The sequence below is a fragment of the Dipteris shenzhenensis genome, chromosome 15 (genome assembly GCF_047967505.1).
Source record: "Dipteris shenzhenensis isolate YYH24624 ecotype China chromosome 15, Dip_SZ_1.0, whole genome shotgun sequence".
In the NCBI taxonomy this organism is placed as follows: Eukaryota; Viridiplantae; Streptophyta; class Polypodiopsida; order Gleicheniales; family Dipteridaceae; genus Dipteris; species Dipteris shenzhenensis.
The window spans coordinates 51,079,775-51,151,863 of record NC_141610.1 but is presented as its reverse complement, the minus strand read 5'-3'; the positions used below and the strand labels follow the sequence as shown (position 1 = coordinate 51,151,863).

General features: G+C 41.2%; 1 protein-coding gene across 2 annotated transcripts; it reads right to left on the bottom strand.

Moving 5' to 3' along the window:
* Positions 1 to 25,714: 25,714 nt before the first annotated feature.
* Positions 25,715 to 48,896, bottom strand: LOC147893944 (nitrate regulatory gene2 protein-like). 2 transcript variants are annotated; one of them, XM_087385938.1, is made up of 4 exons: positions 47,691 to 48,896; positions 42,758 to 42,924; positions 42,138 to 42,361; positions 25,715 to 26,982 (listed from the first exon to the last, which is right to left on the bottom strand). In XM_087385938.1, the coding sequence occupies exons 1-4, from the start codon at positions 48,634 to 48,636 to the stop codon at positions 26,163 to 26,165; spliced, it is 2,157 nt and encodes a 718-aa protein (XP_087242064.1). In that variant the 5' UTR covers positions 48,637 to 48,896; the 3' UTR covers positions 25,715 to 26,162. The 2 variants fall into 2 exon arrangements, with proteins under 2 accessions (XP_087242064.1, XP_087242065.1); XM_087385939.1 differs by having other exon boundaries at positions 47,703 to 48,896.
* Positions 48,897 to 72,089: the final 23,193 nt, after the last annotated feature.

Below are 72,089 nucleotides of genomic sequence, written 5' to 3'. Positions count from 1 at the left end.
CCTCCTACCTTTTGTCCGCTCATCGCTCAGGGGTTTTTGCTCAGAAAATGCAAACCCCCGGCAAAAACCTAACATGTGCAGAGTGTATGGAGAATGGTAGCAATGTATAGGAGATGAAAAGAGATCCTTGTCTCAATTTTGGTAATGTTTTGCACATACAATAGCAAAAATTTGTGCGTTTGGTATATCAATACCTTCAGTCTTTACAAATGTTTAAAAGTAAGTAGAGCCAAACAAGTGTGGAGTAGATGAAAGAGACATCTCTGTCTTTCTTCAGTATCTATTGCATAAACATGTCATGGATACTTTTTGTAAGTGCAAGGTCGATGGGTTGTGATTTTCATATACATGGAAATAATGAAGATTTTTTGGTTTAGACTAGCTTCAACACCTTTGGTATTTCACTCTACTGTGCACGAACTTTTTTTCCATTAAAATATTGGATGCATTATGAAATATGCTCCACTACTTTAAGTAGACTGATGGGAATTGATTGTTTGAGAACTAATTTGGCATCACTGCCTGTCTAGCTTAATTCTTTGCATGGCTTCCTTGCTATTACTAAATTCTTTCTCTAATGGCTTGCTCGATTTTCTTGAATTTACAGTGCCATGATTATGGAGACTATGATTTAGCTCTTCTATCCTCAGATTATTCATGAAAAATATGTGTGGCTTTGAAGTGTAGTATAGTGTCATGCAAAAGCCAAAATAAAAGTTTATTTCTATGCTCATATGATGTTAGGGTAGACGGATAAAAAATCAGGAAAAATATCCAAAAATTGAAGCTTCTTATGCTCCTTTTATTTGTTGTGAATAAGAAATAGATACATATATAGACAGATTTTGCTCATCCATGTGAGAGGTAATTGATCTCTAGAGGTGCCTGTAATGAGAAATAGGATGCTCAGAGTCTAAAGAGGAGCATCCAAAATAAAAGTTTATTTCTATGCTCATATGATGTTAGGGTAGACGGATAAAAGGTTAGGAAAAATATCCAAAAATTGTTCTTATGCTCCTTTTATTTGTTGTAAATAAGAAATAAATATATATATAGACAGATTTTCTTCGTCCATGTGAGAGGTAATGGATCTCTAGAGGTGCCTATAATGAGAAATAGGTTGCTCAGAGTCTAGAGAGATGAGCAACAACTTTCCCTACACCACACTTTTGGCCGTTTCATGTTTTCAGTTGTATTTGATGTTGGTTACAATATTCTTTCCCCAATACAATAAATGAATGATTTGGATGGTCTGCTCACTTTTTTATGCTTGGTGTAATAGCTCTACTCAATTTTTCTTGCTCGCTTTTTGGTAACCCTCATCGGCCGCTACGTACTGTGAATGCACATTTCATAGGATTCAAGGTGAAGGATACCTCCCTGCATCATTGGAAGCACTTCTGCAAATTCTCTAGGTGCTCGGTGAATGTTCTGAACACACTGAGATCATCAAGGAAGATCTGCTAGAAGTCTATCAAGTACGAGCCGAAAATCTCCTGCATTGCTCGCTGAAAAGTAGAGGGGGCATTCCACAATCCAAACCATATGATTGTATAGACATAAACAATCCATGTATGACAGAGGAAATGGATCTGGTACCATGGCCGCATTCAGATTGTGGTAATCTACACAAATCCGTAATTTCTTATTCTTCTTCGGCACGATGACAATAGGTGAAATGCATTCCGGGTTCTTGGTCGGTGCAATCAATCACCTCCGCGTCTGCATCCTCGAATTCCGCCACCGTCACCGCCGCATTGGAACGACTGTTGTGGTTGCTCCTCTTGCACAAAAGATGCACCCGGATCCTCCTGTTGACCAATTGATCTTTGGCCATGCCCATTATAGTGGCATCCCACTGTGTTGTGGGTATTTGTCAAGTAGATCGTGGCACCAATTCACATTAAGGGCACACACAACTGCGGAATGACTAGGATTGCGGCAGTGAGTGCACCATATACCTTTCAACCCTTTGGGGACTGATCCTTCTCTGAAAGCCACTGGAGCGCCCTTACCCCCTTTAGAGGCTTGTCGGGTCTTCATTTCCACTTCGAGTCGGATTCCTTCGAGCTAGTTTCTTCAAAGCTTTCATCAGAGATGGCAACATTCGAATCTTCATCGCTATCATCCAACTTCTTCAATTTTGCCAATTTCTTCTTGGTTTTGCTTTTTGAGGATTTGCAGTTGGCTATCCTATCGTGTAGAGACTCCCCTGCTTACACTGCTTGTGCCATAATCGCCATGAGTGTTGTTTGTGTTTGATCCACTGTGGCCAATGCCATCCGCAAGTCCCTAGACATCCCCAAAATAAAGTAGTTGTTCAGCATCTCTTGAGCAGGTCGATTCACTTGTGGCACCCGCTCCATGAGAGTTGAATTTGGACTCATAATCCTCCACATCGAGATCTCCCTGATCCAACCGACGCAATCTATCGAGAGTTTGCAGAATCATTTTTTCCTTATGAAATTGTCTCAAGAATGCATCGCGGATGAGATCATATGTGGCGAACTGATCCATCGCATACACTACAAGCCACCTTGACACCTTGCCTACTAAGGTTGACTCAAAAATTACCTCCTGTCAGAGTGGTACCACGGGTGGCGGATTGTTGACCACATACACCTCAAACTGTCGAAACAGGAGCATCCAGGTCATCAGATTTTTTTCTTGAAAACTAGGCACACTTGACTTGGCCCACCATCATGGCGCTTCCAATGTTTGGTGCTCCTCCTCCTGATGGTACTCCTTGCCCAAAGAGGTTGTGAGAAGCTACCAAAACCATTGTTGGAGATGAGGATGCACTCAACAGCCTGCGTCCATCCAACGAGACCCACACCAGCTCACCCGACCACGCAGCTGTGGTGGTGAAAGTGAATGGGAAAGCATCCCTTGACACCGGCCAACTCCTCTAAGAGAGCCTTGCAACATGATGTCTCCATGCTTGGGATCACTCCTCTGTCACCATAACCACGTCATTGGTGTCAAAGGGTCAAGAGGGCCTTGCGAGCGTGTGCGCATGCATGCCTACTTAAAAGATAACAATTGTAGAATGCTTTGCCAAGACCACCAAATGAGGTTCTTCATTGGGATTTCCACACTCGCTCGACTGTAAGCAGGATACTGGGGATTGGTTTGCATCCACTAGAGTTCATCTCGAAAGCCACAGATGTGACACCTCACCATTGCAATCTCCTCCTAAATCTCCATCGGAGTGCATGCCACTGCGTGCAAATCTCCATGTGAAGTGCCTCTGCAGTGACAGCAAAAGGAGCGGACGACATGAGCTTGCCAAAACACCTTGTCAAAAGCAAGTCAATTGCTAGATCGCGAATCCCTTTCGTGAAAGTAAGAATGTGCATCGTGATCGCCAATGTGTAGCATCATAACTCAACGCATACGCTACGGGGAATAGAGATAAAATGAGATGCGCAACATCCACAGATAGAATACAAAGAATGCGAATAGAAAGATACAACACTGGAGAACTCTGTATTCTTGGAGCAAGAGCTCTCTCAACAACTATGTAAAAGAACAGAGACGAAATGCTAGGAATGGCATGCATACAAGAACCGACTGTCGGTTAGAAACTGTTGAAGACTCAACCACTTGGAAGACTAAACCACCAATCGTTGCGGCTAACCTACCCTTGCACACCTCTCATAGTCATTGCTACTAACCCGCATGGTTATGCAATAACAGTTGGTTTGTTTTATAGGCACTATATTATCTTTTTTTTTGTGGGAAGCGTGATGTTTTTTTGGAGCACTAGGTGCCTAGATATTGGAAAGTTTGTGGGGTTTATTATTGTTGCTTATTGTTATTGTTTATTTTTGTTATTGCTTACTTTGAAATTGCATATAGAAAGAGCAAGGCTAGTTGAAAAAAGTTTATTTAATTTGAAAAGTAATGTATGGACCCAATCTGCTTCGAAAATCTAAAATGACCATAGAGAGCAATGACAACATCCAATGAATCAGGGGAGGCATGGAGAAGAGTGAATTTTTCTTGCAATTCCTCTTTTTTTCATAAGAAGGGAGGAGTGGTTTCGGATTTGTTTATCAGGGCAGGTGGGGCCATCGATGCAGGGACAATGGCTAGTGTCCATGTCATGGGTGTGGGTTTTGATCCAAACGTTGTGAATTGGATATTGGGACATAGAGGTGAGCCATTTCGGTTTACATAGCTCGATGCAATGGTTGAATTTTCTATTATTTCATCTTGTGGTACAAAATGACATCGAAGATTAGTTTTTAGCTATGCCAAATTGATTTCTTTTAATAAGACGTGTAGTGCAAGGTCATGAGATACTCCTACTTCCACACCTCATAACTAGAGCTTGGAGAGCCCATTGAGTACATTGACTTTTGGTAAGGCAAAAGATTTTCTTCTATGGAATAATTTTTTGTCTAATAAGGGAGGATTTACTCAAAATGGCAGTTATGATAGTGGTATGCCTTTTTATGTAGAACAAATGGCTGGGCAGAAGGAGTCTAATAAGTAGGCAATATGTGCCAAAGTCAAAATCAAAGAGGAGAAGCAATCATTGCATTTAAGTGGATGACATTGCTTTGGAGGAGTATCCATATCTATGTCCATCAATGAATGCCTCAACAAACTTTAGTGTCTTGGATGTGGTTTTATTTCCTTTTACATATTCGTTGTCTATTTTTGAATTAGATTTTGGACTTCATCACACTCATTAATAGGAAGCCTTACATGGGCAAGTTGCTGCATATATTGTTTGCAAAGCCTATTTATGGCCATTTTTTTTTCTCTCGTATCACTTTCAAGTGATCTTATGGCATTATATTTTGGGTCGCATTGTAATGTCTTTGTTGTCAAAATGGGAATAATTGGCTTACTTGAGAGAAATATTATTCTCATATATGCTATTTTGAACTTAGTTTTTTACATTTTTTTTAAATTTGGAAGTACATATTTGTTTTGGAGTGCATGTCAAACATAGCTAGCCACTCGCCATGTTCTTTGTAGTTGCATTTAATTGAAAAACTCATGAAACTTGCCTAATGTCAAAACCCACATAACTTGAGGAAGGAGAGAGATTATGTAGTTAGGGGTTGAGGAAGGAAGGCTCCAACTAATCCCTAATTCAAGCCTAACTAGTAACCCTAATCTATCTATGCTCTACTCTAACTAATATTGCTATATTAACTATAACTATATAGATTATATATGAATAAATAAAGTATATACATAAATAACTATAATATAATAAATTACATTAAAAAAATATACAACTTATACAAGATTATAACTATAAACTATAAATAAATAAATAAATAAAAGCTATATATATATAGATAGAGAGAGAGAGAGATAGATAGATAGATAGATAGAGAGAGAGAGAGAGAGAGAGAGAGAGAGAGAGAGAGAGAGAGAGAGAGAGAGAGAGAGAACTATGGCTAGTTTATAGATTAAACCCTTCTAATGCCTATTTAATGAAAATGTTAGGGTTTTGTGGTCTCCCTCCCAGATCATCCTCCCTATGTTGTGCTCTCTCCCACTTGCTATTTCTTGCTCCCTCCCACTGCCTACATACCCTCCCCTCTTGTTTCCTTGCCACTTCGAGTTCCTCCCATGTCTCCCATCCCTATAGGCATTCTCTCCCATCTCATGTTTCCTCGCAACCCTCCCATTCCATGCTCCCTCCCATTTCCCTCTCTGTGCTCCCTCCCATTTCCCATTTTGTGCTCCCTCCCATTTCCCTCACAACCCCTTCATTTCTTGTTGTGAACAAAATGAGCATTGCAACCATTGCATTTGATGCACAATGCCTATTGCCAGATATAGAACTTCCATTGAAGAATGGAAAGTGTGTTGTGAACAAAACTTTCTCGTCAAGTAAACTTCCTGCAAGGTTGCAGTTTGACGGACTGCATTGGCAATTGATTTTGTTGGTGGTCAAACCCTGGTCTCAATGGAGCACACTGACATGGAGGAGCTTTGCATTTTATTATGGATTCAAGATTGGTTGCTAAGTACATAGTTCCCACAATGAGACCATCCCATCCAACCAAGGGTATATGTGGTCTACACAACATCTATGTAGAGGGTGGTAGAGACGATGGCTCAAGAACCTTTGGAACTCTTTGACTAGATGAGGATGATAGCATATAATACAAAATGGATCAAATATCCACAATATTGATAACCCCCCCCACATGCCAACAAATATATTGGATTTGCCTAGGAGTAAAGGCCCCATGGCATTTGGGCATGGATCTTCTTCAAGGCCAACAAGTGTAGACAAGGTTGGGTTGATTAGAGTTGTTATTCCATCAAACACACAATGAAAATCCTCACCAAAATAGGACTACCTGTCAAAAACGTTGGACTAATAGTCTGGTAAATTCAAAATAGTTTGAGTTAAAAAAAGTCATAACTTTCCCCATGAAGAGAATAGAAATAAAAATTGTTTGAAATGCACAATACTTATATATTACTTACCTATTTGTGAGGTTTTGGCTAGGGCTTCATTGGAAAAGGTACCAATGGTCTAATATTTAAGACTTAGCAAAGATGCAATGTTCAAAAAATACAAAGCTACAATAATGTGAGGCTACACAATGATGTTGGACTATTACACCATACTAGAGTGGAGATGATAGACTTCAAGACAATTATAGACTCTCTCTCTCTCTCTCTCTCTCTCTATATATATATATATATATATATATATATATATATAGACACACACACACACACATAAACAACATGTGTGTGTGTGTGTGTGCATGCACGCGTGCTTCTGTTATGAAGGATCTGGCTACCAAAATGCTAAAAAATAAAACTGCATGCTATGAATTGGATGTATTGACTAGGTGCTTCACTACTTCATACAATCGCTCAATGGGAGCTTGTCTCAACTAGAAACAATGCCAAGATTTAGATCTATTGATCGGTGTCAATGTAGTCAGATTTACACTTAGATTTATCATAGTGTTTCACACTCAAATTTTCCAAACATTTACACTCTAGGTTTCCATGTAGATGTAAAAAGATTCATAGGCTTCAAGATCATATGCTTGTTATCAAGCAAAAAACTTGTAGAGAGTGACACTACAAGGACATTCCATTAGCTATTCTAAGGGACATTCTTGGTTTGCTCTATAAGAGTGTCATGAAATTGAAAAATGAGAGTCATGATATTCATAATTACAACCTTAGACCTACAAATATTTGAATTCCTTTGCCCTTCTCATTGTGTTTCAAGAATAATACTTAGTTATAAGTTGTAACATTGCTTTAGGGATATTGACTATGAATAGTATGTTATGTTCAGATTTCTTTCAAGATTTTTGCATAAATGCATTAATTACTTGCATATTAGATATTGTCTGATTAAATAGTTTTTGTATTTTTTCACCTTGTTTTTGTTAGGCCTTCAATTTCCTTGATTCATCTTTTTGTCTCCTCATCATGCTTCTCTTTGTGATGGTTTTCTATGTTAGTAACTAGCTTCTTGGAAACCAAAATGGTTGATATTCAAGGTCAAAAAGATTAACAATAGATTAGAGGGCCCCATACAAAATTGCACTTACACAATATTTCAAGAAGCATAGTGTATTTATTTCTTGAGCTCCTTTTAAAGGACACTATCAGCTTATAAATGTGAGGACACTAGTAATATTGCTATACTCTATGCTCTAAAAAATGGAGACTTTGTACTTTTGCTATTATTTCAAAAAAAGAATCTAATCACAATATGTAGAATGTTGCAAGCAAGCATGATGTGTGAAACAATTATGGTATTATATGTGATAGACGTAAATAATAACTTATCCAAATATTTGATACATTTAAACTAATAAGCTTAGGTTTGTGATGTTTTGTGATTGGATACCCACCTTAGTACAATTTCATGAGAAATTAATTAACGATTCATGTGTTTGCATCAAATTGTCAAAATAAGAGGACATCTTTAAAGAAAAGAGATTCAAAATCTATTATGAAAGTGATAAAGTCATAGCATTTAAAGAATTTTAACAGATTATGGGTATGTTAACATTTTGGCATTTTGTACAGAAAAAGAGATATTTTCAATTTCAATAATTCCATTTGTTGTGTTAAAAGAAGGGGTTCTTATAGAGGTCGATAAGTTAAACAATACTACTTAAACCTTATGGATGACAACAATTATGAGTACAATTTTTGTTTTTTTCTTTTAAATATGATCCCATTGCAATAGTAACAATTTGAAGTGAGTTTTTTCTTTGACAATTTTATTTTTCACAATAAGAGGTTGCTACATTGCATTCAAGTTTGTCATCATATCATCATACTTAGCAAGTATATAGCTAGCATCTTTGGAAGGCCATGCAAAAAGCTGAGAATATGATAGTCCAAGTATTTTTTATGGTAAACTACTGCATATATTGTTAGAAATTCTACATTGACAAATGGATGTGCAATAATCAAGGAGTTCTACTATTTGACTTTCACGTTAAGGACATTCAAAAACTTCAAACGAGTAGAAAATTTTCACAAGTATACAAACTACCATCAAGAAGGCATTAAGTTAGTTATTTTCTTGTTGTTATTTTGTGTGTGTACATTTTGTTGTTTAAACCTTATTGTTAAATTGTAAATCATCAAAAGAGAATTTAATTTCTTCATTTGACTAATGTGCTCTTTTCACCTCCTACTAGTTATTGCATTATTAAGTTTGTAATGGTTGTCATTATATGTTTTCCCCTCTAAAATGGTTTTTTATGAAACCAATGTTAACACATTGATGCAAGTGTCAAAAATCATTTTTCAATTGTTTACTTCTTTTTTGGGTACATATGCTTGACAATTTATTTACCTTTAATGTTCGAGGTTGGATTTTAGTGTTTATAGATTCTTATGTGTTTATAGTGTTTCTATTAGTGTTTAATTTTTAAAATTTTTTTCTTCAACAATATGATCGAGTAGTAGATTGTCTTTTTTTTACCAATGTCATCATTTACTCTTTTTTGTGCAAAATCAATGACTAGTTCATGACCAATTTGTCAATATGATAGTTCTTACAAAGGCCCACTTTAACTCATATTCATATATATTGTGTATCAAAGAGCAAGGTCATGATAAAACTTCATTTTTTGGTTTTAGAGCTTGATGTCCATAGTATTAGAAACTTATCACCCAATATTCTTGCACATGCACCTATGTACTAAATATATGAATCTAAGCTCTCTTTATCTTAAAGACGTTTTACTGTTGTATTAACATTACTATTGTAAAGATTATAGTACAAACTATCTCCATTATTGTGAAAACTTTCAAAATAGTTTATTATTAAGTTTTTATAGTAGATTAAAATGGTTATCAAATACATGACTCAAAATTTGTTATAAGATTATATTTTATTATGCATGAGTACATAATATATATTTGGTTTAATTTCATTCTCCTCTTCATTGTATTTGTGTGTCTATGTTTTCATCCATCTTTTGCTTTCTCTTTCTTTGTTTGTGTCAATCATTCATAATTACTTTCTTTTGCATGTCTTTATCATTTCTTTCTTGTGTCATTGGGTTGTTTATCTTCTCATTTTATTTCATTGTACCCAATAACAATCATTTATGTGTTCATGTGAAATGAAAATATAATTATCATGTTCTATCTTACCTCAAGGATTTTAACTCTTCATGCTTGGAGAACATTACATTTTCTTTATGCTAATTTCCAATCTTACAACTAGCATTTTGGAAATAATATGATCGTCAAAGAAATTTTATGTTGGTCAAACTAGTTGCACATGTTGTCAACATTGTTGCATTAAAAAATGGCTCTAGAACATTTCTTCTCTAAAACAAATGACGATGAGGAAGTCATTCAAATAATCAAAGGAGTATGAGATTTCAAAAATTCCACAAGGATTGCCATCAGAAGTGTATTGATTTCACCATTTCATATTCTCTCTTCATATAACTATGTACATTTTAAAGGTGCTAATTTTCAACATCTTATCTTTAGGGGGGAAAATTGTCCTTTTTTCAAAATATTCTCGCTTCTCACCCTTGATTCTAACAAATAAACTAGCTACCTTAAGTCCTAAATGACAAGAACACCATTTGTATGTAGCATAATGGAGGTTAAGAACATTCTTGTATTGCTTTTCCAAGTGCATTTTGTTAGATTACTAATGAGGATTGTTTTGATAAAGTGTTTCTTTCACCTACAATGAAGTTAAGGCTTGGTTCCCCATTGCCTTTTCCTCAATGTCATAGATTGTTAGATTGCTATACTAAAGATTGGTTTAATTAATGTTCCTTTGACTTGCACTTGTAAGCTTGTAGCCATGACTTGTTGCTTCTTATAGTCTTTTAGACATGGGATTCTTCCAGTCCAAGTCCAAAACCTCGATCAAGAAGATCCATGTCATGCTCGAAAACCCTTTCATCAAATTGGCTCTCTCCGTAGCCAATCGAGATGCCTAAACGGCCTAATGCCCGGATCTGCAGCAGCAAAGAGTAGGCCATGGAGATTGTCGAAGGCCTTCCGCCCCTGGATCTCCCAGTGACATCACTTAAGAGCTTAACTGCAGAAAATATGCAACACTCGGTGAGTTTGATGTGAAACAAAGCTCCGGCTAGCACCATGCTAGTGGAGAGCATGGTCGAAATGGGCGATGACTTCTTCTCTGCCTTTCTGAATTTGGCAGCCAACTATGGATTTAGAGTTCCTTCGACTCTTGCAACCTGCAACAACTAGCCGTCTGAATTGCGAGCTTCTCTCGGCTGTCGAGGTCGAGGTCGAGGTCGAGGTCGAGCTCCAAAGCCATCATTGATGAAGGCTTCCACCAGTGCCCATCCTTGATAGCATCTCGAATGAGCTTCACCGCCTTGCGATCCTAGCATCTCAGTCGATTCCACCGCTTTGACGCCATCATGCTCAAAATTTCCTTTGCCTTGCTTCAGAGTTTTTCCAAAGGTTTCTTCTAAGGTTCCATTGACTGACACGTGTCAAGATAGGATGCTAACCTTTAACTGTGGATAGATTAAAGATTACCATGGTGAAGTTCAGTTACTTGGACCATAGTTAGGTTTGTTTGAACTCTGGGTTAATTCAGTTTGGTTAAAAGTGTGCCACGTGGCATAGGGCTACCTCAGAATAGTAAACCCTTGCTAAGCACAATTTGTAAGCTGCATGTGAACAGCCTTTGCCACATCATCAAGGCCCCCTCTTCTTCACAAAAGCTTTGACAAAGCGTAACTTCCAATCCAGAAGGAATTTGCACACACTCCAAAAAGGAAAAGTGATCGTCTTTTTGAGCTCTACATGTTGTCAGATCAAAATCATTGTTAGCAATTAGACACTGCCAATATTGAAACAAATCAATTGGTAAGACCTTTGCAACAAATGATAAATCAAAGCATGATTGTACACATCGTTGTCATAAGCATGCCGGAAGCACAAGTGTATGAGATGACCGTAGCACAGAACATGGCATCCACACATAAAGCATCAAGGCACATGGAAGAACAAAGCATCATGCATGAAGCTACACAAGGAAGAACTTTGCAAATTGAAGAACCAGCAAGTCAACTACACAGCATCATCATCAAGCCATGAGCTAAAAGGTGACATCAATGGAATGTATTGAGAAACAAAAATCCTTGCCAACCTTGCCTATATTTTGTAAATCAACCCTGACCACCTGAGAGTAGCTATGTAAGCACCCAGGGGAGGATTTGATCTTGTAACTCACATCTAACCACCTTGTAGTAGCCAAAGAATCATGGCACCAAGGGGAGGTGTTGAGAGTTGTGGTGCCATGAGCACATGTAGAGCAAAGGTATGAGTAAAGGGCAAGCTGCCACATGGCATGGAGGAGATATCCCACATGTGAGCAAGCAAATGGATGTAAGTACCCTCACCTATAAAAGGAAGGTTCATTTGAAGTAATATCAATCAAGCTTGCACTATCTCAAGATTCTCTTTATGAGTCCAAGCTAATCTATCTTGGAACCTAATTGACTTGAGGTACATGTCATGAGCACTCTCTTCATCATGTTTCCACACAGGTTTCATCCACCTTAGAGTGCTCCATAGATTCTGAGGCATGCATGTTTTCTCAATTGATGCTCATATTTTCTCTCTGCACATTATCCAACTCCTGCTTGAGCTACATTTTCTTGGCTTGCTAATTTGTGCTGTACATTTTTGTCAAAGTATCCCACGCCTCCTTCGGCATGCTTGCATCCTGAATATGCATAATCATAGAATCTAAAATACTGATAGACATCTAGTACATAACTTTTCTGGCTCTCTCATGCCATCCCTTAAATGCCTGCAACTCCTGTTGATTGGGAACATTGGGAATAACTGGTTCTTGTTCACGTCCAATAATGAACTCCCAATAGCCTTTTCCCTTAAGGAAATTTGTCATTCTAAACTTCCATGCTTGGAAGTTGTTCTTGTCAAGCTTTTCAGTGACTATCTGTGAAAGAGCATCAGACGCCATTATAGAACACTGCAAAAATATATTCTCACTGCAAAAAACACAACTTCTGCCTCACAAAGGCAAATCTGCAAAACTAACAAAACTGGTATTTGACCACACAGTCACTTCCTAGTGATGATTTTGCATCAATAGGCAATAAAAATGATTCTGTCACTCCCAATATCTCTACACACAGGCATACGATGCAATTTCTGGGGCAACTTTTCACCGACCTGCAGAACAGTGGTCGCACAACAAAAACAGGGCACTTTTCTAAGTGCCTGCGAAAAACTTTCGCCACCAAAATGGGCCCCGAAATGGCCTCGAATCAAAAAAATAATGCCCTTTCCCACACCATATACTACCCTCTCACCACAGCCTCTCACCACAGCGCGAAGGGCGTCCCAATTTGAGACAGTGCACTCTTGCACTTTTCGGTTGTGGTACCTATAGAGATTTGCTCCCAAACTCGAAAAAGGAAAGCAACACTGATCCTCTTACCAAGACACCACGAACTTGGTTTGCTTTCTTGAGCTCCTTACCACGAACCAAGCTCTGATACCATGTGAAGAGAGTGGGAGAGAAGTAAGGAGTCTCACTTGCAGCTTTCTCACATACACAATGGGGGAATACATACAAAGGTGGAGGTTGAAAACAGTTTTCCTCTTCTTAGTTGTAAAAGCCAAAATAATCTCTCTTAGTACAAAAGGAATAGGTGAACCCTATATGTGGGTCTCAAACCAAACTCAGCTAGCCTAGGTGGCATACTAACTGAGCCACTAACTAGAGTACATAAAGATAGCTGTCATCCAGCTATTGTTCATGGGCGGTGTACCAACCGCATCTACAGCTAACAAGTCGGTGACATAAATGCACAACTGTCACCCTGGCATATCACGAGTGGAGCTCGATATCTCAACAGGATTGACAGTGGAGACTAAGGGTGTGGAAAAACTCTGTGCTATATTGCAAAAATTTTGCAAGCTCGTGATCGGTCTATAGTTGGGAAAAGACTTGGTTTAAGAATTGACTCTAGTGGTAGGCTGGGTTTGCTAAATGAACTTCCTATGAAGTGGATTGATAGAGGCTCAGTGATTCGATATTTGGGAGCTCTAGTAGGAGTGGGTGTCACTTTGAGATAGATGTTTGACTGATCAAGGAAAACACTTGGTAGAAGATTATGGTGTGGTATGGGGCTACTTTGGGGTGAAATGCTAGGGTGCTGGTTGTAAAGAATGCTCTATCCATTGCTAGCATTATGTCCAGTGGGATGCAATGAATATTTAATGGGGAAATGGATATCCTAGATATAGAGAAAAGGAACATAGCATTGATTTATAAGTGGCTTTCATGACTATTTGAGTGTCAGGCTCTATGGGTGGAGTGTGTGAAGGGGTCATAGACAATGGGGAAGGTAAGGGAGTGGAGACATGGAAGGAGATGAGCTGGTATGACCGTTTATGCTCATGGTTTCCAATTGTTTTGGATGCCTGGAAGATATGTAGTAAATTGATGCTTAGGAAGGGCAGGGTAGGTCTTTATGGTGGGTGCAAGTCTATTGGAATCTTTTTGGAGTTGGGCTATGAGACTACAAGGCAAGGCCCTAGCCTAGACTAACTTATAGTTTGCACAATTGGCATTTAAGAAAAGGCTGAAGATGTGGTTGCAATTGTGGGATAGCAAGAGAGCCTATTGGAGACGTGTGTATTCTATTTGGGAACAATTTAATCTCTCTAACAAAAAGGTGCCCACAAATTGCATGCATTTATGTGCTTGGAAGATGAATCAATGGTGTTTGGGGTCTCTAGGGTTGAGAAAATCGATGGGTAGAGCTATGTATAGAAGTAATCATTGTTTGCTAAACTTAATGAAAAATGGAAGCTAAGAAGGTCTTGGAAATGGTGGAAGTAGACAGTGTGGAAGTGTTATCAAGTAGGAAAAGTCAGCTTCTTACTATGGAAAGTCATCATAGATGGTTGACCGGCGAAAGGAAGAATGACACAGTGGTGGTCAAAGATTAACCCTTTATGTCCTTTGTGTAAGAGAGTTGTCAAGGATATTCTACATTTGGTGTGGTCTTGAGTATGTTTGAGGAGTGTATGGTGTGACGTGGCTGGAGCCATTAGGAAGGTGGGGTTGATGGCTTCCTTTTCAGTAGGAGCTAACTGGGAAGTTGGTTGTGCTTAGGGACAAGTGAGCTGCCATCTACATTGGCAACATGTTCATGAAACAATTCTATTGGCTATGTGGAGTGTTTAGTAATCTGGAAATAGGTCAAGGAGTGGGACTAGGGTATAGAAAAAAGGTGGGGTTGGGCCTCCTGAAGAGTTTTCTAGCAGATTTGTGTGACAACTGGAACGAAGGGTTGTGAAGAGAGTGGGAGAGAAGTAAGGAGTCTCACTTGCAGCTTTCTCACATACACAATGGGGGAATACACACAAAAGGTGGAGGCTAAAAACAGTTTTCCTCTTCTTCGTTGTGAAAGCCAAAAGAACTCTCTCTAAATACAAAAGGAATAGGTGAACCCTATATGTGGGTCTCAAACCAAACTCAGCTAACCTAGGTGGCATACTAACTGAGTCACTAACTAGAGTACATAAAGATAGTTGTCATCCAGCTATTATTCATGGGCGGTGTACCAACTGCATCTGCAGCTAACAAGTCGGTGACATAAATGCACAACGGTCACCCTGGCATGTCACGAGTGGAGCTCGATATCTCAACACTCCCCCTCGAGCTCAATCCCAATTCTTGCACACCAAGCAGGTCTCTGAACTTGCGCAGCTTCTCTCCGCCCAATGCCTTTGTGAATATGTCAGCTACTTGATCCTCTATGCTGACATAAACTAGATCAATAAAACCGACTAGAACCTTCTCCTGCACATAGTGATAATGCACCTCAATGTGCTTTGTTCTAGCATGATAGACTGGGTTATTTGCCAAGTGTATACTGCTCATGTTGTCACAATAAATGACAACTAGCCCATCTGTAGACTGATGCATATCATAAAGTAGCTTACGCAACCAAGCTACCTCACATGCAACCATTGATGCACCCCTGTACTTAGCTCTGTGCTCGACAAGGCAACTGTAGGCTGTTTCTTGCTGTTCCAAGTGACTGCAGCACTCCCAAAAGAGAACACATATCCACTAGTAGATCATCTGTTAGAAATACTACCAGTCCAATCAGCATCGGTGTATCCATGCAATTGTATCTGAACCCCAGTCTCATAAAATAGTCCATACTGTAATGTGGACTTCACATACCTCAGTATGCGTCTAGCTGCATCCAAATGTCGTTTCCTTGGAGCCTGCATAAACTGACTTACCAGCCCAACAGCATAGCTCAAATCTGGACTGGTAATAGTTATATAAATCAAACTTCCTACTATGCATATGTACATAGTAGGGTCTTCCAGAAGCTCACTTGCATCTGCGCTCAACTTCACATTCTGCTCTAGAGGGACTGAAATAGGCTTACAGCCTGTCATCCCATATTTGGACATTATGTCCAATCCATACTGCCTCTGCAAGAGCCATATCCCACTTGTGGATCTAATCATCTCAATGCCCAAGAAGTAACGCAGCTCTCTCAAATCCTTTATCTCAAACTTCTACTTCAATAGCATTTTCACATGAAGGATATCTTCATCACTATCACCTGTGATGATCAAATCATCAACATAAATGATAAGCAGCATAATGCCTTTCTCTATTTTTCTTACATAAAGTGAGAAATATGCCTTGGAAATCTGAAAGCCAATAGTGACAAGATACTATCCTATCTTGTCAGAACATGCTCTGGGTGCTTGCTTCAAGCCATACAAGGCTTTCTTCAACCTGCAAACAAACTCAGGATGAACAGCATGAACATAACCTGGTGGCCGCTCCATATAGACCTCTTCTTGCAAATCACCATGCAAGAAAGCATTCTTTACATCCATCTGATGTAAAGACCATCCCTTTGATGCAGCCATAGCAATGACTGCTCTTACGGTTGCCATCCTTGCAACCGGACTGAATGTTTCTTCATAATCAATGCCATATGTCTGTGCATACCCCTTGACAACTAATCTTGCCTTGTATCTATTCATAGAACCATCTGCATTGTGCTTCACCTTATAAACCCACTTGTAGCCAATTGCATTCTTGTCTTTAGGCAAAGGCACCAATTCCCATGTAGCATTTGCTTCCAAGGCATCCATTTCTTCATCCATGGCTTTCTCCCATTTTTCTTTTCCCGTGGCTTGCTCAAAAGAAGTGGGTTCTGGCTCATGTATCACTTTGACCATATAGGCATAGTGAATGGCTGTAAATCCATCATATTTTAGCCTATCCAGAGGATACCTAGCTCTAGTAGACCTGCCCAAAATAGGCTCACTACCAGGTGCTCTCAAAACATCCCTTGTCTTCCTTACTCCAGGTGTAACAACAGAAGGAATACCCAACTCATCATCAAGGCTCTGTTCACTCTCGCCAGACCGTGACGGGCGTCCCAATCTGAGACAGTGCACTCTTGCACTTTCCGGCTGTGCTACCTGTAGAGATTTGCTCCCAAACTCGAAAAAGGAAAGCAACACTAATCCTCTTACCAAGAAAGCGAACTTGGTTTGCTTTCTTGAGCTCCTTACTATGAACCGAGCTCTGATACCATGTGAAGAGAGTGGGAGAGAAGTACACAATGGGGGAATACACACAAAAGGTGGAGGTTGAAAACAATTTTCCTCTTCTTGGTTGTGAAAGCCAAAAGAACTCTTTCTAAATACAAAAGGAATAGGTGAACCCTATATGTGGGTCTCAAACCAAACTCAACTAACCTAGGTGGCATACTAACTGAGCCACTAACTAGAGTACATAAAGATAACTGTCATCCAGCTATTATTCATGGGCAGTGTACCAACCGCATCTGCAGCTAACAAGTCGGTGACATAAATGCACAACGGTCACCCTGGCATATGACGAGTGGAGCTCGATATCTCAACAAGGGTTCCCTAGTTTGTTCATGTCTTGGAGAGTTGGGACCTGCTTGGTTTGATAAGTTGTTATACTTAGCCTTTAAGGTGTAGGCCACAGCGGGCAGTCAATATCCAATTTTCATAATACTTTTGCCTTTTTTATAAAAGTCAACAAGTTTTGTATATTATATTAATGTTGATAATAAAGACACATCAACTAGAGGATTACTAAGTGCTCTCCGCTTTTGTGTTGAGTAGAGCACTGATTTCTTTGCATCGTCTTTGGGTGCATAACACATTTGAATGCTTATCTCTCAAGCATATGAGATCACAATTGAGTAGGTCACAACAGAATAGGAGAGACAAGGCCACATAACCCTCCTCTCTCACTTTTTGGATTGGTCATAAATCAACGTTGTTCGATGTTGCCTCACACTAAGGTTCTTGCCTCGAATTTCTTGGCAAATGTTTTAGTGAACAAAGCCACAAAACCTATTGGTATGACTACTAATGGACACATTTTGCTTTCTCTAAAGTCATCCATAAGGACTCGAGTTGCTCTACATTTCATGTTGCAAGGCATGCTTCTGTTTTTCTTGGCACATGTTGCATTCATCCTTCCTTATTCTATGTTTGAGTGGCCTACATTTTGTGTAAGGAAAAGGGGCACTACTTCTGGCATAGTCCCCTTGTTTATTTATAATAACACATTTTTGTTGATTTTGAAGGCAAAAAGTAATTTTGACTTTTTTCAAAGTATCAAGTGATAAAGTGTAGAGAGAGAGAGAGACAGAGAGAGAGTGCACACGATATAGCTACCTGTACACTATGTTGTATTGAACACAATCATGAATATATGCATGAGGATCCCTTAGGGTTTGGGTTAGGTTTTTTCCCTCATGCCCTATCTAGAAGGTGCAATTGACACCATCGTTAACACCCCCTCTTAATCTGCAATGTGTAAGTAGATGATGCACGGACAAGATCTTTCTTGCGGATTTTATTTGGTGCATATGATAGCATCCAAAACTGAAAAGAAAACCGAAAAAGAGTTAAAGTAGTATGTGTGTGTGTGTGAGCACAGTGACTACGTAATGGAATCCTGTACAATGAGTACAACTTATGTGATCCTATACATAAAATGCATTTCCCCCTCTTAAGTTGTAGGTCATCCTTCGCCTTTGGCAACAAAGCCCAAAAGGTAGACAGAAGGGACGAGGAAAGAAAACCAATAAACAAGATGTCCACTTGGATCAAAGATTGGTCGGTCAAAAGATGAGTGCATCAATGAGTTCATGTATGGTTGCGTGTTGAACGTGTCATACGTTTTCGTGGACTATTCAGTTGCTCTATAGAAGAGGTATCCGGATGTGAAGCTAGCTGATGTAGCTATGGAGAAAGAATCCCGTAGGTTGTGACAAACAAAGGTGTCACCAACCCACATAAGGGGAATTTTGGGCTCAAAAGGGCCTCATAAGGAGACGATTAGGGAATGGGCAATCAAGATTAGTCAATGGGTAATCTCCATAATTTTTTGGGAAAATCCCTTGGTAAGATTCATTAAATGAGTGGATTTTATAGCATCAAACCCATTTGTCACTATTTGCTCCCTTCAACGGTCCAGATGCATCAAGGATAATTGCAAAAATGTGATCCAAGGATCACATGGCTCACAAATGGCACCTAAATTTGGGCCATTAGATCATTCTCCATCTAGGGATTACAATTATTGCTTGATTTGAGTTGTAGGATCTCATCAGGCATCTAAGGGTGCAAAATGGCAAGACTTTTGGTGGGCGGGTGACGTGTGGCTGCATCTTGGTACGCGACAGGCATCTGACGACTCGTGATAGATGCCAATTGTTGCTCGTTCGATGAAAGCCCTCATCCAAGGGTGCGTGATGAGTGTCATTTGATAACCATTAGATCTCATGGTGGAGATCTAACAGTTCTAAGGTACTCGTCAAATATACTTAAGGGCCACCCCCTAAACCCGCGCAACCACACAATCAAAACTATAGCAACGGTGTGCATTCAGCATCGAATCTACACCGTGAGATCGTTTTGGTCATCCAAGGGCCTACGATCACTGCTTCCTGCTAGCCATTAGATGTTAGAGAGATCTAATTATTCTAAGAGAGCCTTCATCGTCGCTGGGTGATCCATAAGTACACTAACCATGACTGATAGCCACAGACCTGCAACCCCCCCTAGCCATTGGATCAATTGGATCCAATGGATCATATATGCTCCATTGACAAAGATCTCCCTCTTACCAGGTAACTCAACTTACTTGGGGTGGGACCATTTTTCTCCACTAATGAGGAGGGAGGAAAAATCCTCCATTCTTTTGATGGTAGAGCCTTCTCATTGGCCTAAAGCTTTAATCCAAATTCTTAAGGCCCAAATGGAAGAGGCCCTTTTTTAGCACTAAATTCCCCTAATGATAGAACTGATAGCAATATGTGAGGTATGTTGTAGTAGAACTATAATCTCTGTCAAAATGATGCGGGGTCGAAGAGGACCACATAGTTGGTGTGGACAAAGTGATCTAGGGCCTAAAAATATGGGGCCAAAGATAATATACTACTCTGCTGATGAAGAGGCCCATACAAATGACAAGGTATAGGAACGTATCCAACCTGCATTCTCAACTGTCATGAGATGAAGGTGATCTGATCTGTGCACGGCCAAACATCCATCTGCATGGGATGCAAAGACTCAAGGTGGAGCTGACAGAATAAAGGCCTAAAAGCCTAAAATATAATTGAGACAACATAAGATATCCCTGACACATAGGAGGTGCCGAACGCTGATATAGAGATTGATCTGAAGCCATGGATCCAACCACTAATCTGCATCAAGTAAGGACTGTACACTACAGCCATAAGTGCATGCTAAAACACTGAGGTTCCCCAACTTGCGATATGGCTGATCCTCATGATAGCCATTGCACTAGAGTAGGAGTGCATTGATGCATAAATGTCCTCATGCTGAGGAATGATCTCTTGATCTGAGGTGGTGGTGATAACTAGATCCATGCATGATACAATGCAGCATGATTGAGCCAATGTTGAGATGTCTTGAAGACTGATGTGCCGATCTAAACTGTTGGTAGAAACCTTGTCCATAGCCAATGCATTGTGGTGTATCTGAGCTGAATATGATGCAAAAGCATTCTAATGATTGATTTGCTGATCACTGCTGGTGGAAAATGTGTCGAAGGATGTGATAAGCTCCATGTGAGAGCTAAAAGCACATGCTATTGGAGATGTGAGTGCCTCGTATTGAGGACTTACCTGTTGAAAACCTACATGATCACTCATGAACTCCCACTGTGTATTTGTATCATTTGTGGCTGCAATAGATGGAGGCAGATCCACTCATGAATATGATGGTTATACATCACTAGAATCAGACTGTATTGATGTAAATGGGAGTGCATCATGCTAAGGGCTTATTGTCAAATGTGCCTCGTGTTGAGGGCTTACCGTCAAATGTGCATGATCTGAAACTGTGGGTTGATCTATGCTAACATGTGGTACATCTGCATTTGATCTCTCAAGACCAATGAGGCTCGAGTCAGTGTCATAAAATGGTACATACCCTTTGGCAACAATAAATGGTCGAAGTAGATCCTCTTTCCAATATGGTGCTCCATGCTAGAGGCTTACCCATGTATTGATGAAAGTATCAACCCCATGAGAGCACTGTGTGACAACTGCCACCATTGGGGTCTTATGCTTGAGCTGTCCGCTGCCACTAGGGCTTACGCTAAATGGTCAAAACCTAATCATGTGAGAACATGTGTATGCCAAATATCAATACTATAAGATAGACATGACAACTATGTCAGGAGTAGCCAAGAGGCTATACAAGGCTGACGTATGTGTGTAGGAACCAATGCCAAAAAAAAGCCAACAATGTGTGACTTTATATGTTTGCCTATGTGTCTGCAAGATGAATGCAACAATCCTAAATTCAAGTAAGATTTTTTTGCCAACTATCACAAATCCCTGATGTGAAGAAGTGCCAAACTACCAAATGTACTGAACTGGTGTCATATGTGTGAATGTGTATACCGATGATAGAACGGACTAGCGCCGCTAGGAACTAATTGGTTAATATGGTAATGCCTTACCAGGCTTGGTGGAGTATAATCTCCTTTACAAATGTGCTAGTTTAAAGATAGACTACATGTCGAAGTGGAAAAATACAACAAAATGAATTTTATTTCATTCATTTTATGTGCTAGATGGTTGCAATCGATTAGGAGGTGGTTCTGATGGTAAGGATTGCATGATGCTGACCTGTGCATAAGTCAGGATATAGATCTAAGGTGCTCACTGCATAGAGCATGATCTGCTGATCATTTTTCCCTGTCAAATTCCTGCTAGATCAAAAGTTATGGCCATTTGAAATATGAGCAAAACTTTGTCCAATGGAGTGGTAAAAAATGATGAGGTTGCACATGTGATGACATGGTAGTGTATGTTCACATGTTGCACTTGATGATGTCGTATGATGATTGGACATGCTGATGTGGCATGCTGCTAATGTGGCACCGCTGAGGTGGCCACGAATGATGCAGCAATTTGGATAAGGCTGCTGATATGGCACAATTGCCATGTGGCACTAATTTGACCCTAGGGTTAGTCTAGCTAACCTTATCTGCTTGTGACCTAACCAACTTGTAACTCAAGGTAAGCAAAACCTGACCTTGGTTCAAACCTATCTTACACGTGTCATCTCCTAAGGTATGAGAAGCTTGGAGGAAGATTTGTGAAGAAAGGCCACATGCACGATGGGTCGACGAAGATGGCAAAACCTCTTTGCTGTGCACGATTGTGTTGCTGCTGAATTGTGTGCCTCGTTGTTGTAGTCCACTGGAGTGGCCGCCGACTGGAGCTTCAACTACATGGAGCATTGAGTAGCATAGTCGCAGAGTAGCGTGTGTGGATGGGCGCGTATGCCAAACGTAGCTATGCCTTTTTCCCTCTGCTATGAGCCCTTGCGTTGCCGTTGGTGTTGTGGTCATCTCGACTGGTCACAACTCACGAGCGAGTTCGTCTGCACGAAGTCTAACGGGTGTAACGTACATAGTCTGCGATGCTTAGCTTGTAGAGTGAGTCACGTCTGTCGATGGTGCGTTGCTAATCGATCGACTACTAGTCGTAGATGCTCGAGTTGGTGTAGTCTGTTTGTGTGGCCCGCCTGCTTTGTTTGTTGAGCCTTCGAGAGCCATTTGTTGTTGGCGTCACCAGTAGCTAGTTATGGCTTTGCCACCATGTGTTGTCTCCCTTGGCTTGTGTTGACTCGCTTGTGAGCATCCATCCTTGTGCAGTCAGTAGCTCAAGATCTCTAGCGACAATGCCAATATATCAAAACACAGGACTCTCTAGCCATATATCACAACACAGCGCATGCACAGCAAGACAGTATATGCGCTCCAAGATCCCTTGATAGTCTATTGCTGTATGTTGTGATGAGCGTCGCGGGCTGAGTTAGTTGGTGGATGTTCGAGTCCGTTGGCTACTCCTACTAGGAGTCTATAGGTCGTTGTTGTGTGTTGAAATAGTTGGTTGTGCTTAGGCTGTACGTTGCACTTGGTCATTGTAGAAGTCGTAGGATTCTGTGCTATTCCTTGTGGGTTGCTTGCTGAAGTAGTTTAGGTTGATGAAGGCTGTGCTTGGCGGCTGTTGTTGTTGATGCTTTAGTTGAGTCTGCCCGCCTTGGATGGAGTCGCTTCTATGAAGCATCTTTTTGTAGTCAACAAGAGAGTGGGAGCTACGAAGAACTTCTCGAGCTGGAGAAAGAACCTCCTTCCAAGCATATCAATCGATCAAGTAGAGGAGATATTTGACAGTAGCAAATTATGACTCATTCTGGGAATAGTCAACAAAGAGGAGTAGATTTTGAACCTCCATAGGGACCTTGGAGATCTCTGTTTCTCTCTAAAAAGGGCCAAAGATAACCTTACAACTCTTGAACACTAAGATAAGAAAACGAGCCACACATGAATCTCTCAAAAATCAAAGAACAGAGTTTGCTTGCCTTAGAACACTCAAGAAAGTTCTTTGAAAAAAAAAAGAACACTCAAGAACTCTCTCTCCATAGCTCGGAATGATGAGCTTTTTGATGCAAATCGGAGGGAGGAGAGAGCTCTAAACAAAGAGCTATAGTAGATATAAGATGCCTCACGAGAGAGGGTTTGTTGCCTTGATAGAGCAAGGGCTTGTGCTCTCTCTCAAAACTCTCTCACAAAGATCTCACAAAGCATGGAGATAGGGATGCCTTGCAAGAGGACTGAGCACCATAGGCTATGATACCATGATAAAGTGGGGAGAGAGAGAGAGAGAGAGAGAAGAGTGCACATGATATAGCTACTTGTACACTATGTTGTATTGAACACAATCATAAATATATTATACAAAAGAATCCCTTAGGGTTATTGTTAAGGTTTGCCCCTAATGCCCTATCTAGATTGTGCCTTTTACACCATCCCTAACATGGAGAATGTTGGTTCTTCGATATTTGAATATTACTTCGACATCAAAGAGTATCTTTTTATTATCTCAACCATGCTGAGAGAGCACCTGAGTATGGAATCTTATGTTGTTTACTTCAAAGCATATCTTTCTATTATCTAAGCCATGCTGAGAGGACATCCGAGTATGGCATAGGATACCTCTTAGGATTTTCTTATTATCCAAGTAAACTTGCTCATTCTTTTTGCTATCTATTCAATTGTTCCCCATCCCCCCTCCCACTGCACGCGGGTTAGGTTAGGGTTTGCTCCCTAATGCCCTATCCAGATGGTGCAATTTACACCATCCTTAATATTGAGAATGTTTGTTCTTTGATATTCGAATGTTACTTCGACATCAAAGAATATCTTTTTATTATCTCAGCCATGCTGAGAGAACATTCAAAGCGTATCTTTCTATTATCTGAGCCATGCTGAGGGGACACATGAGAACACTTTTTTTCGAAAGTGTCCCTCCAATTGTTTTCAACCACGTTTCCCTCCTTTCTCTTTCTCTCTCCCTCTTGTGGGCAGTGCTCTTCTGACACTTTTTTTGAAAAGTGTCCCTCCAATTGTTTTCAACCACGTTTCCCTCCTTTCTATTCTCGTGCCTTTCTTTCTCTCTCTCTCTCTCTCCCTCCCTCTCTTCTCCCCCCTTCCCAAATCAACTAGTCTCTCTCTCTCTCTTCCCAAATAAACTCATCCCTCTAAGGGCAGTGCTCACGAGTACTTGTACTCGCTTGTTATCACTGCCTTCCAGGCAGTGCTATAGTTACACTTTTGTAAAAAAGTGTCCAACACAGTTTTTTGCCAAGTGGCCCCCTTGCATTTTGGTTTAATCACAGCTAGCAAATCATTCAGACTTTCCTATGCTGCACAGGGTTCCATCACAGGTGTCACAAATAAATCATCCAATATCTTGACAATTGTTTTCCTTGACGGAACCAATTTGAAGGCAGTACTTGTACTCACTTGTTGTTATCCAAGTAAACTTGCTCATCGTTTTTGCTATCTATTCTGCCACCCCCTCCCCGAGCCCCCATTCTGCCACCACCCCCCCGAGCCCCCTGCCTCGTTGGCCCACATTAACCCCGCTCACAACGCTCATCAGTCACTTGCCAAGGCAGGGCAAACCTCCCGGGACCTGGGGCAGTAGGGCAAGGTCCACGGCGGTGGTCGAACCCGCACACACCTCCAAAACATACACACGTTTTGACCACCAGGCCTGTTCAGTTAGGCAACCAAAAATTTATAGACTCCTTTCTATGTCCTCCATAACGTTCGTGATGCTAAAGGGAATCTGCCTTGGTTTCTATTCTTGTTGCCGTTGTAATATTATGCAAAGCAAAGTAAAACGGACTGGGTGAACATTGGAAAGGAATAATGCTCTCGTTTTACTGGGTGAACATTGGAAAGGAATAATGCTCTGCTTCAAAATGGGTGTAGTTCCCTTTCTATTCTTTGTTTACATTTTCCCATCACGTTTGGCTGTGATTGCTGGTAATTATACGAGCTTTGGAGAGGTAAACCAGATATGCCGTTGTCAGAAATATGATTCAGTAACCAAACCTTTTGCAAATGATTCCGACAAAGTTTAGATATTACCCCTCAAAACACCATGGTCAAGTGGCCATACCCCACGTACGTGTCATGGAAAGTTTCTTCTTCCTTGAGCAAGCCTAGGAGGGCCAAGAAGCCATCAAGGAGAGAAATACCTTTCAAAAGCATCACCTAACAAGGTTTTAAAATTGTAAAATTCGTATCATGTTAAAAACGCACGAGGTGAAAATTAAGGTCAGCATCCTTGTTATAGTTCCTTCTATGGAGCTGTATAATTTATATTATAACATGTTGACAATACACAAGATGGAAATTCGGTCGGCGTCCTTGTTCTACTTTCCTTCTGTTGTCATTTACCTCGTCCAGCAAGGAGAGAGATCTTTGCGTTCTACTTTCAAAAAGCATCAATGTCAAGGATTTAAATTTCAAGATAGAAATTACGTTATACCTTCTTTCTCTTGAGCTCTATTAGTTTACAGTATTCTAGATGCTCTGCATGCTGTTTACCTTCATCCAGCACTACAGCTTAGACCTGTCAAAGTCATAGCACATTTTAAACTGACGCAGTGGATGTCTCCTCTGCAAATATTTGTTGGTATGAGAGATGAAAAAACTGTCTTTATAGAAAACATGCCACCCTGTACCAAAGTAATATCAAACTCACACATGCCTAGTAGCTTATTTGTAATTTCGGAGTATCTTCCTCCTTCACTGTCTGTCTATACAAATCTGTGTATCGTTCAGAGCACGTTCGGGCAAACTCCTTGATGGCATTTAGGACAGGTGGTAGACCTTTCTGGAGAATATTGAGAGTCATGCTACCACTTTTCAAGCGCAACTTCTCGTATGTCTCATCCTCAGCCTCTAGTTTCTTCTTCAATGCCTCAATCATAGCTTCCTTCTCTTTGAAAGGAGTCCTTTCTATGACAGGCTCTTGGACCAGCTGTTCATTGTCATCAGAAACCTGCTGGTATGCATGTCTGTCAATGTACTTCATCTCTTGAGCCTTCAAGGCTTGCTCTTTTTTGTAGAGCTCTTTCTGAAGATTTTCTACCTTCCTTTTTTGCTTCAGCTCCTCTGCTTGCTGCTCTGTTAACTCATGTATGATATTGGAAAATGCTTTGAGTGCATGCAATGGCACATTACCAGGAAGGTGATCAAGTGCATCAAGCCATGACTGGCAAAGATCATATACAGGGGGGGGATTCATTTTTTTGGGAGAAGCTGGCTTATCTTTACCATCTTCAATCTCCGTGATGTTTAGTCGTAACCAATGATACAAGGCATTCATGTATTCCTTCTGATTAGTGACAAGCTTGTCAAAGTTCTGATGCCAGAGGTTGACTTCAGTCTCTAGTTGCAATGTATTGTTTCTGTGGAACTCACTAGTTTCAGTCGGTGCATATGACCTGTCCAGGGATTCCATATCCTCAATCATTTGATACTGTTGTTGATGGCATTTACACATAGTCTTCCACATTGACATTGACCTGCCATAGAATTGCAAAGATAAATGTATAAGGCACTGATGGCGAGTACACACAAGCATGATTGATGACATACAAAATATTTAAACAGCCACAAAGTTACAGGTGTCAGGAAGGAGTGTACACAATGTATATCACAAAACTTGAACTCTTGCCCACAGATTTTCAGGAACCATATAAACTTCCCTCAGTGCGAAAATTGGAGCATGAACCTTAGAGACTTGTTTGAGACAAGGAGAAACTTCTTGTGCTTTAGGTATACTGGTCCAAGAAAAAAAGTGTAAATCGCTAACTGATGCTAGAATGGAATGTTGCTGAAGGCTAGATATGAGCTTCTTTTACAGAATCTGTGTCTTGGAAGCAGGATGATATGACCCAAGCCAAGGAGGTTACCAAACGAGGGCTGTGCTATTATGTCCCGAAGTACCTACTTGATTCATCCCTAACCTAGATGGTGTATCTCACTTGGTATTAGCAAGTGAAATTCTAAGTACTTTAATGTACTACAAGACCGTGACAACTTGTTTTAAAAGTTCAAGCATGGGCTTAATAATGTGTAATTAAACATGGCATGGTGCCTAGCACATAAGCGTAATTAATCCCTAGGCCCAAAGGCATTCCAAGGAATTAAAAGAGTGGTTGTTGGAAAATGATGATGTGGCATTTTTAATGGGCCCCCCCTACAGGGCCATGTACCTTCAGTGGCCCCCCTAGGTGGCTCTAGTGCCTTCTACATGCTCCTTTGCCATTTCTGGACCTTCCTAAAAGTTCAAGCATGGGCTTAATAATGTGTAATTAAACATGGCATGGTGCCTAGCACATAAGCGTAATTAATCCCTAGGCCCAAAGGCATTCCAAGGAATTAAAAGAGTGGTTGTTGGAAAATGATGATGTGGCATTTTTAATGGGCCCCCCCTAGAGGGCCATGTACCTTCAGTCGCCCCCCTAGGTGGCTCTAGTGCCTTCTACATGCTCCTTTGGCATTTCTGGACCTTCCTAGGCCTTCTAAACTTCACATGTGTGGTTTTCTCTCTCATCTTCTCCCTTTGTTGAGATTTTGGACTGGTTTTTCAGCCTCCTTCAGCTGAATTCCGTTATTCTTCATAACTCCTCACTCGTTTGGATTCCTCGACTTCCGTTTGGCCCAATGGCTTCCCCTCTGCCTCCCCTTTGTAGTGATATGCTTTTCCCTCCGTGCATTTGGTAGAACAAGCAGAGCTGAGCACTTCTTTGGCTGCTCGAATTTGCAAAAGTGGGTTTTTCTGGACCTTTTTGCTTCTACAGCCTCCTGGGCCTCTCCTCTTGCAAACATACAGCTTTCTGTTGAATTTCGAGTGGTCCCACGCGCTGGTTGACTGGTTTTTCTCAGTTTTGGAGGACTTTCCGGCGATGAAACTTCTCCAAAACCTTCTCAATGCATTCCTCTCTAAAGCACGCTTCTTTTGAGCCCAAGAACTCCCATTTCTTCGCGACAGAAGTGCTTCTTTTCACATTTTTCAGTGGAATTCTTGGTGGTCGGCTCTCGTAAATGCTCTTTCGCACTCCTCTTTGGCTGAGAATGCAATTGGGCATTGGCTACTATGTCCTCTTGGTGATTGAGGACTTGGTTCGAGTTTTCAGGACTTGGTAAGTTGTGATTTTGCTGCTGCAATTTCTTTTTGCCATAAGCTATTGGTTGGCCTCGTGTGCCGCCTCTTTCTTGGCTCATGCTACATGAGTCATTCTTTGGTTGGGTACTTTGCTGATTTTATTTTGGAGCTTTGAAAAGCTTTGTGAATGCCATCTGGAAACCACTCAAAGAGAGTGCAGCTGGGGTGCAGTGTGATTACATCTGGACAGCCAATGGAATTGCACTCGGAAAAGAGAATGCCTTTGGGTTGAGCCTATGGGTTAAGTGCACTTATGTGATGGTGTTCTATGCTTGAAAGCCTTGCAAAGGCTTAGTGAATTGGGGCTGCGAGCTCAGAGTTGCAGGGAAGGTCTCCCAGATGCAACTTGTAATCATTTCCCTGTGAAATATAAAGAAATACCGAAAGGGGCGCCACGGTGTTTGGGGCCAATCGGGTGCACTTGTCTATGTTTGTTGAGCAGAGGCATTCTAGCCTCCATCCCTTTTTCAGTGGTTTTGTTTGTAAACAAATGGGTAAATGCCAAATGGTGATCATGCAATGGTTAATGGTTGTGATATATGCTTTGTGAGCTGTAAATAAGTGCTGAAGTGATTAAAGGTTTAGTTCCACTGCCCTCTGAGTGATTAGAGGCCAGTTTCATTGGTTCCATTGCCGGGATACCACACACTCTTTCTCAAGAGGTGGGCCTCGGTAGTTTGGTGGAAGGATATCTTTGCTGCACTTTTTGACAGCTAAATATTACAACCATAAACATGGTGAGTACCCATGAGCAAGAGAGCTCCACAACTCCTGAAAGGAGAAGGCAGGAAAGCCTTAATGATCCAGCTAGTGTACAGCTACAGGGAGCACAACAAATGCCTTTTGAGCAGGCCACACATGAAGCTACAACTGAGCTCAACGGTGATACTAGTTCTAGCAGTGAGTCAGATGATGCTACTATGTTGAATGCACAGCTTGCAAGTGCAGTGACTGCTTTGACTCAGCTGGCTCAAAATTTGGCTCAGATTGTGCAAACAAATGCCAAGAAGAAGAAGAAATCAAGAAAGCACAAGCACGGAAAGAGTGAGTACACACATGCATCAACTTCTCATGGCGGACCGTACACTCATGCATCAGTTTCCCATGAGGGACAGCCATCAAAAATGACTCAGAAAGTGACTTCCAAGAGAGAGGAATCACCCAAAAGAGCACTTGAGAAAGAGGCACAAAAAGTACAGCCAGTGCAACAGTATGAGCAGCCAGCACAAGGCCTTGGTTTGGGTACTTCTACTCCTCAAAATAATAATGTGCAGTCCATAAATGTGGCTCAACCACCTCAGCCATATTTGAGGCAGCAACCTGAATATTTTGGTACAGATTCTATCTTTGATGCTATGTTGATTTCACCGCCAATTGGACAGAAAGCAATCCATGTATGACAATGTGGGAATGCAGCCAGGCATGCAAGCCACAGCATATGCTCCCATGCCTAATGTTCCGCCAAGCATGGCTCTCCCTAGTGAAGGGAATACTGCAAATATACAGCCATCTTTGGGACAGCCAATATCAAATGTATATAAAGAATTTAAGGATGGTGGTTCTCATGTCAAGTTTGATACATATAATGGAGTACAGGACAGGTACAAAGCCCTCACATTCCTTCAACAGTTTGATGCTGCATTTATTGGGGGTTTGTTTACAGAAGCATCCAAGATGAGGAAGGTCGCCACATTTTTGAAAGGCAATGCACTTAAGTGGTACACCAACCTTATGCTTCATGGAGATGCACCTGCTACTTGGCTGGAATTTAAGCAAGTGCTCTCTTCTACTTGGCTTACTCCAACTTTTGAAGTTGAAGTACTTTCACACTGGCATGACTTGTCATACAAACTTTGCAAGAATCTTGATGATTACACCCAGAGGTTTTGGGATGTTTTGCTGCCATTGAGCTCTTACAGGCATGTTTCTTTGAAAGAGCAAATAGAGAGGTACTGTTGTGGATTGCCTAGTGAGCTACGTGATTATTGCATCAAAACCAAGGTGGGTTCTATGACTTAATTAATTGAGAATGCAAGGACAGCATATGCATGGATGCAGGAGAAGAATTTGGGCTTTATGGACAGCAAGAAAGAAGACAACAAACGGGCTGCCAAACACCAGGATAATGACATCAAATCTGAAAATAAAAATTATGGCAAACGACCGTTTCAAAAGGGAGGAAAAGCCCAATTCAAAGCTGGTCAAAGGCGTGGACAGCCTAATAAACAGCCCCATACCAAGTTATCTGATGAAGAGAAAAAGTCACTCATGGAGCAAAACAAATGTTTTATATGCAAAGGAGAGGGACACCGTTCTTATGATTGCCCATCCAAGAAAAGAGACAGATCAGATGATAATAAGAATGATGATAAACAAGCTGATCGGAAGGGCAAAAGGCCTAAACCCTCCCAGGACTTCTTCCAGATGTGATTGGGAGTTTGCCACATGCACATGATGAAGAGGAAATGAAAAACACTGAGATGTGCAGAGCATGGGGAAAAATCAGAAATCAGAATTGTTTGTTTTTCTTTGATTCTGGGGCAAAGGCGAATTTCATAACTCCTGATATGGCAGGAAGGCTTGGCATCAAGCCTGAGGAAATGGGGCCATCCGGCATGTGTGATATGGCCAACCCTGAACTCAACACACCTGTCACTCCTATCATTGGCAAGTTGAGGATGCATATCCAGGGATATCAGGATGCAGAGGACCTCTACATTATGCCTTTGCCAGAGTGTGATGCTTTGCTTGGGATGCCTTGGATGTACAGGGTGGGGGCTGATGTGCAGATGAGAAACAATAAGATTTCTTTAACTCATAGAGGCAAAAATCATGTACTTGATGTAAAATTAAAAGGGAAGTCCATCCCTGTAGTTTCAGCTTCTTGTATTTCCAATGTAATAAAGCGTCATATTTCAGCGTACTTGATTTTTGTCAAAGAGGACAGCCAACCAGTTCAGGAAGGCTCTACTCTTTCTGCTTTAGATAGAGAAAGGGCTGCTTTTATTTCAAATTTTCAGGATTGTTTCTCAGATGCACTTCCTCAAGAATTACCTCCCAAGAGGCCTGAGGATCATCAAATTGATATAATTCTAGGAAGCTCACCACCTAATATACCTCCCTATCGTGTCAGTAAGGCACAACAGGAAGAGATAATGTCACAAGTGAAGGAACTCTTGGAAAAGGAATTAATACAGCCAAGTAATTCTCCTTACTGTTCCCCTGTGTTGCTTGTGCAAAAGAAGGATGGCAGTTGGAGAATGTGTATTGATTATAGGGCTTTGAATAAAGTCACAATTAAGAACCGTTTTCCAATTCCACGCATTGATGATATATTGGATCGGTTGGAAGGTTCCTCAATGTTCAGTCGTATTGACCTTAAAAGTTGATACCATCAGATAAGGATACGGCTGGAAGATGTCTACAAGACTGCCTTCCGCACTTCATTTGGCTTATATGAGTTCCTTGTGATGCCTTTTGGTTTGACTAATGCACCTGCTACTTTCAATAGAATGATGGACAAAATTTTTAGAGCACACAGAAAGTTTGTGGGCACTTTCTTCGATGACATCATTGTGTTCTCTAAAAATGAGCAGGAGCACAGGAAACACCTCACTATTGTGTTTCAAGAGTTGAAAAGACACAAGCTATTAATAAACACCAAGAAAAGTGAGTTCTTTATGCATGAGATTCATTTTCTCGGTCATATAGTGTCAAAGGATGGAGTCAAGATGGATCCTGCAAAAGTTGAGGCCATAAGGAGTTGGCCAATTTTGAAAAATCTGCATGAAGCCAGAAGCTTTCTTGGGTTGTGTTCATACTATCGGAGGTTTATAAAGTACTTTGCAGAAATTGCTTCTCCCTTGCATGCTTTACAAAAGAAAGCTGTACCGTTTCGGTGGGGACCAAAGGAAAATGCAGCTTTTGAAGAGCTGAAGCAAAAGTTGTGTTCTGAACCCGTTATTATCTTGCCAGATCTTGCAAAACCCTTTGCTGTAACTTGTGATGCATGTGGGAACAGCATAGGAGGCACTTTGATGCAAGATGGCAGAGTGGTTGCATATGAGAGTAGAGTTCTCAAAGATGCTGAATTGTACTTGCAGACATACGAGAAGGAAATGTTAGCAGTGATACATGCTTTGAACACATAGAAACATTACCTTCTTGGAGCTGATTTTTATGTGCAGACAGATCATCAGTCACTTAGATATTTTCTCACGCAAAGAAAATTATCTGAAAAGCACATGAGATGGGCTAACTTCCTCTCAATGTTTCATTTTCAAATTGTACATGTGCCGCATAACAAAAATGTCGTGGCTGATGCACTTTCCAGGAAACCACAGCCTGAAGCAGTCTCCAAGAAACCCAGTGTTTCAGCAGTGAGCATTGCTTACAACAATGTGTTAGATGTGATGAAAGATCAATATGTTAATGATGCTGATTTTTCAACTATTTATGATCAGCTTTCTGATGGTCAAAGGCATGATCACTATATGTTGAAAGAGGGTTTCGTTTTGATGCATGGACGACTCTGTGTCACTGATCAGATGCGATAGAAAGTTATAATGGAAAGTCATGCTCCTCCATATGCAGGACATAGGGGAATTACAGCAACAATTACAACAGTGGAGCAATACTTTTATTGGCCATCTTTGAGGAAAGATGTGGAAGAATATGTGAGAACATGCATGGTTTGTCAGAAAGTAAAGTTTGACAGGCAGAAGGCACCTTGGGTTGTTACACCCTTTGCCAATTCCGGATAGACCATGGCAAAGCATAGCTATGGATTTTGTGTTTGATCTTCCACGTACTCCTTCTGGACATGATGGATTGTGGACAATAATTTGCAGGTTTAGCAAACAAGCCCACTTTGTGCCAGTAAGAAAGAAAATTACAGCAGATCAAATGGCCAAATTGTTTCTGCAGCATGTCTTCAAGTATCAAGGGATGCCTGAATCCATAATCAGTGATAGAGATCCGAGGATGACCAGCCTCTTTTGGAGAGGGCTGTTTGAAAATATGGACACTACGCTGAATTTTTCGTCATCTTTTCACCCTCAGTCTGATGGACAATCGGAGCAGGAAAACTCTACCATCTTGGATATGTTTAAATGCTATGTCTCAAACCACAAAAGCAAATGGGAGCATTATTTGCCTTTGCTGGAATATGCTTACAATAATACGGTGCACACATCCACAGGTAAAGTACCTTTTGAAATAGTGGAAGGTGCCAGGAAGATACCTCCCATTTTGCATACAAAAGAGAATATCTTCGAAGCTGATCGTTTTGTGGAAAGCCTTGAAGAGGCTTACAAGAAGATCAAATATGCCTTGCAAAGAAGTCAGGACAAGCATAAAAGAGTAGCAGATAAGCACCACAGGGAATTGGTATTCACAGAAGGTGATTGGGTTTTGCTGCGTTTTCAGAAGCTGATCGTTTTGTGGAAAGCCTTGAAGAGGCTTACAAGAAGATCAAATATGCCTTGCAAAGAAGTCAGGACAAGCAGAAAAGAGCAGCAGATAAGCACCGCAGGGAATTGGTATTCACAGAAGGTGATTGGGTTTTGCTGCGTTTTCAGAAGGCTGATCGTTTTGTGGAAAGCCTTGAAGAGGCTTACAAGAAGATCAAATATGCCTTGCAAAGAAGTCAGGACAAGCAGAAAAGAGCAGCAGATAAGCACCGCAGGGAATTGGTATTCACAGAAGGTGATTGGGTTTTGCTGCATTTTCAGAAGGCAAGGCTGAAAAATAAGAAAGGCGAGGAAAGGTTGTACACAAAGCTGAACATGCGTTACTATGGTCCTTTCTAGGTTTCTGAAAAGATAAACGAGGTAGGTTACAGGCTGAAGTTGCCTCCGCATTGGAAGATACATAATGCCTTTCATGTGAGCTTGTTAAAGCAATATCATGGAGATATTCCCGAGGATTTACCTGATGAGGTGCAGCCTGAAGTGGAAGAACAGGATGAACTTCTGGTCCCAGAGCAGATTCTGGCACACAGAGATAGAAAGCTCAAGGGTAAAGTTATCCGTCGCTACTTGGTAAAATTTTAAAATTACCCATCACTTGATGCGAAATGGATGGAGGAAGGTGAACTGGCAGATTCATCTGGGATATTGCAGCTTTACCTTGATGCTTTCCAGTTAGAGCCGACTGCGGTTCGGGCTCCTACAGGTAGTTCAGCAAAGCGAGCGTCTGGAGCATTACCTGGTGTTCGAGAGGGGGGTAGCACCTCCACTCCCTCAGTACAGATGGGCTCACCGTGATTTCATGAGGTCGCTTGATGACACTATATGTTTCATCCGAGATACTGAGCTGACGTTATTTCTGCTGTGAGACTTCATGATATTGATGCATCTTCACTATTGATCGCCGAGGAACACATAGATTTTGAGCAGTGTATATGGATGGATGCATGCCTCTCCTAGCCATATTTTCACTGTCTCTGTATACTATAGCTGCGGCTTTCTTGTATACTCTTTTATGCTATATTTCATGCTCACTCCTATGTTTTGGGGCAGCAAACTGTGGTTTGCTATTTCAAGAGAGGGGTGTGTCACGGGGGCGTGAAATTCTAAGTACTTTAATGTACTACAAGACCGTGACAACTTTGGTTTTAAAAGTCCAAGCATGGGCTTAATAATGTGTAATTAAACGCGACATGGTGCCTAGCACATAAGCGTAATTAATCCCTAGGCCCAAAGGCATTCCAAGGAATTAAAAGAGTGGTTGTTGGAAAATGATGATGTGGCATTTTTAATGGGCCCCCCTAGAGGGCCATGTACCTTCAGTGGCCCCCCTAGAGTTCCAGGTCGCTCTAGTGCCTTCTACATGCTCCTTTGCCATTTCTGGACCTTCCTGGGCCTTCTAAACTTCACCTGTGTGGTTTTCTCTCTCATCTTCTCCATTTGTTTAGATTTTGGACTGGTTTTTCAGCCTCCTTCAGCTGAAGTCCGTTTTTCTTCATAACTCCTCACTCGTTTGGATTCCTCGACTTCCGTTTGGCCCGATGGCTTCCCCTCTGCCTCCCCTTTGTAGTGATATGCTTTTCCCTCCGTGCGTTTGGTAGAACGGGCAGAGCTGAGCACTTCTTTTCCCTCCTCACCCGTTTGGATTCCTCGACTTCCATTTGGCCCGATGGCTTCCCCTCTGCCTCCCCTTTGTAGTGATATGCTTTTCCCTCCGTGCGTTTAGTAGAACAGGCAGAGCTGAGCACTTCTTTTCCTGGTCGAATAGCAAAAGTGGCTTTTTTTGGACCTTTTTGCTTCTACAGCCTCCTGGGCCTCTCCTCTTGCAAAGCTACAGCTTTCTGTTGAATTTCAAGTGGTCCCACGCACTGGTTGACTGGTTTTTCTCAGTTTTGGAGGACTTTCCAGCGATGAAACTTCTCCAAAACCTTCTCAATGCATTCCTGTCTGAAGCACGCTTCTTTTGAGCCCAAGAACTCCTATTTCTTCGCGACAGAAGTGCTTCTTTTCACATTTTTCAGTGGAATTCTTGGTGGTCGGCTCTTGTAAATGCTCTTTCGCACTCCTCTTTGGCTGAGAATGCAATTGGGCATTGGCTACTATCCTCTTGGCGATTGAGGACTTGGTTCGAGTTTTCAGGGCTTGGTAAGTTGTGATTTTGCTGCTGCAATTTCTTTTTGCCATAAGCTATTGGTTGGCCTCGTGTGCCGCCTCTTTCTTGGCTCATGCTACATGAGTCATTCTTTGATTGGGTACTTTGCTGATTTTATTTTGGAGCTTTGAAAAGCTTTGTGAATGCCATCTGGAAACCACTCAAAGAGAGTGCAGCTGGGGTGCAGTGTGATTCCATCTGGACAGCCAATGGAATTGCACTTGGAAAAGAGAATGCCTTTGGGTTGAGCCTATGGGTTAAGTGCACTTATGTGATGGTGTTCTATGCTTGAAAGCCTTGCGAAGGCTTAGTGAATTGGGGCTGCGTGCTCAGAGTTGCAGGGAAGGTCTGCCAATCATTTCACTGTGAAATATAAAGAAATACCGAAAGGGGCGCCACGGTGTTTGGGGCCAATCGGGTGCACTTGTCTATGTTTGTTGAGTAGAGGCATTCTAGCCTCCATCCCTTTTCAGTGGTTTTGTTTGTGAACAAATGGGTAAATGCCAAATGGTGATCATGCAATGGTTAATGGTTGTGATATATGCTTTATGAGCTGTAAATAAGTGCTGAAGTGATTAAAGATTTAGTTCCACTGCCCTCTGAGTGATTAGAGGCCGGTTTCAATAACCCTCAGAGCTAGGGACATGGTCAGCTGTCAGGTGACTAACTAAATCCCCGCTAAATATAGTTGTAAGGGCCGTGGCTATGTAAGTGGCTTAGCTCTCATTATCTAGGGATCAACCATCTCCTTCAACCCATAGCATAAACCTCAGGCCTCAGCCTCCTTATCTCAGCAGCCCATCAGGCATGGACCACTTTGAGGAAGAGAATGGTCATGCCTGCTTCTTCGTCCTTGAACTAATTAGCTCCGTAGGAACTGAGTCCTTGTGTCATGCAAGGATGAGCTTATCATGGGCACCAAACAAAGAGTAAACAAAGGTTTGCCATTTGAGCAGCAACACAAAAACGAACACTAAGGCTTGCCTTTGGCGAAAATGGAAATAGTGTGCCAGCCTTAGCCTAGGGTCACATTAACCCTAGTTAACTGGTCCAATTTTTTGTCGAAGCATTTCCAAGACCTAGCATGGCACAAAAATTCCTCAAAACCACACATCAAGCTCTTTATAGGTAAACCATCCAGATAGTGATAGTGGTTCAGCAAATTATTCATGGTAAAGCATTCTTTCTTCATAAAGTTGTTGCAAACATTAAATAATTGATGATTGTCCAAGGCCTTGATTGACCATGTTGACTGCTTCATAAAGCACGTACACAAGGTTTCCTTAATATTAACAAGATCTAGGATCCGATTCACATTATGCTAAGGTATCACATCGTTCCTTTGTTTTTCGAAGTGCGAAATATAGCTCATCTTTCTGACACTTGTGGTACCTACGATATGACAAACGTTCACAAGCCCGTACAAACTGTATGGCAGATTTATGCATAAGGATTAGCTTTGACACGAGAACCACGGTAGAACCTTCAGCTGCAGCCAGAAGCACCGTGTGCCAGCTTTGGGAGTTCGTAAAAAAATCCATGCACAGCCTTCATCCCTTGCAGCAAATGAATCAATCGTACGACCAGCCGTACCAATCAGCTCTCCGTACTGTCGTACGGGCAGCGGCTGCGCGCATCCTCCTATGAGATCCTGTCCACGACCCTTAACATGATCATCCCGTCAACTTTTGTCCATCATCCTTGCCTCGAGGCTTCCAAGGTCCTCCTTGCCAAAATAGTTTTGCATGGGCTTGCCACGTGGCAGCCCATGACTTGCGCTGCCCCCAAGGGCCTTCATTTGCCCCTAGGTCCCCCTCTGGGATCTTTTTTAAAATCCTAAGGGTTCTTTCGGCCCCTCTTGGCCCTGGGGTTCTAGCAAATCGAGTAACCCTTGACCTCCCCCTTTGTTTTCCCAGGGTGTCTTGCCCACATGTAGGCCAACATGCATGCACTAGAAATCACGCCCTCGTGACACTATCCAAACTAGTTCACTACAAAAATGCTTCTGATTGGTAAAGGCTTGTGGAAAATTATGGAGAGAATGCTCACAAATCCTATTATAGATGCTAAGAAGATTGAAGAGTGGGAAACAAAGGATGGACAAGTAATGTCAAGCACTAGCAATGTAGACTTTTAATGATCAATCACATGATGAGTGCCAAGAGTTGATCATAGGCTTGAAGATACCTCAAGACAACTCACAACACAAGAGCTTAGAAGAGTGTTGCAACTCAAAAGGGAAGCTTCACGCTTTGAGGATGAGAGAGCAAGACTCATCTCACTAAGCTTAGAGATATACTCGAGCAGTTTGTTGTAAGTAATAAGAAGATTTGACTCTCTTTACTACTTTTAGAAGCTCCATCTCTAGCTTCAACACGACACAAGGTTTGCCATGCCCACTATGATTGGTATGGTCCACCAAGAAGAGAAACTGAAGTAGAATATTGAGGAGAACACTGGCAATGATCAAGCTTTTCCAACCTCACGATAGGGAGAGGTGGTGGCGGCATTGCAAATGCAGCCATAATGCCCAAGTTTCAACCGATGGAACCATTATCCCCAAAAAAAGGCAAGTGTCGTTACCATGAAAAAATGGGGCAAATTATGAGAATGAATGCAAAAAGAAAAAGGCTCACCAAGGCTAGCATGGAATCCAAGACTTCTAGAATGTCCTTACGGCATCTTGACATCAGGCCACCTCATGCCCCCTCATCAAGTACACACTACAAAAAGGAGTTGCAGATGCTAGCAACAGATATCAAATATGTTCCAAGGGCACCGCGACTCTTGGGACTTTTGATTTGCAACTCCCGTAATTTGCACATAACTGCCTTGAGCCTCTGGGGCGCGAGAGTCCGACCATGGGGCGGGACTTGGGGGATTAAAATTCCTAGTGGGCCCTTGGAAATAGTGAATGTGCACCCAATTACTAGGCAATTAATTCCTAGGGCCAAAGTGTGCAACAGGGGGCCAAAAGAGTGGTGCAATTAAAAATTGCTATTTTTAGCATTGGACTACAAAAAGGACCCAGAGCTCTTCTTTTGGATTAAAATGGCCAAGTCAATTTCAAAAGGAGCCAGATCATCAGTTGTGAGTTGCCAGAGCCTGCCAGGTGCTACTAGAGCAAAATCGCATATTACCAAGAGCTTCCGGAGCCTTGGGACTTTTGATTTGCAACTCCCGTAATTTGCACATAACTGCCTTGAGCCTCTGGGGTGCGAGAGTCCCAGAGGCTCTTCTTTTAGATTCAGTTGGCCAAGTCAATTTCAAAAGGAGCCAGATCATCAGTTGTGAGTTGCCAGAGCCTGCCAGAGCCTGCCAGGTGCTGCTAGAGCAAAATCGCATATTACCAGGAGCTTCCGAAGCCTTGGGACTTTTGATTTGCAACTCCCGTAATTTGCACATAACTGCCTTGAGCCTCTGGGGCGCGAGAGTCCGGCCATGGGGCAGGACTTGGGGGATTAAAATTCCTAGTGGGCCCTTGGAAATAGTGAATGTGCGCCCAATTACTAGGCAATTAATTCCTAGGGCCAAAGTGTGCAACAGGGGGCCAAAAGAGTGGTGCAATTAAAATTTGCTATTTTTAGCATTGGACTACAAAAAGGACCCAGAGCTCTTCTTTTAGATTCAGTTGGCCAAGTCAATTTCAAAAGGAGCCAGATCATCAGTTGTGAGCTGCCAGAGCCTGCCAGGTGCTGCTAGAGCAAAATCGCATATTACCAAGAGCTTCCGGAGCCTGCCAGAGGAAATCGTCACTAGCCAGGGCCTGTACCAATGCACCCAGGGCCTGCCAGAGGAAAACGCACCAGATCTAGAGCCTGTTGCAGATTGCGATTTCTACAGGGGGTGTTTTTTGCAAATTGCTATTTCCAGGTCCTTCGAGCTGCTACAAAAATTGCATCCTGTTCTGGTGCTGTTTCTAGGTATTGCTAAATTGCAATCTGTTTTCAAGAGTTTATAGGCTGTGCAGGAAGGTTGCGATTTGGTTTTTGGAGGCTTCCGGGCTGTGCCAGCTGATTTTGGTAACTTTCCACGCGTGGGTGTTTGCTTCTAAGCTGCTTTTGAGGCTGTGCCAGAGCAGAATCAGCTTATCTCTGCAGGATCTAGGGTTCATGGTTGTAAGACACGTTAAGACACGACACGTTAGACACGCTTCAAACACGAGTGTCTAAAGTGTCTTAAAGATAAGACACGTAAGACACACCATTGTGGTTATAATAATAAATATTTAATTAATATATGTATAAGTATACAAATGTACAACTTGCTAGCATAGCTAGCTGCTAGATTCTATAAGTACAATAAGCTACACTTAAATAATGCAAGAAGAAACAATGCACTTGTACAATGTAGTTCATCACTCAAGACTTAAAAGTTAAAGTTTAGACTCACGCTCTTCACTTAAAAGTTAAAGTTTAGACTCACGACTGAAGAGCTCACAAGTTTTGAGTACTTAAAGGTTTAAACTGACAATTGAATCTTGTCACATGTGACATGAATGAAAACTGCATCTCGATACATATAATTGAAAGGAAGCTTTCGACTCTCAAGACTCAAATCTCTGAAGATTCATCCTAATCTGAATCTATGAGGTCACTGCCAGAGTTCAACTGTTGCGGGCTTTGTCTTGCAGCTGTTCAGCCGTGTTTGGCTGGTTGGGCACTTGGATGTGCGATTGCAAGAGTGGTTCAGATAGTGGATGCTTTTGGGGTCTCTGTTGTATGCTTTGGTTGGCTAAGGATACAGGATTGCCTAGTGATTGGATGCCGTTCACTGTTTGAAGTTGAGCAGGGAATTACAGGGTGGGCTGGACGGGGAGTCTGCGGGCGTTGGTTTGCCTGTGGTGCAGCTTCTCAGATACCTTTGTAATCAGCCGCTTGGCTTCAAATGAATGTTAAATAAATACCGCCAAGGGGCGCCAACGTTTGGGGCCAATCGGTGTCCTTGTTTCTGAGTAGGAGCGCTCTAGCTTCCCTGTGATTTGTTTTGTGATGCTTATTTACTTGTCTATTTACTGTGTATGCTGTAATTAAGTGGATCCTACCACCCTTTACGTTGTTGAGGCTGGTTTCACAAACCCAGTCCCGACAAAGTTTTTCCCCGGAGCCTCTTGTAGGTGTAATAGACACCTCTCTCATTCTTATATCACATTTCAAGAGGGGCTCCAATGAAGGCTCAAACTATTCTGTCTCTTGCAACATGCCACCATGCTACCTCCCTTAGAGCTGTTAAAATACATACCTGTGTGGGGATGATTCTGCAAAAGAATGCTGTACATGACGAGCAGCACAACCCTTGAACTATCACATTTCAAGAGGCGCTCCAATGAAGGCTCAAACTGTTCTGTCTCTTGGAACATGCCAACTTGCTCCCATCCATTAGAGCTGTTAAAATATACGTGCAAAAGAATGCTGTACATGACAAGCAGCACAACCCTTGATCTACAATTCCCATGACAGGAATATCTCCACCTTGAAGAACACAAAAGAAGGTTCGCTCTTGCTGATACACGCAACTATCCACAGTCTGTCAATGTGCAAAACCAACCTAACCACAATATTTGGTAGATGTGTCCAATATCCATTATCAACCTACTAACCCCTTGAACTTGATTAGCCAACCCATCTATTTTCCGTTACAAACTACCTATCTATGTAATTTTATTAGCCCATGTATCTTTTTGTGTATCTGCCGACCGTGAAAAAATGTGTGTTCTACGCAATTTATCATACACTCATGCAACAACATCCTTGTCTCACATGTAAAAAACTTTTTCACAAGAAACAACTACGAAAGGCACCTCTATGCAATCTATTAAACTTGTTTAAAGAAACAAAAGTGCCACAAGAAGACGTCTACTTATGGTCATGATCAGGGAGTATGACTCACTCTTTTACAAGGCCCACCAATTGTCTATGTAAGTAGTCATCCCTAAGCTTTTGGATCTCCAAGGAGTCAGCATCCACTGCTTGGAACTCGACCAAGTACCTTGTTTGCAAACTTTTCACAATGGCTTTTGTCTTGTTTATTGTTGTTGAATCCTCTTCTCTTTTTTTCTGGTTCTTTAGTTGCACAGACCTCCTTTCTAACTCTATCCGGATCACTTCTCCAGCCTGCGACATTGGATCGTTAATTACATTGGTCAAATGCAAATACAAATACAAAAGGTGGCACTAAATTCACATTTGATCACAAAAATCTGTAAGTTTGTCGATTAATAGAATTCTCACTTTCCTCACATTTGATAAAATGAGAGGAAATATGTTTTGCCAAATCTACCATGCCAGCATTAAGAGCTTTAATGACTTAATTGCCTTGTAGTCAAAATTGAGCCTACATCCTTAGCAATGGCAGAAGTCACACCATCAAATTTTCCTCTTATTACAGCTTTTCTTTTGCAATGAATTCAATGTTAGTTAACAGATTAATGAATTGAACCACTCTCTTGGAATAAGAGATTGGTCTATTACTGCAGTATTTCTTTCAGAAGTAAGAAGTCATCAATATACCTTCACATCATCGTGGAACTTCTTCTCCCAAGCCAATAGCTTGTCTAACGTCGATGCATGTGTTACCTTCTCGTTCTCATCAATCACACCCTCATTTGAAAAAGGAAACTGTGGGTAACTGTCCCAACTCATTACCCGTTTCAACTTTGCATAATGATCAAGATTCCCTGCATAGAAAGCATTTGCCACATCATATGGATGAAGCAGCAGAAACTGAAAAGCTCCACCCCTTTCTCCCCAAATCTCTCTCTCTCTCTCTCTCTCTCTCTCTCTCTCTTCCCCCCCTCCCCCCCCCACCCGCCTCCCCTTCCCCCAACACACACACACACACATGCACAAGAACTGAAACTCACATACTAGAATATGTACAGCTGGAATAGGTAAGGAAGACATGAAGCAAAGGCAAGCTCAGGAAGGTGCAGGTCAGAAAATAAGGATTTCTCCCTATACTTTCAGCATGCAGTAAGGGCTTCTGAGAGGGTGAAGAAATAGTAAACAAGATGTCATCCACAACAAGCGTTTCACAAGGCATGAGAAGGCACTGCCTACCTCAACTTCAATTTCCTATTTGGCCAAGCTCAGGAAGGTGCAGGTCAGAAAATAAGGATTCCTCCCTATACTGGCAGCATGCAGTAAAGGCTTCTGAGAGGGTGAAGAAATAGTAAACAAGATGTCATCCACAACAAGCGTTTCACAAGGCATGAGAAGGCACTGCCTACCTCAACTTCAATTTCCTATTTGACCAAGCACTGATTGCCATCCCCTTTGCATACGTTTACTTGAATGTGACCTAGAACAGCCAAAAGTACAACCAAAAAAAAAAAATCATCATGGCCCACAAAATCATGGCTGTAGGTACAACTTCTGCCCTAAAACTCTAGCCAAGTGCTTGGTGTAGAGGGCTACAAAACTGAGATGGAACTGCTGCTCTTCTCCCTATCAAATACGCTTCAATGGAATGAAGGAGAGGGCTCACAATGCCCCTTTACATAGGGGATGGGGATGCTTCTCCACTCCCCCCTTCCCAAAACAGGCCCACCCCAGATCTGGCTGCCTAGCAAGAATAGGAACCAGATGAGCTGACAGGCTGGCCAATTAAACCCCTGACCATGCTGATTTGAAGTAGGGCCCCTGTCGGGTCCCACTCGGTGTCAGAAAATAAGGAATGCATGCTGTAGCCAACCCCTGAAGCGGGATACCTTCAGAGGACATTGAAGTTCTCTCTCCAAATCTCACACACACACACATTCTCAGAGATGGGAGACAAATCTGGGACAGCAGCATGATGTATTTCCCCTAGAGCTATGGTCAGGGAGTTTCTTTCATATCCAATAGAAGTCTTCTTTTGAAAAAAAATAAAAATCTGGGACAGCAGGTAGGAATAGCCAAAACTTTCCAGCCAGGTGCTAGGAATACCGACAGCCAAAGGCAGGCTGAACACCAAGAAAGATCCTCTGCTCCGGTGAGCCTCAGTGGGATCCAGAGGAGTACCATATGGCCCCTTTTATAGGCATAGAGAGGCAGGGCCATCATGGACCCGACTGGGGATCAGGTTTGAATTGACCAAAGCTGCCAAATCGGGCATCCCTGCTGTGCCACTGGCCGGCCTCAGATCCACCCCAACCCCACACCATTATCATATTTATAAATAGGCCCAGATTTAGCCATCAAATCTGGGACGACTAGCCAAAACTCTCAACTTCCAGCCAGGTGCTAGGAAAGGAAGGCTGAACACCAAGAAAGATTTAGGCTGCACTCCTCTGCTCCTGTGAGCCTCAGTGGGATCCAGCAGAAGTCCTTTTATGGGCATAGAGAGGTAGGGTGCCCCTCCAAACAAGTTGACTCAACTAGGCCAACTGAGCCCCTTCACGGACCCGACTGATGATCAGGTTTGAACCGACCCCAGCTGTGCCACTGGTCGGCCTCAGATCCACTCCAACCTGAGGCCATTACCATCTCTATAAATAGGTCCAGATTTAGCCATCAAAATGCTTCCATAGGCAGCCATACATGCATATGCACAGCCCTATACTCAGAGAATGTGCAGTCACAGATCCCCCTCAAGTGGGGGCTTGCAGGTGGGATAGTGGCCTAAATCAAAATCAGGCCCATTGTGGGCCTCTTAAGGACTAGCATTTGCATGTCCATTCCAACCCCTATGGATCCTCAAAACCAGACGTATGTGGACTGCTTATGCACATGCATATGCACAGCCCTATACTCAGAGAATGTGCACTACAGATCCCCCTCATGTGGGGACTTGCACGTGGGATAGTGGCCTAAAGAAAATCAGGCCCCTTGTTGGCCTCTTAAGGACTAGCATTTTGCATGTCCATTCCAACGCCTTATGGATCCTCAAAACCAGACATATGTGGACTGCTTATGCATGGCTTTATGGGCTCTCAAAACAAGTCATATGTGGGCTGGTTATGCATAGCTCGCATGGGTATAGGTCCCCTCCATCCTAACCTGGTCCTAGCAGGCTCATAGATAGGGGCTCACAGCTAGGCATCTATTCGAACAGGGAACCAACCTGGTTCGTCAGATCTGTCCAGTTCATGGTGAGGTCTGTCTGTGAAAAAGGTGGCCACCTTGTGCCACCAAGTGATAGATTCCACATTGAGGTACCTCAATGCCAACCAACAATGGTCACTGCCATTCTTGCCTACTGGCTGGAAATAATACAACTTATAGAAGTTAAAGGTGCCAAGACATCGGTTTCACCATTCTACATAAAAATTGGAGGTTTTTGGAACCTTGATCCACCACAAACTGCTCAATACTCTCTCTCAAGCTTAGTACCATGCTTCGAGACAATATAATAACCATTGAGACTAGGCTGTGTTCTCTATTTATGCATGTGTCATACTTCTCTTGGCAAGAAAATGCTTGCATAAATGCTAGTTTAAACACACAAAGCATCCAAATAGATACGAGAACATGTCATAATTGGCTGACATGTCAATTGCCCTAGGCTGGCCAAGAGCATGCCCATGAGACCTGCTCAATTAGTGCGGAAACAAGTCTCCATCTTGTCACTGAGAAGAATGTGCCCTCCTTTTAGGCTGCTTGCTAGGGAATGACTGCTGCTCTCCAGTGCTGCTGGGCTGAGTACTGAATGAGGCCTCTAGGGGTTCCATTTATAGGCTACGCCCGCCCTTCTAGAAGGTGGCCAAAATAGGCATGTTTTTGTGGCTCACTTGCCAGACTTGTGCAAGGCTGGCCAAGCACATTCTATTCCTTATATGTGAACCTGCTCTCTCTAGGATATCTCTATATCCTTGCGCTTAGCTTCTAATCGCAAATAGAATGACCACCATCCCCTTCAATCAAAGCGTCAGCTTTGCTAACCCACGTTTCGAAGAGCGAGTCATTCTAAAGGGTGAGTTGAAATGCTTGTGTCATTGAAACAAGCTATAAATGATGAAAATCATTCATAAGGCCTGCCCAAGATCCAAAATAAGGAAAAAGAAGATGAATTGGATGGGTAGCATGGAAAAGAGGGTGGAAAGCTGTGTGTGTGTGTGTGTGAGAGAGAGAGAGTGAGAGGGGGTGAGAGACAGAGAGAAAGTAGAGAAAAAGATGGAGCAATTTAAGGGATGAAAATAGCAACTGAAACTTGCACCAACCATAAAAAAGCCCGCGTGGAGGACCCGTCATTTCCCTTTCCTCAGGGAAAATACCTTTACTAAAGCCTCCCCTCCTCAGGGCAGGCCAAAAATGCGGTAACTGATGCCAAAACTGCTCCTTGCACAATGACCTGGTCCTTGCTGATCCTCCTGGACAGGCAAAGACCTTCCATTGCCTGCGACACTTGTTTGGTGCCTGCTGCTGAACACTACATCACGTGTCCTGGACTGGCTTACATCAACTCTCCACGCAAGCTGCAAGCCTATAATGACAGGGCACCCAGCTCCTGCAGCCCAATTTGTATTGTGCACAACTTGCAAATACTCTCTCTCTCTCTCTCTCTCAAACCAATGGAGTCAGAAAGTCAAAGAAGCCAGAAATTTGGGGAAATGGGATGTTTACCATGATGGAATAGCAATCATCATGGAGTTTTAGTTTTTTGTTCTTAGACCATTAGAATTTAGGAGTCTAGCAGGCTAGTTCGCTCGTAGAGGCGTGGGTGATCGCATGTATGTATTTCGGTTTGGTCTCATGGGTTCCTACAGATCCCCCCCTACCTCTCTCTCTTTCCGCCTCCTAGCTTTTTTTTTAGATGCCCCTCAATATCTAATGGCAAGGGCGCCACGTGTACCCCCAAAATCCGGATATCATGAAGTTATACGCCGATGCACGTGCAAAATATTGAGCAGCGAGTGTGTGCGTGGACTTGTTGTTGCACGCCCTCCAACGATCCTGATTCATGAGCGTTGAGAAGAGTCCTGCACAAAATTGTTCCCCGTGAGGCCTCGACAACTCCGTGCGGAGTGGGCAGACAGACAGCGTCTGCCGGCTCAGTGCAGCGCTGAGCTGAACCCTGAACCAAAGCTTCTTTGTGTGGGCACCGGGATCCCTTCGGATCTTCCACTGACCACTTACAACAGTGCAATGGCACTTCATGTTAACTTTCCCTGCTTACAGATCCCTCTCTCTCTCTCTCAGCTTACTCAAGACAAGCGTGCGATGGGATCTCTTTCTCTCTGTCGTCCTCATTTTTCGGCCTATCTACAATAAAGAATTTTGTGCGAAATTTCCTGCGCGTACCATCGTGCGTGGCCAATTGCAGATGCTCTAACTAGCACGAATGATTACCGCTAACACTTGTACTCTACCGTGATACAGGACGACTTGTTTTTTTGGGTCCCCGCGCGAGATACGATACTAAAATTGCATCCACACGATGCTGAATAAGCACATATTAGCAAGCTTTATAGTCTGATTTGCGATGAAAGTAGTACAGCGCTTGAGAATGCAATGCAGAACTTGCCCAAAAACACACCATTGGCGTCCGCAAAGTTTGAGTGGTAATGCGTTCGTTGGGCCTCCAACATCCTCGCAGCCTCTTTACCACTTTCGAAGGCCGTTAAGAAATGATCATCCAGTTCTTTGAGGACAAGGTATAAGTTGTTCCTACTACCCGCCATCTTTCGGGTCCTGTAAGATGTGTCAAACGAACGATCTCCGTCTTTCTCTTCAGCAGGTGGCTCCTGGTGCTCTCGTATTCGAACTTTCTCACTCTCGTCATCATCTTCTACTAGGACTTCCTCCTCTTCCAGTTTCCGACTCTCTCTTTTCACATCAAATCCTCCATTTTCCTCGGCTGCTCTCTTTACCTTTGCTGGAGTGTACTCGCCCTCTGGCGCTCCCGACTGGTCTGCGCTGTCGAAGGTGGTTTCACTGGGTGGGAACATGTCGAACATGTCCCAGGAATTGCTAGGAGGCGGAGGCGGAGGAGGAGGAATCTGTGGCTCCACTGGAAGTCGTGGTGGAGGTTTCACGTCGCCCACATGAAATTCTTTCTCCGCTTCTTCTTCCTTGAGAGGAGCGGAGGGAGTCATGCTGGGGCTTCTGATCGGGGAAGTTGTCGACCTCTTGAGCGACAAAGGGGGCATACTGGTAGCGCGAGGGAGCGACGTCACAGAGTGTCGCGGAGGCGAAGGAGTCTGTACGTTGAGAAAGTGCGGTACGGGAGGAGGGGGCAAAGGCAGCGTATTACGCACGTTGGTGGTGATCTGAGCCACATGGTTATCCTTAGCTTCGCCCTCACCAAACTGTCGGATTGCAGCGCCGGTGTTCTTGAGGGACTGGATGTAGGAGGCGTGCGCAGCGGCGAAAGCGTGGCGGTACTGGACGGCGAGTTTGATGAAGCGTTTGCGGTCTTTGCAACGGGCGACGGATTCCTCGCTGTCGAGGGTGGAGTTGGAGCAACCCATGGGAGAGGAGAGGAAGGGGGGGGGGGGGGGCAAAGCTCATGGGGGTTGGGGAAATGCAGGTGGGGAGAGGGAGGAAGGGAAGGAAGCAGGGAGAAAATGTGAGATGGTAGAGAAGATGGAGGGAAGAAGGTGAAGCTGTGGAGATTGAGAAGCTATGGCGATGGGGAAGAAGAAGGTTGCCGAGCTATGGCGATGGCGAAGAAGCTTGCAATTGCAGCTATGGCGAAGGAGAAGAAGGTTGCAGCAGGAAGATGGTCCGAAAATCGAAGCTGCTCAAAACTTCAACACTGAAAAAGCTTAGTGCCGTTGTCCAGGCACTGACTCCCCTCATCATAACCATCTTCAAACCCACGGTTTATCTCCTTGTGGTTTCTTCAACCTTCGTGTTTACAGACTTCCTCAGTGCACACCGTCCGCACTGCATTCAGCCCATGGCTCAGATGCATTCAATGCACGATGGGCGGACAAGATTTCACATCCAACCCATGGCCCGGATGCATTCAATGCTCGATGGACTGACATGAGCGACTCTAGTCTGTAAACACCCTTAGTTTCCCACTTGCCCCCAACGCTCAGTTGAGATCTCTCTCTTTACCCACTTATGACCTCAGAGATCTCACTCAATTATGCTCCCATCCTATCGTGCTCTCAACCCAATCTGATACACCACCTCGCACACGAACTCTCCCTCATATAGACTCATCACACCCCAAATCAAAGTCTCTCGGACCTGCATCTCCTGTAGTCTCCTAATCGGGACGGTGTTGAAAGCCTCCCAAAAGTCTACGAAGCAAGCGTAGATTTTCTGGTGCCACCTACAAACACCCACTACACTCATCACAACCATGGTCACACCCACTGTCACTAGGTTTATTGAACCTAACTGGGCTCACACCATCCGTCTTCCAAGGATTCATCATTCGTGGATGGCGTGATCCTTGGGCAAGGCAAGGTGCCAAACAATCCTTTCTAAACAACTTTTCTAAGCAAAGTTGGCATCCAGGTGGTTTGAACCCACCCTTACTTTCCCATCAATCACCCAAGCTCAGCTAGAGACTCTGTACCCAATTATGAGCTCTCATATCTTACTCTCAAAGTATAGCAATTTGCATCCATCTACCTTGTGCAAGTCTGACATGTAACAAGCCATGCCTAACAGCAAGGTTAAAATGCAACTACTACAATGTTAAGGTTTACATTAGGCTAATCAGAGGATGGCGGTCCTCGTACATTACACAAGCTCATCAACCTCTACCAAAATGCCCCCCCTGCACACGTGAGATCAAGGTACGTGATGCATTGGCCATCCATTGAGACATGTGACTTCTTATGAACCCTTATTCAACAAAAAAACAAATTTCAATTAAGTAGGGGATTATTAGTTATGGAGAGACATTGAGGGGAAAAAAGGAAGAGGCAAGTGTATGATTAAAACAAGGGGGAGATGAAGTAAAGTGGGAGGCTTCATTGAGGGGTGAAAAGGAAGAGGCATGTGCCTGAGAGGAGATAAAGTAAAGAGGGAAGCTTGGGATGCAAGCAATAGCTACTACGAACTCTATATTTGTTTGCTTCTTACTTTGTTGAGTGAGTGTTTATACCAAGTAACAATCAAAAAACCTCTGGCCTTAAGTGCAATGTGGAGGCTAAGTGTGCTAGTGTGAATCCTCACAATCCATTTTAATACCACTTTGAGTAGGGCTACTCATGTTTGCGGGTTTCAAAAACCTCCTTAGGTTGCTTCTAACGAGGATAGCAATGAGTACTCTCTCAATTTGGGTGCCAAAATGAGCTTCAAGGCACTCTCTAGAGCTAGCCAAGCAAAGGGGGTGTAGGGCGCAACTCACTTTGCAAGTTTAGTGAGAATCAACCTATAAAGTGTAGTTTACAATGAGCCAAGGATCACATGAAGTAGCTTGCAAGGCTAGTTCGAAGCCAGGAATGTTGCGAGGTCAGTTCATATATAGCAAGTCCAGAATTTTGCGAAGCAACTCGCAAGACTCCTTCGCACAACATGCACCTCCCCCATGCTAGCAATACATTGCAAGAGGTAGCACCTTTCTCTCCATGTGAGTATAAGAAGGAGGTTGTTTCTTTGTCATCAAAAGGCTCTCCTTCACATGTATAAGCTATAGAACTACACATGTCCACTCAAGTTGTCACTCATTTGACTCCTGAAACCTAAATGAAAGCTAGTGTCACCAATTTTATTAGTGCCAACCTTGATTATAGGGGCTGATAAATCAAACTAAAACCGTGCTATCAAAACAATGTAATAACAAAGTATGATGAGACATGGGAATGGCCTCTCAAAATAGGGGGGAAATGGCCAAAAATAAAGAGAGCTCACTATGTTTTCATGCTTATTTGTGTATCCATGAGTGAGTGTTTGTAAGGTTAGCCAGTCGAAATATATCATGCTTTACTTCACTTAACATCTAATGTGCTTGCTTAGGATGCTCTAAAGTCGTGGTGGGACTATTGAGTAAGTGTATGCTATGTATGACTAGCCATAAGACACAACAATATCAACGCAAGTTGTGGAGACTCTATATATCAAGCCCAAACATTTTCTCTATGATTAGCTTGTGCATTGTTTCGCAAATCAATGTGTTTATCAAGCCCAAGCGTTTTCTTTGTGAAAACCTTGTGCATTGTTTCTCAAATCATTTTTCTAATCTACTCAGCAATTAGCTTGCCACGACCCATGCAATCACTTTACATGATTGTTTTGCACACTTCATCGATCATAGGTACAATACACTCCAAAAACAATGTAAGTGTTTTATCCCATGCATATTGAATGAGCTTGTGGAGCTGAAGCATACATTACAAAGCAACTTAAGCAATGCTTGTTGTGCCCCCTCCAACCTTTCTTTTCTACACTCTCATTTTTTAGTTAGACGTTTAGCTCGATGAGGTTTTCAAGGAAGTACTTTATATGATTGTTGACCATATTCGAAAAATTTTAATTAGTTCCGGAGTAGCTTGAAACTCTATCTCATATATCTAAGGAACATATTATGTTTATCATGCATGCTCCACAACAAAGGTTCCAAATGGGACTTCGCACCTACCATGGATTGTGATCAGAGTCATGAGGAATCAAGATGGGGCATGAACAAATAAAATGAGCATTGTTATATGGCAGAGAAAACCATTGAGGATACTCAACCACGTCCCTTAAAAAATGAAATGTGTAATATATGGCGTCGTGAAGTCCATGGATAGCAAATCAAGTACTAGCATGCGCTCCCCTTGAGTGGCTCATGGATGTCAAAGCCCCACTCTGTAAAACCTAAATTATAGAGAAGTACATGAAAGGAAGTTATAATCATATAATATGCTGAAGCATCTGGTCACATGACACTCATGACGTTTGGACCCCAAATATGTAACGTGCCAGACAATTACCTACAATTCTTATTTTGATCATGGAATTGTTTCTTCTCCAATATATTATGCTCGTCTACCAAATAAATTTTTATCCTTTGGAGAAGTATATCTATGCATCTTATTATAAGAAGCCTATTTGACATGCAAAGCTCTACGGCTAACAAAATCTTCAAAACGAAAGAACATTATGTCTAAAGTAATGGTCTTATTTGCATAGACTTGCAACTCTCCAATTATACATCTTTATTATTTCAGTTCCTCTCTTATTAATTCTATTAATTCAACATATGTATCATATCATAAACAAATCTCATTTCTCTTTCCTAGAACTTTAAGTGTCTGTCTATGTTCAACCTTTTGCATTTTGACCATCAAGGGAACAACCCAATTCGATCCTAAAGACTACATCTATGAAATAAAAAGAATTGAAGGGGAAATCTAAAAATTCATTTCTCCATGTTTGTAAGTGTGCTAGTAAGACTCTTAAAGACATGGAGAGCTGAAGTTTACTTGTGAATTCTTTCACAAGCTTTTTTTATTTCTTTGATAAAACTCATATCCATGTTAACTATTAGAAGAATCTCGAGGATGAACCAATTTATATTTGATTAGAGATTAATAAGGAAACCAAGCCGCATCCCCAAACTTTTTATAAGCATGTTTGTAAAACTTGAAAATGAATAATTAAATCACAAGAGAGTTCACATTTGTCAACAATATTGAACCTTTCCAAGCACATGCACACGACTTTGAATATCGTGTCCAAGTAAGTGATGCATTACCTTCCTTTTTGTTGCTTTCTATTGTCTATTTCACTAGTGACCATACCTAAAAACAAATTGGCGTGATATCAATGAAATGTTAAGAAATACTTCTTTTGTGCGCAAAGATACTTTCAAGCTCATTGTATAATAGAAATTCGAGGAGGCCTTTGAGGTCCACCTTTTCTTGCTTCCACAAGCAATAAGGCACAATCAATTCAAGATATTCTTTTCAAGTACTACCACTTGACAAGTGTCACATCAAATTTTGTCTCATACATGACATCTTCACAAAGTACAAGGCACGCACCAAGTTGTTGACACAAGATTTTTATAATATGTGGTACCATCCACTACATTTGACTTGTAACAAGAAATTTGTCTTAATATTAAGCTTTGCATCTTGCTTCGTGGTTCACTAGTGAATAAACATCTTAGCTCCTTTAGACTTGTATGATCTTAAATAATCAAGCCATTCAATAGCCACTCTAACAAAGAAAGAAACATACTATTTTATTTGAGTGCCTCTTGTTAAGGCTAAGAGGGTGAGATTGAACTCGACTTCTATTATTACCTAGTAGTGATATCAATCATGGTGAATGATAGATTGTCTTTCTCTTATTAACATAGAAGACTAAATGTGAATCCTTTTTCTTCTTTTTTTCAATGCACGCACCCACTCACCCATCCATTGGCATTAATCCTTAATGGCATCAAAGAAAAGGCTAAAATTATATCATAAGAGTATAATAACTTTTAAAGTGACTATCAAAAGCCAATAAGTTATAAGAATAAGAGAAATAATATACATACTAACAAAGGATAGACATAAAAGTGTGTACTTAAAAACTTAAAAAGTAAGGTGGCCTTAAAAAGGTGATTTATATTTCTAAATTCCCTTCCTTCCAAGAATTCCTTGAGATGATCCACAATTATATTCCTTGTTTTCTTGTAGAGCATTTAGGACACAAAATTCAAGCTTGTATAAGAAGTATCCTAGAAGATGTCAATAGTGGTAAAATGGTAAGAATGCCCACAAGAGAGCTTCTAGCCAATAGCGTTGGTTGCAAAAACTTTTCTTTTAGCTTGTATCATTCTTTGTGTTCATGAGAGAAGGCTTATATATGGTTGTACATTTAAAAAGATCTATATCTTTTATTAAATTGATTCCCTATTTCACTATGCATTATGGCACTCCCATACAAAAGTTTATAGTTATCCATATCAACCATATCTATTTGTGCTAGATGACAAAATAATGAAATGTCATACGAGTCTTCTCAAAATAAGCCAAGTGAGCATGACAAGCTTAAGGCTATAATATAAAATGATGCAGTATCTAAGTGATATTCACAAAGAATCTTGAACAAAATTATCAACACATTAACTAGTCAAAACATTCAATAACTCTAAATCCTTTTTTTTTTCACAAAAAGGGATAAGTATATTAGCAAAACAGGGTGGGTCAATCCCTGACCTCAAGACCCTATACAAAATTTGGTTGTGAAGGGACAAACACTAAATCCTTTGTGGTAAAGTTGGATTTTTTGGTTGTCATTACATTCCCATAGTTTCTTTAAGATTAATTGATTGTTTTATATCAATATCAAAATTTTTCATACTTTAATAAACAAAATTCCTATGACATATGGGCATACAAGGACAAGTAATTGGCAACCATCAAAAGGGATTCAAGGAGATTCTATAAAACGTCTTAAGGACTAGTTCATAATCACCAACTAGTTTCTCTCCTTAGTCATAAGGGACTAGCTCCTTAAATAGTCATAACAACCAACTATTTTCTCTCCTAATTCTTGCATCCAACGTTACATTCAAAGAGTATAGAGTAGTAAGGTCTTATTTTATAGGATGGTAAGTTTTTTATACCATTAAGAAGTTACATACTTTCAGTAGTAGCACACTCTTAGAAAAGATACATGGCATCAATTTCACATGAGTGACCACAACCATTCAAATTTCATGTTAAGGAGTTTTCGCTCACAATTGGAGTGCTAAGGGTGTCTAAAAACTTATATTATCTCACAATATTTTGAGATGTGTTGATACTTTAATGGCAAGATGCCTTTTTATGGCATATCATGTTCTATATTTTGAATTAACCTAAACTTAAAAGGACAACTTTTGTATGGCATATAATGGTCCATATTTTAAGTTAATATAAACTTACAAGGACAACAATGTGCAAGAATATGCATTCAATTCGATGACTATTCTTGTGTTGTAAGGAAAGCAATGCACTCGCAATGCATTAATTTCTAGATGAAGTACTTCATTTGAAGTTGGTGAGCCTTTTGACGTGTACCATTAGTAACTTCAAAATGACTCTATAACCGTTTATTTTGATGTGCTTTTTGAAGCGTGGAGTTCCTATGATGTAGCCAAGGCATCAATATTAGATGTCATGTCTTAGATATCTACCATAATTAGATGTTCAAAACATTTAAGGAATATAGACTTACATGCTCTAATCTTATATGCAATTATTATTTTGTCGGCTATTGATTGTTGGTTGAAATGGGCATACAAATTCTAAGTTTTGTAGACCCCCAAAAGATTTAGGGACATGATGAGACTAAACCTTTCACGATCCACTCTTAGCTGAAATGTGGTGAAAAAAAATATGTACGCAAGTGGGTCCGAAATTTTAGAAAAAAATTATTGTGATTATAGAATTAGGCAATTAAATGCTATTTGCTTACATTAGTTGCTACAAAGGCATTATTCTATGCTAGCACATCTAGGTAATGCAATATCAAAGAGGATTATGAAATTCATATAGCATGTAAGTAACACAATTTCAAATTGAGTATGAAATCCATATAACAAAATTTGGTTAAAGTGATGGGACTCCTATAAAAAGAAAGAGGTGGCCTTGATTTGAAGATAATAAAAAAGTTGCATTTTACTGCATGATTGGTTGTAGCCAATCATATAGCTATTCCTCCTCCTACCTCAGCTCCTTTGCCACCCGCTTTTGCTTGATGGAGAGCTTGGCCTTTGGAGACTCACATTCATGTTGGAACTTTTGGAGACTAATGAACAACTCCTTGGCATCCTTATTTCTCCATTCCGAGTCTTTGAGGGTAGCCCTGCAAGAGTTGAGCTCCTTGATAGTCTAAGCAAGTTCCTTCTCCATTTCATGCCATAGGTTCTTAATTTGCTCCTTACATGCACTGATTAAGTAAACCTCCCACGAGCACCACAACATTCATGAAAAGGCCCATGGTCGGCAAATTTTTTAAAAATAGAGCTCACAAGATGACTCGTTAGGAAAATCAATAAATCGGAAATTGAATTGGAATGGGTTACCCAAATTGTAAGATATAGTGCATAGAGGAATAGTGTTAAGGGGAAAACCACCAACCTCTCAAACTGTTGTGGGGTTTTTGAGGTGGTACCGATGAAGAAGATATCACCTCCTTCTTCTAACCCTCATTTGAGAGCTTACATTTCACAATGCCATGCATAAATGCCACTTCTGTAGCTCCCGGATTGCATCTCACAAGTTGCTCCACAAGAAAAGAACACGAGGAAGAGAGAGGGGAGGGGGGAGAGGGTGAGCATGGTGACTGAGGAAGGGAACGCATGTGTGGAAGTAACAAGGAGAGACTAGACACAAGATACCAAAGCTTGGAAGTAAGAGAACATGTATTCTCCACAATGCATAATGAGCTCCAAAGCCAAAAAGTTGGCTTTTATACATGACCCTTGTCCAAACACTAATTTTGACCTATTTCTCCACTAGCCTCGATTCTCACTCCTTTAGGCCAATGTGACCCAATGGATCTATTCTCTAGTAGTCCTAGTGAAGGGAACAAGTTACATGGCTCATTTAATCAATGATCTTACATGTCTTTTCCTACAAATCATGAGATATTACAAGTATTTCCACACATATTTTCCAAAGGGATACTGTTAACCAAATGAGTTAACATGCCCCCCTTTTTGTTCTCCATCTAGTCCCATGGATTGTGCAAAGATCATGGTTGTTGGAGTGTTATCATTGAAGATTTGTCCCTTTGAGCACTTGTTTGAACCTTCCTAGGATGCATTGCTTTATAGGTCTATAATGGATCCTTTGTTGTGAAATTGTTGCTGGGAGGATTGATATTCTTATGGTGATGTGTTGCTTCTAGTTCAGGATTCCACCGCATGGCATAGATTGCAGTGGCTAGAGTTTGGGTGGATGGATCGGAGCTAAGTACTTGTGAAATTTTAGAGAAAAAGGAAGAAAAAGTAAAATCTAAGGTGTACATAATTAAGAAAAAGGTGTTAGTAGGGGTTAATGTAAGATCCTAGTGGAATTAATGTTAGCAGAGTAAGTACTAGCATATTATCATACTCCTCAAGTTTGACATTTGATTTGTGTGGAACTTATATTGAATTCTCATAAAACTATGTTTGTGTCCGGCATTGTGCATTGACAATCTGTCTTGATTTTTTTCATAGGGCTTCTTTCTGAATCCATTTTATGGATTAGACTTCATTGAGTTTCTTTGAGCCCAATAAGGTTGTCCCACTATCTTGAGTTTTGTTTGTCTAAGTCATCATTCAAAAAGTCTAATAATACACCATACGAACTCCTAAAACAAGGACTAGAGTTGAAGAGATCTATGGCATTTGGGGTTCTAGGAAAGTTCTCTAAGTGACAAGTGAGTATATAGTGGGAGGCTCAAATGGTTAAGTGATTCTAGTGCTAATCAATGGGAAAAAAATGAATATGGAAGAATAAAAAGAAAAGTAAGATTTGGAATTAGCTAATGAATGGTGGAGTTAGTAAGATTTGGAGTTAGCTAATGAATGGTGGTGTTAGCAAATGAATGTGGAAAAAGCTCTGAGGATCACAAGAAACTTGTCTAGATCCATTTTGGTGTCAAATGCATCCTTTGGAGCTATTGGTGTAGGACCACTTGCTGTTCATTGTGTGAACTAGTGCCTTTGTAAATCACATCCTCCCGCATGTTCCACTTCCAGTGTACCCACCCTAATAAAGTGATATATGTTCTATGTATCAAATGTGAGTAGAATCGCAATGTCTTAGAGATCTTCTATTTTTGTTGAGCCCAAGTTGCTGCTGAGAAAGATATTACTGAAGATAACTCATCGTTTACATTGGAAGGTTCTTGTGTGACTTCCCGTGATGGGTATAATTGGTGTGATACGTTCTTGTGTAACTGCCATGAAGATTGATGCCAAATTTTGAACTAAGGAAAGTTCTTGGGTAGCTCCCAAAGTAGATTCTATTTTTGTCTTGGCAGGTTCTTATGTTAATATCTCTTTTCTCGAGAGCAATTCTTGTGTAGCTGCCATTTGCTTTGAAGATGATGCCATAAATTTAATGGCATTTTGATTGAGTTGTGGTTGAGCAGGTTCTTGTGGTACTATCTCTCTTTTTGAGACAAGTTCTTATGTTGCTACTCAATAGGAGGTAGATGATGTCTTTTGTGTGTGAACCTCTTGTATTGGTGCTTTTCCCTTGGCCTTCTGAGGAGTTTATTATGGTTCTACCTTTGTCAAGATTCGAATCTTGGATGGACACCTCCTCCTCAACCCTCTCTCGGGCATTCAGGGGTTTCTATGAGGGCAATATGGGGGTGAAATTTGGATATGGTATTGGTCGCTTTCCTTGCTTGGAGCTTTTGGTCAAGTTTTTGGCATTCTCGAACTAGAGCTTCCACTTCTTCTACCTTTGCTTCTCAATTATGTGGTTTGGGTTTTCACCAGCTTCTTTTTGGAGTTGATGGCCTACTTTTTGCATCGACCCCTTTTTTTTCTTGAACGTTGATTAGGACTTCATGTATCAATTCATCCCTTGAAGCTTCTAAAGATGAGGAGCTTATTGTGGCTATGTCTTCATCTAATCCACTCCAGATGACTACCTTTTCTTTTCCCTTACCTTCCACTTTGGGTTTCTCACGCTTGACTGGTTGAGCAACCTTGTTTGTGCCTTGTGCAATATGTTTTTGTTCTATTTTATGGGTTGCCCTTGACTTACCTTGCAACCTACACCCATTACACATTGGCACTATTGGTCCATTGGTTTGTATAGACTTGTTACAATTATATGGACATTCTGTAACTCAATGGGGACCATGACAATGATAACATTATAGGGGAGGTCTCCTCACAATACTACTAGTGTCTTCTTGTGGTGGTTGTGTTCAGTCTTGGAATACTCGAATTGGATAACCATCCTGCATGATGTAGTGGTTCGGTCACATCGAGCATTGTCCTCATGTAGTAGCTAATCACTCCCATGTTGCTTGTAGTTGGTACAACTTGGTTCATTTGTGTGATTCTAGGTGGTGGCTATTGTGGTGGCAAGACTAATGGGGACAATGGCATATCTTGTATCCTATACATGCCTCTTTGTGGTGGGTTTACCACTTGATATGACTATTGTACCTGACTTGAAGCATTTCATGGTGCTATCAAGGCAAGAGTCTTTGGTTTGCTAACCACCTTTTTTCTGGGCAGCTTATGAAAATGTCCATATGAAAGCCTACTTTTATTGATTTGAGTTTATTAGTTGAGCATGAAGAGCATTACTTTGAGCAACTCCACCTTGCACCTCATGTTGTATAGCACAACTTCTTTTTCCCTTGGGCACTCGAAATATTCAATGAACCATATCACCACAGACAATGAGCATAAATAATGTGCTACATCTCTAAGAAAGGTACATTAAGATAACACAAAAAAAAAGTGGATTGCAATTATCTAAAAACTGTGGATATCAACCATACAATCTAATGAGTAATTTGTGATTTTCCCCATCCATCCACCATGGCTTTAGTAAACCTTTTCACAATGACATAATATAGTTGCACATCCTCATTGTTTATGGAAGGATTTTTCAAGGTCTTGACTAAGTTATCTAATTCTTTCCAAACATGTGCTATCAAACTTCTCACATCAGGGTCAGCTTCCAAACTTCTACTACACTTGCATTACTCTTTCTAAAAATTCCAATGCATATTTACTTGATTTTTACCATGATTGGACAAAAACCTTTGTGCCTTTGCATCCCCCATGGTTTTTTTTTTAATTTCTTGAAAATTGTGTCTTTACATAATTGGGACATAACTTCAAGTTAATGGGTTTTCAACTTTCTTAATAGAGTAGTGTCTTTGCTAGAGTGTTATAACATTCTAGAACACAAATGTCATGTTATAGAAATAAAATAATGGCATATAAAGTCCAAGACAAGACAAGAAAAAAAAAAGAAAAAGAAAATATGTAGTATGTGCAACAAACAATCATTTTCTCAATTTATTTCGGTTCTGACATCTCAATTGATACAATAGGACACCTATACAATTGATCATGAATTCACAAGAAGGTCTCTTTCAAGGACATCCTCACTCTATAATCCTCACTCGGCCAATGGTTATCCTTTGAATTACCAGGAGTATAGAGATTAATTACATTGATGACCCTAAATGGGTATTGCAATGGTAATCAAAGATTAATGACTGTTAGGGTCCTATCCTTACTAATATGCGCTCTCTTGAACTTAAGGTAACTAGTGGTTCATTGGATGGTTAGATATGTACATATTTGTTGAACAGTTGGCACTCTTCCTGGAGCAAAAATCATTCAGTTGAATCCCAAATGACTTGAAAGAGACGGAAAAATAGATGGTTTGAAAATTTGAGTATACCTTCCTAACCCATGTTGCCTAACCCAATTTTGTAAGAGAGGGCAAAGCAAATGGTTTGAAAGTTTGAGTATACCTTCCTAGCCCATCTTTCCTCCCTACCAATTTGCTCACTGAATTATGAAGAAGTGGTGGGGGATGAGAATGGATTCACATCCAATTGTATATTAGCTTGGGATGGTGTTTCCCCAAACTACTTGTTCTCTTCTATGGTGGCTAAAACCAAAACCTACGAAGCTGAAATCATCCAGCTCCTTAGCATCATCATCAACACCTTCCATAAAAAAAGGAGTTGACCTAGGATTATTGCATTTATTGTCACTCCAATCACCAAGGTCATTGATTGGGGGCTTATTAGTGGGAGGAGGGGTAAGTGAACATGGTTGGATAGATTGCATAGGATGGAGTTAAAGCAACGAGGCTATCTTTTGACCCCTCAACATGAAGTTGGAAAGGGATCTCTAACACTATGGTTGTGTAGTTGTGGACATACTTGGACAAGCATGCTTTATGGATCACACGGAGATGATTATCCCGTTGGCACTCATTCTTTGGTAGGTCTTGTACTAGATCGCCTTTGCCTCCCTAGTTTGCTGTCATAAGTCATGCACCTCTGATTGTAGCTATACCTTCTATGTCATCCAACTTTCAACATGTCCCAATGTTCCCAGGTACTTACTAAGGAGCGAGGTTAGGGTTGGTTCCAAGAGGGTGAGTATGTTGTGGTAGGAGTTGGATGCGGTGTTGGATTTGGAGCTAGAGGTAGATTGTCAGAATTATTCCCAGTCATCTCTCCACTACCCCCTTCTGGTGTGGATGTGGGTACATAGAAATTTGTTCTACTCCTTTATAGTGTGGATCTCTAAATCCCATCCTCTTTTTATAGATGTCCTTTCTATTTGGAGAAACTCTCATATTTTTGTGCCAAAAGGTCGTCACTCTAGCAATGACTTCTGCACTTAGGCTGTCTCTCCTTTTCTTGCATTTTGTTGAAGCCCACAGACTTCTCGGATTAGGATGATTGTGCTTTGCTTCTCCTCTACGTTCAACTGCTAGAGCCATGTTGGTCCTTCTGATTGACAACATCTTTGACAGTGTGTCACCAAGCCATTTCTCCTTTGTTTCAGGGGACACTAACATAGCTAATGTCACCCTCTTTGTAGCTAGTTGGTCTAAGATGTGACCACCCATTTCACTTTTTGAAGGCCATTTCTTAGGTTAGAGAGCATCGCCTCTTGGGCGTGCATCTCCCGAGTTTCGTTCCCAATTGGTTGGGTGCTTCCTAATGGTCTCTTGCCCCTTAGCCCTTGTCATCTACTACAAGGCTAGTGGGAGGAGTGAGGGCTTACATTGTGTAGGGCGGCACTTTGCAAATCTATGTCTGGGTCACCTTTCGCATTTTCAAGAACCATTTGTTGCTTGCAATTGGGTTGGAGGATAAATAATAGGAATTCAATGTGTTCCTCCCACATATGATTGAGATATGTCTAGATGGTGCTCGCTAGCTCCATTAACATCTCAACATCAAGCATTGGGGTGGTAGTTGTGGGCTACACTTAAGCATGGATCTGCACGTCTAAGAATTATATTTGGGTCTCCTCATATGTTTGGAGTGTCGTGCAAGTGCACTCAAACCCTTCCCACAAACATGACAAGCATGGTACCCACTTATTGCTAATCCCATCTCTCAACTTCATTGTCTCCCCATAATAAAGTGATATATATCCTATAAATCAAATGTGAGTAGTATCATAATGTCCCAAAGAACTTTGGTTTTTGTTGAGCCCAATTTGCTTCTAAGAAAATTGCCAATGAAAATAATACATCATACTCATTGGAAGGTTCTAGTGTGACATCCATTGTGTGTGGTGTGGTTGGTGTGACAGGTTCTTTGGCGTAGCTGCCATGAAGCTTGATGCCAAATTTCTCACTAAGGAAGGTTCTTGTGTAACTTCCAAGGTAGATTCCATTCTATTCATTCCAGGTTCTTGTGTTACTATCTCTTTTTTGGAGACATGTTCTTATGTAACTGTCGTTTTCCTTAATGATGATGCAATGAATTCAACGACATTTTGAGAGACTGGTGGTCGAGTAGGTTCTTGTGTTATTGTCTCTTTTTTTGAGATGGTTTCTTGTGTAACTACTTGATAGAAGGTAGAGGTGTTCTTTGTGTGAGATCCTTGTGTATTGGTGCTTTCCCTTGTACTTGCGAGCAAGTTTGTGGCTCTACCTTTTTCAAGGTAGGTTCTTGTGGTGCTCTCCAATATTTGCCATGAATTTTCATAATTAGTAGGCATAAATTTGATGTTTGCCTCTCACTTGTTCATGATGATGATTATAGAGGCTTTGGCCTCCAGCCTTCTTTTAATCTTTATTGAGCACATTTTCGTTGCTACTTGAAGATGATGGAGGTGTTCTTGTTACAACAGTATCTTGGGTACCCAAATATAAGTGTTTCCAAGGTACTAACCCTAGGCCTCTAGTAGTCTAGTGTAATAACCCTAGGCCTAGTCTTATGGGAACCCAATGGTATTGTACCTTCCTTGTTGACGGTGCTATTTTGTTCTTAGATGTCGGGGTTTCTTGTTTACATATTGGGGTGGATTTTGATGTCGAGGTTTTGTTGGAATCGTTCACCTTCAAAGTACCCTTGGGCCTTTAGTAGATACTTTCAGACCCATACTTGCTTAGTTGCTCTTCTTCTTTGTCATATTTTCCGGTGATTCTCTTGTAGAGGATGAGAGGTAGAAGTAGATGACACTGATGCTTGAATATTGGTCCGTTTGGTAGAATCTTGGTGAATTGATTCATCACAAAACAACCATTTGTAAATGTCTTGGGTCCAACTTTTACCAAGAATTGTGGCTTTTGTCTGGGTACCTATAGGAGTTACAAAGAACTTGCAAGGCACAAACGTGATTGTAGATGGAAACATTCAGCATTAAAGAACCCGCAACCTTAATTGATTTACCTCCTATGGATTGAATTTTAGAATCACAGACTTGAATATGTACCTGCCCGAGATGTTTTAATGTTTTTGTATGGGGGTTGGTGCCAAGGGGTGTGGGTTTGAGCCATGAAGGGGTATGATCCTCTTATATATAGCCTTCCATTTATGCAATATAACGATTAAGTGGTTATCATTCTTCTTTTTCCTGTTTCATATCTTTCTAGATTGCAACTTTGAGAGTCTCTTGTGTCTTTTCTTTCTCTGTTGGGGCTGAGATGGTGATCACACTCTTGACACAAATGCTAGCCTGAGTTATTGATGTTGACTGCTGCCTATCTTCTCAAATATGCAAGGTTCCTGAGGAGTACCCCGATAGGATGATGGTTACCTTCTTTACTGTACCTTCTCCAAGGTCTCGGACACAGTTGTTGAACCTTATAACACTATGCTCATGGTGCACTAGTTGGTTGAATATGCTGATGAGTGCATGGTGCTTGACAACAAAGCCCTTTATGATATTTTCTTTCAAACCTTGAAACTCACCACCCCAACCTTTGGTGATTTGAACCATCTGATCTCTCTACCACAATGAGCGGCATCACCTACTCTCTCTAATTTCCCATTTAGCTCAACTCAGGTCTATGGAAGTTGGCTATGGGCTTTGCTCCTCTTATGTTGAGAGGTTTGCAATAGTATAGAGAATTGAAGGTGCCAGAGCTAACTTAGCGAATGTGGGATGCCAAAAACATGATGTTTGCTCTGTTGTTGATCCTTGACATGGCTGATACCTCACTACCTCCTCAATGTTTCGAGGTCAAATGAGCACCAAGGAAGTGGAATATTAACTACATTGTATGCATGTAGAGTTTTAGATAAAAATGCAGTTGCAAGAGGCTACGTGCTCTATGACACCTCATGTAGTGTAATAGTCTTGGTGTAGAGGCAAGGCAGTTTTCAAGTGAGGATGCAGTGTGCTATTGCGGACTTGGTCGATTGTAATGCAGATTCATGCTATTGATGCGGAAGCTATTGCTATACAAGATTCCGTTGCAATTGCAGAGTTGTTAGTGCATCGTGGATTTTGCCATGCTGGTTACAGACTTGGAATTTATGGCTTAGATGTGGATGTTGTTGTGGCTGAAGATGCATGTGGGTGATTTCAGAAGATGACTGCTTGCTAGCGGCAACATTGGAGTCTTGTGTGTGACTACAATGTAACACCCATGATCGAGACAAGAGTACCACTAGTGCATAGTGATTAGCAATGTGCATGGCTTGCTCCATTTCTTTTATACATCGATTCTGTACTAATTGCACACTTGAAGGTTTTCTCTAAGGATATCCAATAGAGTTCCATTGGTCGTTGCTTACACCAAGTGAGTTCCATTGGATACCAACATGAGAGATTGGATGGAGCACTTACACCAAGTGTTTGGTTCTTTGTGGCAAGATTATTTTTTGTAGAGTTGTGAACAAGAAGTCAGCGTGCTGTTGCAATTCTATCAAACTAATCCTTACAAAGTGTGTAGCATTCCATATTTGCTATTTTTATTTAAGGAATTGTATCACTCATTACTCATAGGTTCTCTACCTTGGCTATGCCTAAAAGCATTGTACTCCCTTGCACATGCACATATGGCATCTAACTTCTTCTCAAGTGCATTGTGGATTCACACAGTCCACCGTGAGTGCCATGTGCATGGGGGGTGGTCCCAAGGGGAGTGGGTTTGAGCCATGAAGGGGTATGAGGCTATTATATATGCCCTTCCATTCATGCAATACAACAATCAAGAGGTTATTATTCTTCTTCCTCCTGTTTTGTGTCTCTCTAGATTGAAACTTCGAGTCTCTTGTGTATTTTCTTTCCCTATTAGGGCTGAGGCCCCAAGAGTTTCCTAGGAGATGAGGTTGTTGCTTGCTCGACCATCCACCAAGGCCAGTATTTGGCATGTTGCACTTGCCAATGTCAGCTCTACCTAGAGTTGAGATGGAGTAATATCTATCTTCTTAGTATCAATGGCATTATCAGTTGTAGGCTCAATTTGATTAAATGGTACCACTCTTATGGTGTAAAAAGGTGCAATGGCAGTAAGTTTATCATTGTCAAGGTCCATACATTGAGTTCATTTAGCAATTGGTGTATTTATTGCAGACAATGTGTGTATCCAATTTTTTGAGTCATCTAACTTGAGCACACCAAGAGTCTTTGGGACCCTTTCCATTGTCCTCTTCCTTATAAGCATTTAATATATTTACCATTTGGACCTCTTGCTGGTGTCAGATTTAGTTGCAAATGAATTCCCTAACAAATGATGAGCCTTCCAAGTTGGAGATCCATCCTCATGACTTGCTCATCCTTACATAAATATATTCTATTTGAGCTCTAGTCATGGACCAATCTTGTAGTTTTCATGAAAGGTCTACCCAATATGATGTCATAGCCATCTGGTTGGTTGGGAAAGTCCATTACAATAAACCACACTCAGTAGGTTAGGATGAAGGTCTTAATCTTGATATTCCTTAGAACTCCTACAGTTTGGGTTGTCGCTCCATTAACCAATTTGACTACAAGATTTGTGCTATCCCAAGATTTCCATTACTCATTTATTATGGTATGATATGGGCAGTATTGCATTTGTATCGTCACTCTCAAAGTACTGGCCCAATTTGTTGACGGGCACCTTGGGAAAGTGTTGGGTGTCATTTAGGGGTTTGATCTCAGGATCAGTGGACTTAGGATATTTGCCCATTTATCCAATCTGATAGGTCTCTCCATAGAGTGGGATTACCCTGTAATAGTGTCGCAATGGGCATCTTCATCTTAGTGGTGGACAGCAATGCAGCTAGTTTGGCTACACTGGGTACTTCCATTCCCCAACTCTTGCTGCAAACCATGCATATATTTTAGGTAAGACACCTACAATACCCCTCATGGTCCTCATATGGGAGCTCCCACTTTGGTCAGTGACATTCCAACTCTCGTATAGTTATGTAGATGCATGTCACTAAGCATTGCATGCATGTTGAATACTAAAATTCTTGTCAATCCCCTCAATCATATTGATGCCTTCCACAGCCTATGTGCAACTATGAGTGTTGATAGACCTAATATCATAAAGGAAAGGGAGGCAAGGGTAGTGTAAGAGTTTTGGCCAGAGTCTCTATACTACCACACTACTGCTCAGGCCACTACTTGGTGGGTGTCTGTGAAGATCGCTCGGTGTTGCCTTTGTCTATTCCCTCAACAGCCTCATCTATGCTTTGCTCCTTGGGGGTTCCATTTCCATCTACCCCCTTAGCAGATTTCTCTTGATCTAACTGCAGAGGTGCCCTTGCCATTATTCCCCTTTGGAGTTCGTCCTATGGGCTTCTTCTGTGTAGGAAGGTCTGTCAAGCTCCAAGTCTGGTTCCCATCTAGTTTTTTAGAAGAGCATTGTACTCTTCATCCATTTCATGTTGCCACTCAGGGACTTGCACTGCATCTTTGAAGGAGGTTGGCTCATCAAATTCCATCACTTTATCCATGAATGCATAGTTGCTCTTGAAGGTCCACCTCTTAGGTGTCTTTCGATCGTGAGCAAATCTTTTGAGACTAGAAGTGGAACCTCTAGGAATCTCAATGATGACCATGGTAGTTCTTATATGCAATATGTCAAGAATCTTTTATTTCCCTTACTCTGAGTGGTCACCGTGGATTGCATACTATTTGACTCTGCAGAGGCAAAGAAATCTGATGTATCACTAGAACTATTGGTGGCTAAGGCACTAGTCGGACTGTCAAAGTATGATGAAGCCTCCTCAATGATAACATCCCTAGACATAATCAACTTATGATTGACTGGATCATAGAGTCAGTATCCCTTTGACTCTGCAACATATCCAAGAAAGACACACTTGATTGATTTGACATCAAGTTTAGTCATTGCATCAGGAAATGAAAGAGAGCCAGATAATCTCAAGTGACCAATAGAGGGCTTAGTTCCTGTGAATGACTCTTCTAGTGTCATGTTTTGCAATGAAACAGTGGGACTCCTATTCATCAAGCACACAATTGTGTCACATGCCTTAGCCCAATACTACCTTGGAACATACTAAGCGGATGGGGACTCACACTGAGGATACTTTGTTGATTGGGATGCTTTGTCTAAAGCCTTCTTTTGAACGTTTTGACAAGAGATCAATGAGGAAGACGTTTGAACTCAATTAAGTGACTTAAAAACAAAATAAGGGAGAATCTGTTCAAGAGTTTGTGTTGGAAATGAGAGCTCTCATCAATAAGTTGTCAACTATACCTGATGATAAGTCCATGCGAGCATGGTTGATCAGTGGATGTACACAGATTGACTTGAGGAAGCCAGGAATTGTAAATCCAACTCCAACTTATAAAGAATTGCTTGATCAAACAGTTGCCTTGGAGAAGAGTGAGGGTCTCAAGGGTAAATTAAAGAAAAAGGATACTGATAAAAAGAATGCTGACAGTGATAATGAAGATGCAGTCATGAAAGGCATAAATAAAGCCTTGAAAGAATTGGCCATTCGAGGAAATCTAGGTTTTAATGCAAAATGGTGTGGTAAATGTTTCAGAGATGGTCACATGAAAGATCAGTGTAAAACAAAGTACTACAATACTTGTACCAAATATGGGCATGATAACTTTGAATGTTGGTTCAACGGTAAGAATCACACAGTAGCTACACATTAGATGACCATTGATACAAAAATTACTGGTGGAAAACCACCTTGACTTGATAACAAAGGTAAAGGGAAAGATGGAAAAGAAAATATTGATCCTTCAAAGGTTAAATGCTATTGTTGTGGAGAAAATCATTACAGGAATGATTGCCCCATATGGGTTGAACATGTTAAATTTTAGAAGCATAACATGGAAATGAGAGAAGTAGATCTTGCATGTAGGGCAGCCAAAGTAGACATGCCTGACATAGTGTATGCTCAGGTAGTTACTCGGTCAAAGGGGCCTGCAATTTCTTTCAAAGATGAAACAATGCTTATTGATGTGGATTGGAAGGCACAAAAAGACACTATAACTAAAATTGCTTATGGATTGAAGAGTAAAGCTCTAGCAATTGAGTTGTCATCTGAGCAACCAGTTACTATCATTGAGGTAGGTGAATCTTCAAAGTCTAAGGAGCAAGTAGAGAAGATGGAAAATATAGTAGTTACTAGTGTAGAGCTAGACTGATCATGGGAAACCTTTAGAAATATGAAGGTAACATTCACTTTTGTTGAATTGATGCAACTTACCCCACATTGTTGAGAGTTATTCTCAGAATAGTTCAAATAATCTAAGAATAAAGGAAAGGATGTTGATGCTTTGGTCACTTACCTATCATTGATACACCTATATTAGATAAAGAGGTCCTATTATCATAGTTAAGGTGAAAAAGCAAACCATTCCAGGTGTGATAGTAGATGGTGGATCAGGAGTGAATATTATTTTTGAAGAACTCACAACTCGGTTAAAGTTTACACACTAGAATTGATCCATGTTTTGACATGTCTCCAAATCTTAACAATATTATGGATTCCCAAACTACATGAAAATTCCCAAATTGCCTAATATGGTGTTAGAAGGTGTAAGAGCATGGGGGTGGGGGAAAGAGAGAAGAAGGGAGAAGGAGAGGTAGAGGAGGAGGTGCAAGGTTGGACAAGAGGGAGAGGAGTTGTAAGGTTGGAGGAGAGGGGAGTAGGAGGCATGGTTAGGACATGCTTTTGGATATGGAGTGCAAGAGAGCATGGACACTTGGAGACAATTGCATGGAACACCAAAGTAGAACTCAACACAATGCCCCAAAGAGTGTGGAATTCATTCCATTATGGGGTATTTTTGCAAGTTGGAGAGCTTCTCTCTCTGCATATAGGTATTGTAAGACTTTCTCTCTCTACAGGTAGAACTCATATCTAGGATGCGCATATAGAAGTTGCATATAGGAGTTGCATGTAGGAACTGCATGTAGGACTTGCATGTAGAACATGCATGTAGGAATTGCATGTAGGAATCGTATGTAGAACTTGCATATAGAGTGTGATACTATTATTGATACAATCTACTATGTGCCTATGCAAAATCGTGTGAGTGCACATGGTCCATTGACTAGGTATGGACTAACTATATGCTTATTTGTGGGATTTCATAGGGCAACTAAGACTAAATCGCCATAGGTTGAAATTGATTCGGTCTACCCATATGTGTAAAAACGTGCATATGCCAGTGAGTATGTGTGTAACAATCTAGTGCCAACTATATGTGTGAAATGCTAGTGAGTGCTTGAGATACAATATAAAGCTAACTATGGAAGACTTGGGGCTCCCAAATCTTCATTATTTTTTGGTATGTCTTGCTTGTTGATGTAGTAGCACTTCATTTGGCTCCCATTTATTATTATGTTGAATTGGAATCCATCCAATGTCTCTAGCAGCACAACTCCAATGGGGTTCATCATTTTGACCCTATAACAAGGATGATTTTTTTCTCTTACTTTTTGTTAAGAGACAAAATTTAATATTGGTGTTGAAATTTTGTATGGACTAATAAAAATAAAGGTTTGAAACATTTGCCAAGATTTGAAACTTTTATAAGAAAAAACTAAAATTTTCACCAGGATTTCCAACTTTTTCTTCAAAATTGAAAAGAAATTATAAGATGTTCTATCAAAATTATGAAACTAAAAAAACTAGCTCGATAAACTTTAGCCAAGACTTTATATTAATATATACATATAGCTTTGATAAAAACATCCCTGCTCTATAAGGTCCTTGACCTAGATATTTTAGTTTGCCCTTGTGGACTTTGGCATTGTAGAGTAGAACTAGGTCACCTTCCTTGATCTCTTTACCTTTAAGGTTTCCATCAAACCATGCCTTTCTTCTTCATTTTTCTACTATCATGGCATGGTAGGCCACTAACCTTATCTCTATATGCTTTTCCAATTGATAGAATCTTTCTTTGAGGGATGCATAGTCGCCCATGCATTCTTGCATTGCTACGTGTAAGCTTGGTATGACAAACTCCAGTGGGACCAGTGCTTCAAGGCCATACACCAATTGAAAGGGTGTAGATCTTGTACTGACCTTAAATGTGGTTTGATATGCCCATAAGGCTAGATTCAACTTTTTTGCCCAATCAGATCTCTTGGGCTCCACTATTTTGGTGAGGACAATGTTTGTGGACTCTGCTTGTCCATTGCTTTGGGGATAGCAAGGTGTGCTTTTTCTATGCATCACCATAAAGCCAGACCAAAGTTCTTGGATTACCTCATTAACAAAATGTGTTCCTTTCTCTAACACAATTTCAATGGGGCATCCAAATTGTGTAATGACATTTTCATACAAGAACTTTGCTGTGCTTCTGGCATCGACTTTTCTAACTGCTTTAGCTTCATCTCACTTTGTGAAGTAGTCTATGACCACAATGGTGTGTGGGTGACTGTAGCCTAAACATATTTAAGAACTATTTACCTTAATGGGAGTTAGTGTGCAACCGTTGATGAGGCGCGTCTGCAAGTCGGCAAAAGCAACTACCATTTGTAGTTAGTTAGTTGTTCGACTCATGGATCTATCATGTAGTATTCCAAATGCGGATATGCTGTTGTTGATCGGACTCTTTTTTGCCTAGTTCTATGCTTACTTTATATGCTATTGTTATAGAAGCATTTGCAATATAAGAAATATGTAGTTGTTCACTTCAATTGATCATCTCTATGGCACTCAATCTTGAGTTGGTGTATTCTCTTTCGAAAGCTCTGAATGTATTCATGAAGATACCGTATGTTTACTAATAGGTAGATTTTGGGATCTAATCTCTACCTGTTACACTGGTGATCTTGCAAATAAATTGGGCATTTCAATCGAATGTAGAAAAGGAGTTGAAAGATGAAGTAGATAGGCAACATGTCAAAGCCATAGGTGTTCTACCCCCAAGGGGATGGACAATCAAAACGACTTAATCGAATCCTAAAATAGTTGGTGATTAAAGAGATTAAGTCAGCACAATCTGCACCTACAAGCAATTCAATGCTACAAAGCAATTAGCCATTGTTCAATTGCAAGCATGAGAAGAGAGAGCATATGGCTCCTTCGTGCAAATGCTGTGGAAGTGGAGTGCATGTGGTAGAAAAAGCACATGTAGAGTCTAGTCGGTGGTACAAGAACCTTCAACGCTTGCAGGGAGAAATCAATATTCTCTATTGTGCTCTCCAGTTGTTAAGGAAAGTCCAACAAATGATTGCTGTGAATGGTGGGAATTGTGAAGCACTTCAGGAGATTATCAACAATGTGCGGGAATCAATCCATGATTTATAGCAGAAGAGGTGAGAATTCGTGGCCGGGGAATTAGGGAGTATTGAGGCATGCGCAGATAATTTAACCTGAAGATCGAAGGGAGAAAGAGTCGAGCAATCTTATAGAATGTTCATGGAGAGAGTGGTAGTGGATGTCAGACACGGAGGAAATGGAGTCATCTCCTCGGTGGATCAATCATCTCTACTTTACAAGGGCCCAAGCAAGGGGTCATCTTGATGCAAATGAGGAAGGATCTGGCGAGACGGTTGGAATGTAGGGAGAGGTAGGAGAACCATCCATAATCCAGCTAGAATTGGAGGAAATCATTCCAAGTTTGAAAGATGAAGACTGGGTTCCTGGGAACATAGTG

Bases quoted from the DNA above. Each gene is read 5' to 3' on its own strand.
- LOC147893944 (XM_087385938.1), bottom strand. From the start codon at position 48,636: ATGGGTTGCTCCAACTCCACCCTCGACAGCGAGGAATCCGTCGCCCGT. The intron at 42,925-47,690 runs GCAAGTTCTGCA...CTTTCTATGCAG, and splicing joins CGCCAATGGTGTGTTTTTGG to GGAATCTTGATCATTATGCA. The intron at 42,362-42,757 runs GTATATTGATGA...CCAATGTCGCAG, and splicing joins AGTTCCACGATGATGTGAAG to GCTGGAGAAGTGATCCGGAT.